This window comes from Adiantum capillus-veneris, chromosome 2, assembly GCF_014529385.1.
Source record: "Adiantum capillus-veneris isolate H3 chromosome 2, ASM1452938v2, whole genome shotgun sequence".
Lineage (NCBI taxonomy): Eukaryota > Viridiplantae > Streptophyta > Polypodiopsida > Polypodiales > Pteridaceae > Adiantum > Adiantum capillus-veneris.
This window is the reverse complement of record NC_140932.1, coordinates 86,998,612-87,070,700: the sequence shown is the minus strand read 5'-3', so window position 1 is coordinate 87,070,700 and position 72,089 is coordinate 86,998,612. Positions and strand designations below refer to the sequence as shown.

Genomic DNA, 72,089 nt, shown 5'->3' with positions numbered 1-72,089 from the left:
TTTACCGCTGTTATTATCGCGGGTTTCTTTTAATACAAGGCATGGCAATGCCAGTCTACTCCATCCACTCCCTCATCTTCCCATCATGCCCCATTCCTCACAAGGCACCTCCTACTCTATAGTTGGCGAGCTTGCCTCCCTCTCACCATCGATGCAACCTTGCCAGTATCGTTGCTTCTCTTAGCGTACCTTGAGAATGCCGAGAATGGGTATAAGCCCTCCTTTTCCTTTTCTAATGTCATGAGAGTTGTCCTCTCTAGCTCTCCACCCATGAGCCCTCTTGATGAGCACAATCCACTCCTCCCATCTAAGTGCTTCCTACCTCAAATTAGAGTGTTGCTCATGAAATCTTTCTCCAATGTTTGGCTCAGAGGAAGAGAGAGAGAGAGAGAGAGATGGTCAGGTGGATGGTGGTGGGCAGCTACAGCAGGACGAATAGTCTTGGGGGGTAGTTCGGATTTGAGTTTATGACGGGGAAAGCACCGTTTAATTTGGGGAAAAACTTCGGTGCATGGATGCAAGGCATGTATGTGGCCATTGCGCCAAGCCAGTACACGCTCCATGCTGCTGTTGTGATTGATTGATTGATTGAATGCCAGTGAACGATGACGGCTTCCACTGCTGTCCTGTTGATCTCCCCCTCCATGTGTCATCCTCGTATATCGGTGGCCCACCAAATTCTGATTATGGTTGGGCTCGTTAAGGGCGCAGATGGTGGTTCAGATTACCTTGATTTTTAAAAAAATTTGTTCCAACCAAATTCTAATAGAAAGGTTTCTCACAACGACGAAGTCCTTCAATTCTAGATCAAAGAACGGTTGGGATTATTCTTAAAACATAAGAATTCTTCTTGTTACTTCGTTAGCGTAGAAGGCAAAATCACAATGCTGCCCTCTCGTTAACCCACTTGTCGGGCATTTTCTAACGGCTCCCTCGTTATTTTTAACGAGCCTCGCTTTTTCAATCTCAAGCACGCTCGCTGTAGCAGCTTGTCGGCTCGTCTCCACAGGTTGTCTCTTGTACGCAATCTTTTTAGCATCTCCCATAGGCTCCAGGCAGCCCGAAGTGAGCCTTAATATTACTGATCAAAACTACAAAACTATGCATGGCAGGAGCATTGCCAAGTTCAGCTGCTTGAGCGGGCACTTTGAAGTTTTTGAATGCTACCTCTGAGATCAGCCATGTTCTCCTCTCCAACATGGCCCTCGTTCTCATGTGTGCTGCTTGGTAGACTTTGAATCTCCTCTTTCTTGGTCGCCTCAAGGAAGCTAAAGTTGAGCGACTTAATGAACAATTTTCGCGCGAGCTTATGGAGATCCTCTTTGCCATGATCATCTTCAGAGACAAAGTCAATGTGCCCTTTGTGGCTATGGTGACTGTTTAACTCTTCATCAAGGCATTTTATTGGCTTACTCAGAAGTGGGTGGAGTTTATTGAGGCAACTCCAGCGAACTCACGCCTTTTCCACATTCGGATGGTGACCTCCTTTCTTATGATGCTCCTCTTCTTGGATTGCACCGTCCTATACACACATGTTGCCTCTCTTTCGTATACAATAGCACAAAAGTGCTTGAGGACTTCTTGTGCGCGGAATGCCGCCACTTGGAATGCATTAATTGCGGGATATGCGTGGCAAGAAAGCTCTAGGCTATTTTCAACGAATACAAAGCAAGTGCATCGCTCCCAATTCAATCACCTATACTTTCGTGCAGAAGGCTATGCTTAGACCTTGAAGGCATGTGGCTCTACGCAAGTGCTCGAGGAGCATCCTATCCGGGGTGTGGACTCTTGGAATGCACTCATCGCGGGATATGCACAACAGGAGCATGGCCAAAAAGCTCTAGGTTGTGTTCAACTGCCTATCCAGACTATGGACTCTTGGAATGCACTGATTGCATGATTAGCCACAAGAGAAAGCTCTAATCTATTTCCAACAAATGCAACCACCTATGTATGCATCTTGAAGGCACGTGGCTCTACGCAAGATACTGATATAGACAAAAAAAGTTCACAATTATATTGTTGGTTAGAGGCTATTGAAAAAAGATGTTGTGCTTGGCACTGTCTTGATTGATATGTATGCCAAATGTGGTGCGCTTGAAGAAGAACAAAAATTGATTGAGGAGCTTCATGTTGCTTCTTGGAATGCATTGATTGAAGATGTGCGCAACAAGAGCAGGTCCAAAAATCTCTTCCATATCAAAGCGTTGCTGGTGCAACTTCAGCCTTCGCCAGAAAGCTCTACAGTATTTCCAATGGATGCAAAGTAGGTGTATCCCCAAATTCAGTCACATGTATTTTTGTCTTGAATGCTATGCTTACATCTTGAAGGCATTTGCAACTCATTGATTGTTTTCTCCTTCAGGCAACACATCTCCTTCAGGAAGCATACGATGTCAATATAGACACATAATTTCACAGTTATACAGTTAGTAAAAAAAACATACCATGCTTGGCACTACCTTGGTCAATATGTATGCCAAATGTGGAGCACTTGAGAAAGCACAAAAAGTGATTTGTCTAGAATGTTGCCTCTTGGAATGCACTGATTGCGGGATATGTGTAACAAGAGCAGTACCAGAAAGCTTTACAATGTTTCTAGCGGATGTAAAGCACGTGTATCTCTTTAAATTTAGCCATATATACTTTTGTCTTCTAGGCTATGCTTACATCTCGAAGGCATGTGGCTCTATGCAGTTTCTCGAGGAGCTTCGTGTCCGGAGTGTGGACTCTTGGAATGCAATAATTGCAAGATTTTCCCCTATGGCAGGGCCAAAAAGCTCTAGTCTGTTTTCAACAGATGCGAAGCGAGGGCCTCTCTCCAAATGCAATCACAAAAGCGTGCATGTTAAAGGCATGTGGATGTATGCAAGATGCTGATATGTCGTGCTTGGCACTACCTTAGTCGATATGTATGCCAAACGTAGAGCGCTTGAGCAAGCACAAAAAGTGCTTTGTCCGGAATGTCGCCTCTTGAATGCATTGATTGCGGGATATGTGCAACAAGAGGAGTGCCACAAAGCTTTACAATGTTTCTAGCGGATGCAAAGCACGTGTATCCCTCCAAATGCCATATATAATTCTGTCTTGTAGGCTATGCTTACATCTTGAAGGCACATGGCTCTACACAATTGCTCAAGGAGCTTCCTATACGGAGTGTGGACTATTGGAATGCACTGATTGAAAGATTTCCCCCTATAGCAGGGCCAGAAAGCTCTAGTCTATTTTTAGCAAATGCGAAGCGAGGGCCTCTCTCTAGAGGCAATCACATAAGCGTGCATCTTGAAGACATGCGACTATAAGCAAGATGCAGATATGTCATGCTTGGCACTACTTGGTCAATATGTATGCCAAATGTCGAGTGCTTGAGAAAGCATAAAAAGTGCTTTGTGCGGAATGTCGCCTCTTAGAATGCACTAATTGCGGGATGCAAAGCACGTGTATCTCTCCAAATTCAGCCATATATAAATTTTTCTTGCAGGCTATGCTTACATCTTGAAGGCATGTGGCTCTACGCAATTGCACGAGGAGCTTCTTGTCCGGAGTGTGAACTCTTGGAATGCACTGATTGCAAGATTTGCTCCTATGGCACAACTAAAAAGCTTTAGTCTGTTTTCAGCAAATGCAAAGGGACGGCCTCTTCCCAGATACAATCACATAAGCATGCATCTTGAAGGCATGTGGCTGTACACAAGATGCCAATATGTCGTGATTGGAACTACCTTGCTCGATATGTATGCCAAATGTCGAGAGCTTGAGAAAGCACAAAAAGTGCTCTGTCTGGAACGTCACCTCTTGGAATGCATTGATTGCGGGATGCAAAGCACATGTACTCTCCAAATTCAGCCATACATACTTTTGTCTTGCAGGCTATGCGTACATCTTGAAGGCATGTGGCTCTACGCAATATTTTCTTGAGGAGCTTCTTGTCCGGAGTGTGGACTCTTGGAATGCACTGATTGCAAGGTTTCCCCCTATGGCAAGGCGAGAAAGCTCTAGTCTATTTTCAGCAAATGCAAAGCGAGGGCCTCTCTCCATATGCAATCACATAAGCATGCATCTTGAAGGCATGTGGCTGTACGCAAGATGCTAATATGTTGTGCTTGGCACTACTTTGGTCGATATTTATGCCAAATGTGGAGCGCTTGAGAAAGCACAAAAAGTGCTATGTTCGAAATGTCCCCTCTTGGAATGCATTGATTGCGGGATATGTGCAACAAGAGCAGTGCCAGAAAGCTTTACAATGTTTCTAGCGGATGCAAAGCACGTGTATCTCTCCAAATTCAGCCATATATACTTTTGTCTTGCAGGCTGTGTTTACATCTTGAAGGCGTGTGGCTCTACGCAATTGCTCAAGGAGCTTCTTGTCCACAGTGTGGACTCTTGGAATGCATTGATTGCAAGATTTGCCCCTATGGCAAGGCCATAAATCTCTAGTATGTTTTCAGCAAATGCGAAGCGAGTGCCTCTCTCCAGATGCAATCACATAAGCGTGCATCTTGAAGGCATGTGATGTATGCAAGATGCCAATATGTCGTGCTTGGCACTACCTTGATCGATATATATGACAAATGTGGAGCGCTTGAGAAAGCACAAAAAGTGCTATGTCCGGGATGTCACCTCTTGGAATTGACTAATTTGCGTGATATGTGCAATAAGAGAAATGCCATAAAGATTACAAAGTTTCCAGCAAATGCAAAGCATGTGTATCTCTCCAAATTCATCCATATATACTTATGTCCAATGCAAAGCCAGGTCCTCTCTCCAGATGCAATCACATAAGCGTGCATCTTGAAGGCATGCGGCTATCAAGATGTCGACATGGGCTTAAAAATTCACTCTGATCTTGTTGGTCAAGGGTTGTTGCAAAATATTGCCGTGCTTGGCAATGCCTTGGTCGATATGTATGCCAAATGTGGTGCACGATGTCGTCTTTTGGAACGCATTTATTGCAAGATATGCCCGAAAAGTGCCGGGGTAGGAAGATATGGGATGTTCTCAATAGGTGCTTGAGGAGCTTACTATTCGGAACGACGTTAACTGATTGCGATATATGCACAACAGGAGCAGGGACAGAAAGCTCTAGGCTGTTTTCAACGGATGCAAAGTGAGGGCCTCTGTCTGGATGCAATCACCTACGTGTGCATCTTGAAGGCATGTGGTTCTAGGCAAGATGTTGATATGGGCTTAAAAATTCACTCTGATATTGTTAGCCAAGGGTTGTTGCAAAAAATTGTTGTGCTTGGCAATGCCTTGTTCAATATGTATGCTAAATGTAGTGCACTTCAAAAAGCACAAAATGTGCTTAAGGAGCTTCTTGTCCTGAATGTCTTCTCTTTGAGTGCATTGATTTTGGGATACTCCCATTAAAAGCATGCCAGAAAGCTCTTGGCTATTTTCAGCGGATGCAAAGCAAGGACCTCTCTCTAGATGCAATCCCATAAGTGTGCATCTTGAAGGCATGTGGCTGTACGCAAGATGCCGATACGGGCTTGAAAAAATTCATTTTATTATTGTTAGTCAGGTACTATTGCAAAAAATTGTCGTTCTTGGCAATGCCTTGATTGATATGTATGCCAAATGTGGTGCGAGATGTCGTATTTTGGAACGCTGTGATTGCAGGATATGCCCGACAAGGGCCAATGGCCATGAGCTCTGGGTATGTTTTTTGAGGAGCTTACTATTTGGAATGATGTTAACTGATTGCGAGATACGCACAATAGGAGTAGGGACAGAAAGCTCTAAGCTATTTTTAGCCGATACAAAGCGATGGCCTTTGTCCAGATGCGATCACCTCCGCGTGCATCTTGAAGGCATGTGGCTCTACACAAGATGTTAATATGGGCTTAAAAATTCAATATGGTATTGTTAGTTAAGGACTGCTGCAAAAAATTTCGTGCTTGGAAATGCCTTGGTCGATACGTATGCTAAATGTGGTGCACTTTAGAAAGCACAAAACGTGCCCGAGGAGCTTCCGCTCTTGAATGCCGCCTCTTGGAGTGCATTGATAGTGGGATACATGCAGCAAGAGTAGGGTCAGAAAGCTCTTGGTTGTTTGCAGTGAATGCAAAGCGAGGGACTCTCTCCAGATACAATTAGATAAGTGTGCATGTCATAAAATATCTAATATCTAACCAACCCAAATGATTTTCTCATTTTAAATTGATCATTTAATATGGGATAATAAACGGGAACAAGGGTTAGAATATAGACATGTGCTTCTGGATCTATCTCAACACGGGGCCAATGGTAAAGGGGCCCAAATGAGAGATGGTCTGTCAAAGAGCAAGGTTAACTAATGGAGCTTAAAAGACCTTAGGGTTAGATTCATTAAAGACCTCCAATAGTTAGTGTTAAAATTCCTTTGACCTTAAGCAAGCTAGGGCTGAGCTTGAGGTGGGAACCCGACCTAAACTTAAGCAAGCTAGGGATGTGCTTGAGGTTGGAACCCGACCTAAACTTAAGCAAGCTAGGGCTGTGCTTGAGGTGGGAACTCCACCTAAGGTTCTTGTCATGCTTGATGACTAAGGTACTTGAGGTACTTGTCACATTTAATGAGGAAGTTGCTTGAGAAGCTTCCTATGCATGGGGGGTAAGGTGATTGAGTAAAAAAGAGAACTACACACTTAATGAGGAAGATGCTTGAGAAACTTTCTATGCATAAAAATCTCAAAGTTAGGGGAATTCTAAAAGAGCACACGGGACACATGTCAGACTCTCACTAAGCTTAACCACATGGTGTGCTTGAATGCTATTGGTTGGGCTGAAGAGGGGTCCAATGAACTTCTACTTCCATCCAACAAATATCTATATATTTTCAAGCTCTCTCTCTCTAAGGGGTAAGGAGGACACTTGTCAAAAGACTACCCATGTGCTTGACTGTAGGCTGCATGTGATTGGCTAAGGGGAGAGGGGTCCAATAAGCTTGCAGCATGTAGAAATTTTGCCCAAAGCAAGGAAGGGGGGTAGTAGGGGGGATATAATCCACACACACACTCATTTTCAAAGCCATTCTCACTTGGTGAAAGTTGAGGAACACCACCTCCTTCTCCAAGCTTGTGAGAGTGAAAGCCTACACCAATACTCTTGGCTATGGGATGCAAATCCAACCAAGAGTCATGCTTCCATGCTTAAGCTTGCCATCTTCTCCATCTTCATCACTAAGCTTTTATGTATGCTAGAAAGAAGAGTAATGATAAGTGAGGAACTATTTCTTTCTCCTATGAAATGTTTCTTCTTCCTCTTCCCTATCCTCATTCCCCGCTAGCTCTCTCCACCTTCGAAGGTGTTTGAGCCCTTGGGACTGAGGCTTGGGATAGTTAATGCTTTTTGCAAAGTTTATGGTATGCTTGTGATGCATGAAGCTTCCTATCTTCATTGCATCACCTAGGTTACAAGGAACACAAAGATTGTATTGTACCAAGTCTGTCTTGATGGGAGAAACTATAATACAAATGCCTATTGGAGGGGGGACCGGCTCCATATGAATCCGGTCCTCAACTATTGTCATGTTCTCTAAACTCTCTCTCTTGCAAAAGTATTGTTCATGCCAAGTTAACTAACAACCATGTTTATGTTGCTACCAAAATTAAGTTCAACCGCTATGCTCACAAAGAATCTCTCAAAAGTGCTTCACCTAATTTCCTAATTCCGCTAATCTCAAAGTTCATAGCCAATTTCCATTACATTGGTATCAGAGCATTTGGTTTCTCTTTTCTTGATTAAGAAGAGAGGTCCTTAAGTAGCCTATTAATGGTTGTTTTTGTTAATTATATTAGGGTAAGTGGGTCTCGGATCTATTATCGGTTTTGTTGAGCCCACTATGTGTGAGAAATGGTGCACACCTCGGGAGCTTTGGTCCTAATAATGGACTCTTTTTAGACTTGCCTACGGCTTTACCATTATTGAGCCATAAGAAGTCCGAAAGGAGCTATCCCTCGACAGCTTCGCTATGTTAGACTCACTCCACTACTCTCTATAATTAACCAATTCGAGCCGTGGGTGTAGATACTTAAGTGCCTAATTTCAAAGGCTAAGAGGAGTAGCAACTAAGGTTTTGAATTTCCAAAGCATACACTAAGTAAACACATAAGTTTAATTAGCATGGCTGACAATAACCAAGAGAGGAGAATGAACATTGATAACTTTGATTTTGCACATGAAGGTGCCAATGATGATGCCCCCATGTTTGTTAATTATCTTGTCACTAGGTTGCAACAAGCTATGGTCAACCCCACTTTGCAAGCCGAAGTTACTCAACAACTTTGTGCTTATGGGATTTCCTTTCCTCTCAAGGAGGAGAGAGAGCTTACGAGGCCTCTTGAAGAGACCCCCAAAAGAAGACTCTCTCCCATACGAGAGGAGGGATCCAAAGATCAAGAAAGCAATGAATCCCTAAATTCCTCCAAAGATGCGGCTCCACAAAGAAGGCGGACTAAAAAAATCGCCAACTCCTCCCAAGAGGAAATGGTTAACCCATAGTCCTTCTACTCATCTCTCCAAAAGTGAAGAGAGGAAACCAAGGAAGAAAAGGGCAAGAAAGAGGTCACCCTCTTCTCCTTCTTCTTCATCTTCCCCCTCTACCGGTGAAAGCTATGGCTATTCTCCTAGAGAATATAAGAGGGGAGGACATCACAAATCTTACCCTGCATGGCGAAGGTCACAAAAGCTCAAGAAGTTCAAAGAGGGAGGAAAGAGTATCTCGTTTCTCACCTATGATGGCACCTTTGGTGCTACCGACAAAGTATTGGCCTTCATCCAACAATTTGATGCGGCCTTTGGAGACAAGGGCTTCACGGAGTCCTCCAAGCTACACCATGTAGCTATGCACTTCCAAAAAAACAAAATTGACTTGTCAATGGTTGGCTAGCCTTCGTGGCAACGGCAAAGCCCCAAAGACATGGAAAACTTTACGAGTTTCCATCGTGAAGCAATTCCTTGCAAGTGATGCAAATGAAAAAGTGGTTCCTACATGGTGAAGTTTAAAGGTTCTCTCTCACGAGTCTATCCACAAATATGTGGACAAGTTTTGGGGTTTACATCTTAAGGTTGCTATCTTTCAAAAGATAGACTTTTCCGAGCAAAAGCAACAATTTTGTGCGGGATTACCTAAAGAGATGGCCGAGTATGTCAACTCTCAATGGCCTGGTTCTATCACTAAAGTAATCCATCACACCATGGTTGCTTTGCACATCAATTTCCAACAAGAGGGTAGACGGAATGTCAAGCCCATGGAAAATAAAGACAAAAGTGATGCCAAGAGGAAAACCAATGACCAAAATTCTTACCAAGGCTATTCCAACAACAACAACAATCGATCCAAGGAGAAGGGAGTTTACAAAGGTAAATATAAACTCTCTCCTAAAGAGCTAGAAGATTTTAGTAAGGACCACAAATGTTTTAAGTGTGGGGAGGAAGGCCATGGTTATCGTCCTTATCCCAAGAGAATTGCCCGTAATGAGACTCCTAGAGTCTCTATGTTTGAAGCTCCAAAAGAGGATGCTCATTGCCAAGGATTTCTCCTTTCTTATGCTTGGGGGAAGATGCAAGAGCATGATGAATTTATTTTGTTTGACCCTAGTTCAACTCACAACTTCATTTCCATGGAGTTGACCACCAAGCTAGGCATACAAGTCCACAAGATAGGAGATGCATTGAAAGCCAATGGAGCTAGATCAAGGGACAAGACGTCTCAGTTACTTCCTTAATTGGAAAATTAAGGCATCATGTACAAAGCTATGTGGACAAAAAGGATTTCTTCATCTTCCCCTCTCAAACATGAGAATGTTATCGTTGGGGCACCATGGTTTAACCGCATGGCTTCTAACATGAAGTTCCTTGAAAGGAGAATCTACTTCACCTACAGGGAAAAGAGTATGTACATAGATGCTAATGAGTTGGGGAACACCATATCCCTGCAATAAAGGGAATCAAGAGGAATTAGAGTTGTCTAATTTTCTAAATGGATTCCAAGATGTTTTTAATTGATGACATCCCTAGTGAGCTATCTCTAAAATGAGGGACGATGACCATGCAATTGAGCTCCTATCAAGAAGCTCACCGCCGAACAAACCTCCTTATCGAGTTTCACAAGCTCAACAAGAGGAGATCATGAGGCAAGTGCATGAAATCGTAAAAGAAAAAAGGGATGGTGAGGTTTAGCTCCTCTCCATTTTGTTCACCATTGCTTTTAGTGCAAAAGAAAGGCGACAATATCACATGTGTGTCGACTATAAGAGCACTAAATAAAATCACTATCAAAAATAGATTTCCCGTGCCGCGGGTAGAAGATCTATTTGATAATCTATAAGTTTTGGCCTAACAAATGCTCCAAACGCATTCAAACTCATGATGGACAAAATCTTCAGGCCATCCAAATTCTCTTGAAGAGTACAAGGACACCTCCAGGTAACCTTTCAAGTTGTGAGAGAGAATAAGATTTTCATTAATCAAAAGAAAAGTGGATTTTTTTCTACAAGAGATTCAATATTTAGGTCACATTATCTCTAATGATGGCACCCCTATGGATCCAACAAAGTTAGAGATAATAAAAAGATGGCCTAATCCAAGGAATCTACAGGAGGTATGAAGCTTTATAGGTATGTCTGCATACTATGGATGCTTTATTAAAAAAAAAATTCTCGCTAATAGCAAGCCCATTACATGAATTAACAAAAAAAAAGAACGTTAAGTATTCATGGACTGCAAAAGTGCAAGAAGCTTAAGGAGAATCTTAGCTCTCAATGTGTGCTCACACTACTAGATCTCTCAAAGCCATTTGAGGACCAATGTGATGCTTGTGATAATTGCCTTGGAGCTATTTTGCTTCAAGAAGGGCATGCCATAGCATATGAGAGTCAAAGACTCAACTTCGATAAGTGAGTATTGGGAAAATACAAAAAAGAGCTACTAGCTATTCTATATGCCCTAAACACATAGAAACACTATCTCTTGGGGACGCCATTCATCCTACGAATGGATCACAAAGCCTCAAGAACTTCATGACGCAAACCAAGCTCTCCTACAAACAAACGAGGTGGAAAATTTTTCTTTTCCAATTTAAATTACATATTGCTCACATTGTTAACAAGCACAATCAAGTGGGCGATGCACTTTCACAACGACCAAGGGTAAATGTGGTGTCTATAGCAACTCACAATGATCTATTTTTTATGATAGATGAGTATGCTACTGATCGAGACTTTTAAGTATGTAATTACACCCTTTGCATTAGGGAAGAAAAAAGAACCATTCACCTTGAAGGATAATTATCTTCCAAACGGCAATAGGCTATGTGGATGCAAAGCGAGGGACTCGCTCTAGATACAATCAGATAAGTGTGCATCTTGAAGGCATGTGGCTACACGCAAGATGCCGATAAGGGATTTAAAATTCACTCTGATATTGTTAGTCCGGAGTTGTTGCAAAAAGTTGTCGTGCTTGGCAATGCCTTCGTTGATAGGTCTGTCAAATGTGGTGCGGGATGTCATCTTTTGGGATGCATTGATTGCAGGATATGCCCAACAACGGCCGAGCCATGAAGCTCTGGGTTGTTTTTAGCAGGTGCTTGAGGAGCTTACTATTTGAAACGGTGTTAACTGATTGCGGAATATGCACAACAGGAGCAGGGATAGAAGCTCTAGGCTGTTTTTAGCGGATGCAAAGTGAGGGCCTTTGTCCAGTGAAAATCACCTACACATAGCCTCTTGAAGGCATGTGGCTCTACGCTAGATGTTCACTCTGATATTGTTATTCAAGGGCTGTTGCGAAAAATTGTCGTGCTTGGCCATGCCTTGGTCCATATGTATGCTAAATGTGGTGCACTTTAGAAATCACAAAACATGTCTGAGGAGCTTACTATCATCCCGAATGCCATCTTTTGGAGTGCATTAATTGCGGGATATGCCCAACAGGAGTAGGGCCAAAAATCTCTCAGTTGTTTTCAGCGGATGCAAAGCGAGGGCCTCTCTCCAGATGCAATCACATACATGTGCATCTTGAAGGTATGTAGCTATACGCAAGATGCCAATATGAGCTTAAACATTCACTCTGATATATGCAAGATGCCAATATGAGCTTAAACATTCACTCTGATATTGTTAGTCAGGGGTTGTTGCAAAAAACTACCGTGCTTGGCAATACTTTGGTCAATATTTATGCCAAATGTGGTGCTCTTGTGCGAGCTGTCGTCTTTTGGAACACACTGATTGCATCTACCATTGTAAAAGAGGCCTCTCGGCTCTTCCATGCCAAATCTTGATAACACAGCTTCAAGCTTTGCAATGTCCAGTTCGCCTCCACTATCATGTTTGTTTAGAGTAGTGCGGTCATACGAGAGCTTAAATGCAACTTGCGTGCATCGACGATAGTCATTCGATCGCACGATGAGTAAGCATTACCATTTTTTTACTTTGACACTAAGAACGCAGTTAATGAATGCATTGAAAATTGCACGTTGTTGTGGGAATGGCGTGTTCTCTTGTATTATAAAAATTGGGGAGGCCTGTGCAAACTCTCAACTCAAGGAGACTTGCATGTTTTTTTTTGAAACATAAAATGGAACAACAAACAATTCATAACATCGACGTTTTGTATGATTATGAACATTGAGTTTGATAGAACTCTAATCCTTCTTGTGGTTTTTTGCGAGATATACCTCTGAAACACTACGATCGATACTCTCTCTCTCTCTCTCTCTCTCTCTCTCTCTCTCTCTTTGCATTTCATTTTAATGTCTTTCTTTCTCGTTCATAAATATCTTAAACATAATTAATAGCATCAAATAATAGAACTTGTCTATTTGAGAAGTGTTGAAATTACATATATAGGTTTCCAATACTTTGCTTGATCTCAATTTGATTAGAACAGCTGAAGAAGCACTCTAGTTTCTCTTCCTTATTGCTTGGTGAGCCCAGGGTCCCTTTTTCAAATAAGGCCACCATATTGCACCCACTTGGCCTAATCTTGAGCATACATTGCGGATCTTAATCCAGTGGATGTCCAATGTCCAATGTCCAAGGAAGCAGAAGAAAAGCACTCCGACCTCTGTCAAAAAGCAACATGCCTACTTTTCAACTAACACTAACAGGGCAGGGCTCTCCATGGGTTGCCATGGGTGCTGGTGCGCGTGCTTCAGTAGCAGCAAAAGCTGAAGACGCTGCTCTTCCGAGGAAGTATCAAGAAGGAGGGTTATGGCTGGATATGGAACGCGCAGCTTGTGACATAAAGGTGTGTATTTTATCTCCTCTCCATGCAGATGATGAGCAAGGAAAGGCCGGTCCTGCTGATCCAACAACTCCTTTTCTCTGCCCTCTACCTTCCTCTCCTCTATCCCCTACTTCTACGATCTTTTGATCAGCGAGCCATGGTGAAATGAGATCCCACGCTCACTATCACCGCCACCTCGATGTGAGATCTTCTTTCCCTGCTCGGATTCCACTCTTCCCTGCAATTATGTTAAGTGCCTGCTCTTCCTCATTCATCAAAAGCCCCAAGTGAAAAATTCAATGTTATCCTTCGGTTGCTACGAGCCGCTAACCACCTCCTGTTTCACAATTTCACAGATTACTGTATATCTTGTCTTGCATGCGAGTTTTGATAGCAAAGAGGAATCATGGAGGCTGTATTCAGTTTCTCTTCCTTGCTTGTAGAACATAGAGATGTTGAGAAGCTTTTGCAATAATTTGTTGCAGTTAGCAAGGACCTCTTCATTGCCATAACATTAATTCTGAATGGACAAGGTATAAGTGAAACTGGTGATCTTTCAGAGGTTTTGAGTCAGATGTTACTGTGTGCAGTCTACAGAGCACATCCAAGCAACAATCTGGCGCTCTTATCCAATTTCAATTGAGCCAAACTTGTAGCGCATGGCTGCCAATGAATTTCATAAACCCTTAATTGAATCTGCACGCATGCAGCTATTCAAAACCTTATTAGTGCAGGATCCAACTGCTGTGGCCATTGTCAAAGAGGAGGCCGGTGGTGCTGAGTTTGACTCTTGCTACAGGAAGTGGCGCTCAAAGCTCCTCGAACATTTGAAGCACTGTGACCTTGACGTCCATCAGGATACTACTCCAAAGGCTTTAGAATATGACAAGCACCAAGTACAGGGAAGAGAGAGAGAGAGAGAGAGAGAGAGAGAGAGAGAGAGAGAGTGTGAAGGGAGGCTGCGTGGAAGAGTTGCAAGGGAGACACCTCTTCTCAACCACCGCTAGATCGACCCTTCCGTCCCTTGCAAAGATTGTGCACATACGCAGGCACGTACGCAGACACGATATGAGAGGAGAGCAATTAAATGGAGAAGAATGATATTAACACAACAAGTAAAGGTAGTGGTAATATAGATAGCACCTTCCCATATGTTGTTGATGGCCTGCCAAGAAGGACTTAGGACGTGGGAACGGCTCCCGATGGAGGCGCGGAAGGGCCATGATGGATGTCCAAAGGTTGCAGCCAATAGCGGGTCATTTACGAGCTCTGGCACATGAGATGTATAGTGAAAGAGCTGTATGAGCGGTACGTAATACATTGTCTAGCTTGGCAGGAGCCGCGGGACGTCCGCCATTTTGAAATTTGGGGAGTGCTAGCCGCTAGATAGACCGTACATTTTAGAACACTAGTTTACAAATTACAATAGAACTTTGAGAAGCCTCTCCTTATAATATGAAAGAGGAGGGACTCTCGTGAGAGCTTGAAAGTGGTTATTGAAGGCCCAAAAATCATGGATCTTTAGAGATGCTTATTGCTCATAGTACGTGACTTTCGGAAGTTCAAAAACGTAGTTCCATGCAGAAAACAAATCTAATGCTATTGAAAGTGAGATCGTCACAAATGCCTTGAAGGTAAAGGGCATCAATAGATCCTTTACACTTGTTTTGGTGATGAGCTTGAGTATGCCGTCTCTATGGCCACAAACACACACTCATTACATCTTCACCTTCGGGTGGTGCTGAAGAGAATTGCTACTTGATTGAGAGCCTGATTGAAATCTCTTGGAAATAACATACGTTAAACGGATTGATAAATTCGGTGTTGTATTGCCCTGAAACGTAGGTTGATTTGATGAAAATTATAACGTGGGGCATTTACAAGTTCTAGTTTGTGGTAGCTTGCCGCAATGTTTATTAGGCAGCTAAATGCAAGGTAGTATGGGCTTCATAATAACTGTTAAATATGACACCGTCTTGATCAAATTTTGGCGTTTTTTTCGAAGGTGAATGATATCGAGCGAAATGTCATCCTTACTAATCCTCATGAGCGTCACGTAGTAGTAGTTTGTCTGATCCGTGTTTGGGTAATTGATAAGCAGAGTGAGTTTTCTGCTATGGGGATACCAAACTCAAAACAAGAGTTAGTCAGTAAGGAGGCAAGAAAATAATATTGATGACCGAAGCAGCTTACAACACACACACACACACACACACACACACACACACACACACACACACACACACACACAGAGAAGCTAATACTGATCAGAGGATATAGAACATAAAGTTAGACCTGCTTTTCTTAGGCTTAATCAATATCTACATCTTTTGTATTTGTCTTAATGCGTGTTTTTTGTATGGTAGAAGAGGACATATAATCACAACACTGAACATTTTGATTGGACAAGTTCGACTCCAGCTCGACAATATTGCAAGGCCCGTTTTCAACATCCAACTTTCCATGTCTATATGTTTGCTTGGCGCAACACATAAACGCTACGAGGTAGGACACGGCTTCTGTTTCTTATAATTTTTGGAGAGACCACAATGCCAGCTCTCCACCATACTTTTGCATGGCACCTCTGCATGACGTGCACTATATACTCCGCAGTTTTGGTATGTGACGTTTCATTGCAAGATGATATGATTAACTATTCACATTGCATTTTTGTAGCTTGACTCAAACATCGGCTTATAAATTGGACAATCGAAAAGCACCAGTACAACATTGTAGGTCAGTAAAGCACTTCATTTTTTATTCCAGCTCGTTCATCCTTTATCCATTTTCTTGTTTTAGAATTTTAGACATTACTTCCTTTGGTTCGATTTACTTGGATGTTGTTTTCAGAACTATGCACTCAAACACATATTTAGGAAATTAGGGAAAAATGCTCAAATTTGGGACAATTCTTTGTGTCACACGGACTTGAGGTGAGGTTGTGATGTGCTAAGTTGTTACACATTGTGAAATTTGTGGTACAATTTTTAGTGGATGCTAATGAGTATGCAAGGTCTAATATTGTGTGTTGTCAACAACCATATTATACACTACGGTGTGTTTGCACACGATAGTTTACAAATTTATACATACACACACACACACACGCATCAAAAATCAAGGTTTCCACTTACACATGCTTTATTATCAGAATGACTAAAATGTAATTTGTAAGAGAGACAGGTGATTAAATTATGTTCGCTCGCCAGTTTTTGAAATCGGTGTCAAGTATTGTATCTTGACTTGTTGGTGGTTTGTTGACTCATTGTTTTGATCAATATCTGTTGTTGTCACTCCTAGCCAAATCAGATAATTTGCATCACAAGTTTGCACAAGTACAACCTCACCCTTTGCCACATCAAGAGTTGGGTTGAGATCCTCAAAAATTTTGTTGTGCATTGGTCGTGGCCCTCATTTACATCAAGTCCCGCATCTAGACTACCTTCCAATGGAAGGTCAAGAGCATGATCTTGTTCGCATGTATTCCCTGGCCAAAATTCATCAAAGATAGTGTCTTTGCTTGCACCAAGGGCTTGCATAGCTTGCATAAGATTCTCCCAATTATATACAAGGATAGGGTTGACCCACCTAGGATTCTCACTTTTGTCTCCTTTTTCTGGCCATTTCTCTTCCATAACTCTATACCACTTTCCAATCAACATTTTTGGGGTATACTTTGTACTACATCAAAGGTATGCCATCACTCGTATAGAGCCTAAATTGCAATGGCTTTGGTCAAATGAGGCTTTGGTCGAACGATCTACTAAGATATGAAATATTAAGCTATCTAATGCAAAATCTATTTTAGAATATTTGACATGGAGATCAAATTTCTAGGTAGATGTAGGGATGGATCTCAAGCTACTGGGAGGAAAAAGCATGGGGCTTGGGCTTCAAGGTAGATTGAGGCATAGAGCTCGACTGAGGTTCTAGGTAGATATAGACATGGAGCTCAAACCTAAGTTTGAGTTGCTAGGTTGATAAAGGCATGGATCTTGAACGTGAGATACCATTTAGACTGTCTAGAACATCTAGTTGGGTAGGGTCATTTTGTAGATGTGCGAGCATGCTATTTTCCTAAAACAATAAGGACATTGTTTGGATCCACCCTCTCAACAGGCAGCCTGCACCCCTCGAATGACCTCCTCGGTCATGCACGTTGTAGCAAGAAATGCGAAGAAAGCTCTAACTCCTAACCCTAATGGCTTGCAGCCTATACAATAACTAGAAGCTTGCAAGATATTTGTTGCATAGTGCCAAGCAAATTTGAGTACTTAGTGTCACTTCGACAATGTGAACACTCAAGCAATGAAGACACATGGCGAGTCTCACCTTTTTGTGTAGTGCACCTAAGTTTGAGCTCTTAGGTAGATATTAAATGAGCTCAAACTTAAGTTTGAACTACTAGAGATAAGGCATGGAGCTCTGGCTTAATTCCTAGCTACGAGAGAAGGAGAAGAACAAGAAGAAGTATTTAACACCGTAGGAAACTATCCCAAGAATCCTATCCGAGAGAGAGAGAGAGAGAGAGAGAGAGAGAGAGAGAGAGAGAGAGAGAGAGAGAGAGAGAGAGAGAGAGAGAGAGAGAGAGAGAGAGAGAGAGAGAGAGAGAGAGAGAGAGAGAGAAGCATAGAGCCGATGAGAAAGGCCATCAAATAGGATCAATGCGATATCATGACCGTCTTGCTGCTTCGACTCCTGCACGATGCCCACAAGCTCCACAATTAAGTACCAGAGCACACGTGATCACAACGGAACACTCCTCTAGATTCGACTGCCCTCCCTCTGCACGCATAGGCAAAGATGCAATATCAACTCCCCTTCATGCTACGCTAATGATCATGATGTGGGTAGTAGTGGTGGAGCAGCTCCTCCTTGGCACTTCCTGCGTCCATATGAGGCTGGTCCTCTACTTCCACAAGGATCTTGGCCGGTTTTTTCATTGGCGCAATACTCCTGTCATAAACGGGCTTCAAGTGTAAGCGAATATCCTTTGCAACTTCATGCTTCGGATACAGCTTCTCGAGTACAACTTCGACAAGGGCCAACGGCTAAAACTCGTGTTGGGGCGTTGTGCAAGTGAGAGCGAGGCTATGCACGTCAACTATTTTCCTGCATCACTGGTCCAGATGACCTGCCGCAGGCTTTGCCGACTACAGCTAAAAGGGGTGAGTATATCATGATTTTTGCTAAACAAAGCAAACAAACCAAGAACTGATCCTCTAGCTTGAATGTCTGTGAGGGATTCTAAGGCACACACAGAGAAGAATGAGATTCCTGCACGTGGAGAGATACGAGCTTAATCGACAAACAACATGTCCATTTCCCTGGCGTCTTCTTTGACGTAAGACGTTACGTTTGAATTTCAAATTAAAGTGCACTTTTGTCAGTGTGTTCTTTTCACATAATCAATAGCTTTTATTAGTGCACTTTTGGCAGCCTTACAATGTGACTAGTTCTTTTGCATTTAATTTAATGCTAGTGCTAGAAATAAACTTATTTTGAAAGCTTGGGAAACCTACATAAAAGAAATTTAAGAGGGAATTTGACTAAAATAATTTTTTTTCAAAAGCTTGGAAAACCTACATAAGAGAAATTTAAGAGGGAATTTGACTATATTTAAAGGCTTTTAAACTAGATTTCTCTAAAATTTTCAAGTTTTGTAGGCTTCCTTCGACATTAAAATACTCTTCTTCTTCTTGAAATTCTTCCACCTTCAAATTTGAAATTTATTTAATCTGTGTAGGTGGGATTACACTAACCACAAGTTTTTTTCGAGCACTGATTAATTGTTTAGGTCCGTATAGAAGTCTCACGCTTGGCCTAAGCCTTGGAACATGGTAGTTGGACCTTTACCTCAAGTTTGAGGTGAAGTCAAGTTGAACCTGAAAAGCTAAAGCATGCATCTGTTGGGGACTTGGACCACAACCTCAACCTTGAGCTTGAGTTGGAGGATTAAAAATTGGACTTTAAGGCTGTCATGGATAAAGATGTCTACCAAAATATAGCCTACAAGACTACAAGTATAGTTTATAGTCTTGCAAGTCTACTCATTTGCAAGACTAGTCACATGGTGGGAAATAGAACTAAAAACAAGACTAGTCTCATGAAATCCATGAGGATACCAAGGGCATAAAATAACACTTTTAGGCTCAAACTTAAGTTCAAGCCTTTACTCCATATGCTAGTGAGGCACTAGCTCATATAGGGTGCAAAGCTAAACTTATGATGTCTTTGTGGATACTAATGGCAAGAGGCTCGAACTTAAGTTTGAGCCTCACCTACCTATGCTAATGTAGCACTACCATGCATAGCTTGCCTCGTGACATCCTTGAGGTTACTACCAAGTGCTTAGAGCAGCACCTTTAGGCTCAAACTCGTGTTCGAGCCTCACGTGCATATGCTAGCGTAGCACTAACATGCAAGGCTAGCCTCATGATATCCTTGTGGCTAACAATAGAACTAGGCTGGAACTTAAGCTCCAAGCTTTCCTACATATGCTATTGTAGCACCACCATGAAAGGTGAACCTCATACATCCTTGTGGCTACCAAGGGCACTGAATAACACCTTTAGGCTCAAACTTAAGTTTGAGCCTCATCAATATATGGTAATGTAACACTAGGATGCAAGGCTTGCCTTATGACATCCTCATGGCTACCAAGGGCATAGAATAACACCTTTGAGCTCAAAATTAAGTTTGAGACTCAATTGTGTACGCTAGTGTAGCAAAAGGGTGAAAGAATAGCCTCATAATATTATTATGGCTACCAAGTCCAAGAGCCTCGAGCCTCACTTGTGTATGCTAGTATAGAATTATCATGCCAGGCTAGCATTATGACATCCTTCTGGCTACTAAGGGCATGGAACAACACCTTTAGGCTCGAACTTAAGTTCGAGCCTCAAGTGCATATGCTATTGTAGCCTCGCTTGAATATGCTACTGTAGCACTAGGGTGCTAGACTAGTGTCATGCCATCCATGAGGATACCAAGGGCGTAGAATAACACCTTTTTAGGCTTGAACTCTCGGGGGGTTCACTATGTGTAAAACTACCATATCACATGCGTTCAAGACATGTTTGTAAAACCCCTTATCTGTGAATTTTGTTAGGAATATAATGTACCCTTTTCTTTTAAAATCTGTAAGTTTTTTTCAAATTTGAAAAACTAATTCCCTTCTGTATATAGATTTTTGTAAGTTTCAAGAACTTTAAATACCCTTCTGTTGAACTCACGTAATAGGTTATATTTTTATTAGATGACCTCCCCGGGCTTGAACTTAAGTTTGAGACTCAATTGCATATGCTTGTGTAGAACTAGCTCATATAGGGTGCAAATCTAGCCTTATGAAATTCTTGTGGCTACCAATGGCAAGAGGTTGGAACTTAAGTTTGAGCCTCACCTACTTATGCTAATGTAGGACTACCATGCATGGCTAGACTCATGACATCCTTGAGGATATATCAAGGACATAGAGCAACACCTTTACACTCAAACTTAAGTTTGAGCCTTGCCTGCATATGCTAGTGTGGCACTAACTTGCAAGGCTAGCCTCACATGTGACATCCTTGTGGCTAACAATCACAAGAGGCTCAAATTTAATTCTGAGGCTTGCCTACATATGCTATTGTAACACTACCATGAAAAGACAACCTGATAACATCCTTGTGGCTACCAAGGGCAAAGAATAACACCTTTAGCATCAAACTTAAGTTTGAGCCTCATCGGTATATGATAATGTAACACTAGAATGCAACACTAGCCTCATGACATCCTTGTGGCTACCAAGGGCATAGAATAACACCTTTAAGCACGAACGTAAGTTTTAGTCTCAATTGTGTATGCTAGTGTAGCACAAGCATTGCAAGGCTAGCCTCATGATATCCTTATGGCTACCAAGGACAAGAGGCTTGAACCTCACCTGCATATGCTAGTAAAACACTGTCATGCAAGGTTAGATTTATGGAATCCTTTTCAGTCATAAGGGCATAGAAAAACACCTCTAGGTTTGAAATTAAGTTCGATCCTCAAGTGTATATGCTAGTGTAGGGTCACTTGAATATGCTACTGTAGCAATAGGGTGAAAGACTAGTCTCTTGACATCCATGAGGATACCAAGGACATAGAATAACACCTTTAGGCTCGAACCTAAGTTTGAGCCTCAACTGCACATGCTAGTGTAGCAATAGCTCATATAGGGTGCAAAGCTAGCCTTATGAAATCCTTGTGGCTACCATTGGCAAGAGGCTCGAACTTAAGTTTGAGCCTCACCTACCTATGCTAATGTAGCACTACCATGCATGGTTAGACTCATGATGTCTGTGAGGCTATTACCAAGGGTACATAATAATACCTTTAGGATCAAAATTGAGTTTAAGCATTGTCTGCATATGCAATGCAAGGCTCTAATGAGCAAGGCCATCCTCATGACATCCTTGTGGTTAATAATGGCAAGAGGCTCAAACTTAAGTTTGAAGCTTGCCTACATATGCTAGTGTAGCACTACCATGAAAGGCCAACCTTATGAAATCCTTGTGGCTACCAAGGGGAAAAAATAAAACCTTTAGGCTCAAACTTAAGTTTGACCCTCACTAGTATATGGTAATGTAACACTAGGATGCGAGGTTAGCCTCATGACATCCTTGTGGCTACGAAGGGCATATAATAATAGCAACTTAAATTTGAGCCTTAATTGTGTATGCTAGTGTAGGATAATGGTGCAAGGCTAGCCTCATGGTATCCTTATGGCTACCAAGGGCAAGAGGCTCAAACCTTGCCTGTGTATGGTAGTATAGAACTACCGTGGAAGGCTAGCTTTATAACATCCTTGTGGCTACTAAGGGCATAGAAAAACACTTTTAGGCTTGAAGTTAAGTTTTACCCTCAAGTGCATATGATATTGTAGCCTCACTTGAATATGCTACTATAGCACTAGGATGCAAAACTAGTCTTGCGTGATCCATGAGGATGCCAAGGGCATATAATAGCACCTTTAGGCTCAAACTCAAGTTCAAGACTCAACTGTATATGCTAGTGTATCACTAGCTCATATAGGGTGCAAAGCTAGCCTTATGAAATTCTTGTGGCTACCAATGCAAGAGCCTCACCTACCTATGCTAATGTAGGACTACCATGCATGGCAAGCCTCATGAAATCCTTGAGGCTACACCAAGGGCATAGAGAAACACCTTCTCAAAATTAAGTTTGAACCTTGTCTTCATATGCTACTGTAGCATCAAGGTGCAAGTGTAGCCTCACATGTGAGATCCTTGTGGGTCACAATGGCAAGAGGCTCAAACTTAAGTTTGATGCTTATGCTAGTGTAACACTACCATGAAAGGAAAACCTCATGACATCCTTGTAGCTACCAAGGGTAAAGAATTGCACCTTTAGGATTAAACTTAAGTTTGAGTGCCATTAGTATATGGTAACGTAACACTAGTATGCAAAGGATAGACTCTTGAAATCCTTGTGGCTACCAAGTGACGCATAGAACTACAACTTTAACCTTGAACTTATGTTTGAGCTTCAAGTGTGTATGCTAGTGTATCACAAGGGTGCAAGGCTAGACTCATGATATCCGTATGGCTACCAAGGCCAAGAGGCTCGAACCTTGCCTATGTATGCTAGTATAGCACTATCGTGTAAGGCTAGCTTTATGACATCCTTGTGGCTGCTAAGATCATGGAACAACACTTTTAAGCTCGAACTTAAGTTTCAACCTCAAGTGATATTGTAGCCTCGCTTAAATATTCTACTGTAGCACTAGGGTGCAAAACTAGTCTTATGCCATCCTTGAGGGTGCCAAGGGCGTAGAATAACACCTTCAGGATTGAACTCAAGTTCAAATGTCAACTACATATGCTAGTGTAGCACTATCTCATATAGGGTGCAAAGCTAGCCTTATGAAATTCTTGTGGCTACCAATGCAAGAGACTCACCTACCTATGCTAATGTAGGACTACCATGCATGGCTAGCCTCATGACATCCTCGAGGCTACTACCAAGGGCATAGAGAAACACCTTCTCAAACTTAAGTTTGAGCCTCGCCTGCATATGCTAGTGTAGCATTAAGGTACAAGGCTAGACTCACATGTGACACCCTTGTGGCTAACAATGCCAAGAGGCTCAAACTTAAGTTCAAGGCTTGCCTACATATGCTAGTGTCACACTACCATGAAAGGCCAACCTCATGACATTCTTGTGGCTACCAAGGGTAAATAATAACACCTTTAGGCTCAAACTTAATTTTGGCCCTCATCAGTATATGATGGTAATGTAACACTAGTATGCAAGGCTAGCCTCATCAGATCCTTGTGGCTACCAAGGGCGTATAATTACAACTTTATGCTTGAACTTAGGTTTGAGCATCAATTGTGTATGCTAGTGTATCACAAGCATGCAAGGCTAGCCTCATGATATCCTTATGGCTATCAAGGCCAAGAGGCTTGAACCTCGCCTCCATATGCTAGTATAGCACTATCAGGCAAGGCTAGCTTTATGGCATCCTTGTCACTACTAAGGGCATAGAAGAACACCTCTAGGCTTGAACGCAAGTTCAAGCCTCAAGTGCATATGCTAGTGTAGGCTCACTTGAATATGCTACTGTAGCACTAGGGTGAAAGAGTAATCTCTTGAAATCCATGAGGATACCAACGACATCGAATAACACCTTTAGGCTCGAACCTAAGTTCAAGTCTCAACTACATAGGCTACATTAGGAGAAATATGGACCTTGCATGGGCCTTGTAAGGAATCCTAATTTTAAGGGATTAAGGCTAATGTTGTGTAGGGTTAAGGGGACAAGGGCATTCAAGAAGCTAGTTTTGAGTAAGCTTTTCTAGCCTTTTTTTTAAACACATGTAGGATGTGGACCTAAGAGGTCACTTTCTCTCTCTAGCTTTTTGAAAGTGAAGAGAGTAAAGGAGTATGGTCACATCAGCAAAAACGTGGGTCACTAAGAGCCAAAATTTGACTTTTTTCAAAAAAGTTTTTTTTACTTATTTTTACTTAAGACTTCCCCCCAACATATATACGTATGAAAAAATCATTTTTTGACCTTTTTTTTAACCTACAAACACTGAAAGTCCACTTTTTCAAAAAAAAAAACCCAAAAATAAAAACCTTTGTTCTCTCCTCCTCTCTCCTCTCTCCCTCTCCTCTCCCTCTCTCCTCCTCCCTCCTCCCTCCTCCCTCCCTGCTCCCTTCTCTCCTCCTCCTCACCTCTCTCTCCCTCTCCTCCCCTGCCCCCTTCTCTCCTCCCATGTTCCTCCCTCTCCCTCCCCGCTCTCTCTTTTCATCCTTTGCTTCCTCAAGCAACAACTGCCATGGTGCTCACGGACATCACAAAACGTATGTCTGTACCACCATGTACTCCGCACAACAAAAGCATACATATTTGCTTGTCGATGGCGTTTGCACCGAAGTTCACACATGAGGGTGAGCAAAGGTCATCCTAGGAACGTCGTACCATCGGTGAACGAATGTTGATGGTTCTTCAATATCTTGGGAGGGGAGAAGCAGTCTTGTTAAATTATTGCAATTGGTTGTGTATGGGTGTAGGTGCATCTTTGCATTTGTTGGATGCACAAATGTCAAGCTCTTCGGCTCAAAAGAGTGGCATTACAAGACAGTATTGCCTCTTCGAAGAGGGAGGTTGAAACTCTCCAGCAACAATTGCAAGAAAAGGATGTGTGGTTGTGTTCTTCTTATCACAGATTTTGAAGTCTAAGGTGTTTCCTCTATTTTTTTTGTAGTGCTTAGCACAAAGGTTGCTTTTGTACACAAATAGTGAAACGTTGCAGGTTAGAGAGGTCAAGTGTCACCACTTTTTCACTAAGACAGCCTTCTTTCTTACATCTTGCACGTAGGTGCTTCAAGTCCATGCTTATTAGAGGTGGGTAATCTCATCCTAATGTATAATTTAGGATTATTGGATGGAAATACTTGCAAGTACATCATATACTTAACAAGTGTCTTTATTATACAGCTTGCTAATGTTGAATGTTTTTGTTTGAAGAACATGTCTCTAACGCGTCATGATACAAGGTGACCTCTTACTATGCTAGTTGAGTGGCGTTGTTTTCAAGAATGGCTCAAGGAACTGGCATAACACGAAGCTTTTACGATGGCACAAAGCTCTCCTCAAGCAATGTGGCTCCCACTACACCAGAAATCATTATGCTAACATGGAGAGATCCCTAGTAGGACAATACAACAGCTTTTCATCAGTAACACACCTTTTCCTAACATGAGGACACCCCCACCAAAGATATTTTTATTTGATAGGTCACCCATGAGCATACCATGTCATGGAATGGATGTAAGAACTATGACTGCATTACCCATTGGAAGTTGTTCACGAATGTATGTTTATCAAAGTTAATGAGAAGAAATTTGGACTTTTTTGTTTATTGATATATAAGAGCACTCTAGATCTATCATATTTTAGATTGTTTGATAAGTTAAATAAGGTTTTTAGTCATTTAAAGTGTAAATTTGTTTTTGTTTGGTAAGATTGTACATGAGAAGACATGATAAAGTACTAGAGATCTTGACGAAAAAAACCTTGGTGAGATACCTACCATGCACTTGTGACACCATACCTCTCCTTGAACCCTTTGATTTCTATCGTAGTGGGAAGTTCAAGGGAAGCTTATTTTTCCAATTTTTAGTAGTAACTGTTTTTTGAAGAAAATTTTGGTTATTTTAAAGTTTGTACACAGTCTAGGAGTTAATTCTGATTGTTTTCCTTCAGTTTCAAATTTTGACCGAGGGCACTCCTTGGAAGCCACTTTTGAAGGTATTAAGGCGAGATTTTGAGAAAGTTTTGTATGTAGGAAATATAGTCCTTAACACAATAAAAAACATTGGTTCTTTGAGTATTTCTAGATTCCATGGTTTTAATGCTTGTTGGAGCCCGTAGATTAAGAAAAAAGTAAAAAATGTATGTTTTACATCATTCTTTTAGAAATTGCCAACTTGCACGCTGATTTTTAGAGAATCCGAGCAAGATATGACTTTTTTGCATCACACAATGGTCGAAGAGCGCGACGAGATAAACAAATTCATGTGAGAGAAGCCCAGATAGATTCGGAGTTGATTGGAAGCTAGAAGCTGTTGAAAGTAGCCTAAAAGTTCAACACTTTTTTTTATTTTAAAAAAAACATTGTATCATCCTCATACACAATAATTTTGCAATTTTTTTCATTGTAAAGACCCCCAAGGCCCTTAGCAAGACTGGCCACAAGGGCGCACAAAAAGCCCATCCAAAAGTCCCGGATGGGCATTTTGCGCGCCCTTGTGGCCAGTCTTGCTGAGGCCCCTGGGGGCTTTTACAATGAAAAAAAATACAAAATTATTGTGTATGAGGATGATGTAGAGATGTTATGTTGGATGTACAGAGAGCAAGAGCTTCCCCCCCCCCCCCCCACCCCCCCCCCCCCATTTTGCTATGGCCTGGATGGCCATTCTCATGCCCTTATTGCCCCTCTTGTTGAGGATCCCTTGGGCCTTAAGATGGCAAATACAATCTTTTTTTATCCATGGCCATTAGATAGAAGTGTGCAGTTTGATGTATTCATAGTAAACTCCCCCCCCTCCTCCCAATGGCAAATACCTAACCCTTATCATGCTCATCAACCATTTTTTGCTTCCTTGTGTCCACTACCCTTGTTCTTGGTATGTTTTTGTCATTATAAGGCCCCAGGGACCCTAAAAAAGAAGGGCCACAAGGGCGCACAGAATGGCCATCCAGGGTCCCTGGGGCCTTATAATGACAAATAGGGGCTTTTTTTAATGCATGTCCATGAGATAGAGGTCTAGTGTTTGGTGTAATCAGAGCACCCCCCCCCCCCCCCCCCCCCCCCCCCCCTTTTCTCTGTGTTCAAAGGTCCGGAACATTCACTATGTAAACTTTTCCTATATCATGTGCGTTCACCAAAATGGATTAAAAGTACCCCTTATAGGCCTTATCTACACATGTTTCTGTAACTTTACAAGAATATAAAATCCCTTATGTTGAATACATGTGCTATGTTACATATACTTAGTGAACTCCCCAAGTCAAAGGCCCCACAAATCCTGTGCACTAAACATTCAGCACTAGAAATCGACCAAACAAGGAGCCAATATTTACTTCCTTGTGTCCACCTCATGTTCTTGGGAATGTTTTGGATAATCAATTTCTTTGGTATTTGAAACCACATGTGACCCCTATTGTTATATATCTAACCAAAGGTTTCTTGATTAGCGGTCTACATAGGCTCGAGTGGTATATATCTTCTATGTTAACAATGCATGTATCTATAATTTATGTTTACACTTTCTCTATCCAAATGAGCTACATAGTAAACATCAAATCCGCAATTTAACAGTCAAGTTCACAAGGTAGTAGCTATTGGTATCATCTTTAGCAATACCAAAGAGATAACTACCAATAGCTCATGAATAGGGATATTTAAGAACATTTAATACCAAAAACTTGTCAACACTACTCAAAAAGGTGGAAACTCAAAGGCTTTGCAATATATGTATGATGAAACACGGATCAATAATAAGTAACCCCTATAGATCGACACCTCCATCTCAAGTTGTCATTTCTCTAAGTCAAGCTTGGCATAGGCATAGTATGGAAACAATAACATGTTGAAAAGCAATAATTTAGCTTTCTCAACTTGTGAAATGTTGCTAATGATATATATTAAACATCCTTAAATGAGGACATCTTGACAAAGGTTATGATCCACTTTAATAAGAATAACCATTAATGATTAAACTGAAATCAAAATATTGCTTGAATTTCTTCATGGTGGAGTGATCAAGACTTGAGACTTGAAACATCTTATATAAAAATCAAAACATCCATAAAGGTCAACAATATTTCTCAAATCTGTATGAAACTCCAGTAATCTGAATTAAATACTATCACTCAATGCGACACCATTTAACAAAAATACATATTCATATTGTATTTATAGAGGAATCCAGCCTTATGAAAATAATTACAGACGGAGACAATGTTGTTGTTGTTAGGCCTCTCCTACAAGTATTTGTCTTCCTCATCTAGAGATTCATATACACTTGAGTATTTGTGTGTCTATTACACTAGGGAAGATAGTAGTACTATATGGATGGCTTTTCTAAGAGCTCCTAGAGAGTACCTATTGGTTCAAGATTCTACCAAAATTCTACTATTCTTATCAAAATCCTCTAACATGGTAGTGAAAGGTTCCTCACAGAACAAAAATAGAGTGATTTCCATCTCTGCACATGATTGCTTGCTCATGTCCTCTACAAAAAGTTGACTCTGTAAGTAAACAATAGATTATGTGAGCACAAAGCTATAAAGTTCAAACTGATATCATTCTAATAATCTAATGACAACTATACAAAGTATAAATTATAAGAAAAATATTTCATGACTCTCCATAGATAGCACAACTTACTTGCATTGTGAGACTCAATCACATGCTACACAACTATAGATGGCGCACCAAAGCCATCAACAAAATAGCACCATCCAGTGTTAAGAGGTGTGAAGCCTAAACATTGAAAGCCATAAAGAGGTTTGTTCTCTCCAGCATGATAAACTTAAAGTGTTAAGAGGTGTGAAGCCTAAACATTGAAAGCCATAAAGAGGTTTGTTCTCTCCAGCATGATAAACTTAAAGATGGAGATGATGTTAAGCTATGAATGTAAGCTATAAAGGTGGTTTTCTTACCATTCTATCTTTATGTTGGAGATGAACCCTTGCAATGCCCACACACTATTCACACCTCCTGTTGTTGTGGTATGCAAGTCATGCGAACTCATACTTTTTCCACCTTCGGGAGTAGAGATTTCCATGTAGTGTGAGTGAATGAAAGTAGAAGGAGTAGAATCTTGTTTCATGCTGTAATGGAGGTGAGAGTAGGGAGAGGAGCGAGCCTGCTGTGAAACTATGTGGTGGGCAAGGGGAAGAGATGGGGAGGGAGCTTGCTTGGTGCTATAATGGAGGTGGAAAAAAGCTAGCAGAGAGATAATGCTGGACTAGGGGGTGCATGTGGCTGTTGCAGCAATGGAGAGCTTGGAAAAGGGTTTGTAGAGAGAGAAAATCACTTTTTAGCTGTAGGATAGGGTTGGAAAGACTTTGGAAGGTAGAAAATGATGTTTTGAATTTTTTTTGAAAAAATTCAATTTTTTGGATTTTTTAGTGTACGTTTTTTACTTTTGGAGGTCAAAAATACTTTTTTGACCATGAAACAAGTTTGGGGACCTTTTAAGGAGGGAAAACTTGAATTTTGATTTTTTTTTTGAAAATTTGAATTTTTTAGTGTATTTTTAAATCCGGGCCAAAAAGTGGGGGAAAAGTGGTCAAAGTGGTCCCTCCCCCCGCCCCCCTTTCCCCTAGCCACCTCCCTTACCTTCTCACTAGGTAAGAAGCCATTAAGAGGTGCAAGGCTACCTTGTCCCCCTACTTTTTTTAGGATATAGAGTGTGTCCACCACCCTCTTCCTATTGGCTGGCCTTTAATTAACCTTAATCCCAAAGGGCCCCTAGAGGGTTCATATTTTTCCTAATGAGTGTAGCACTAGATCATATAGGGTACAAAGGTAGACTTATGACATCCTTGTGGCTACCAACGGCAAGAGGCTCGAACTTAAGTTTGAGCCCCGCCTACCTATGTCAATGTAGCACTATCATGCATGGCTAGACTCATGATATCCACGAGGCTATTACCAAGGGTACAAATAATACCTTTAGGCTCAAACTCGGGTTCAAGCCTCATCTGTATATGCAATGGGAGGCACTAATGTGCAAGGCTAGCCTCATGACATCCTTGTGGTTAACAATGGCAAGAGGCTCAAATTTAAGTTCAAAACTTGCCTACATATGTTTGTGTAGCACTACCATGAAAGGCCAACCTTATGAAATCCTTGTGGCTACCAAGGGGAAAGAACTAACACCTTTAGGCTCAAAGTTAAGTTTGAACCTCATCAGTGTATGGTAAGGTAACACGAGGATGCAAGGTTAGACTCATGACATCCTAGTGGCTACCAAGGGCACATAATAACAGCTTTCAGCTAGAACCTAGGTTCCAGCCTTAATTGTGTATGCTAGTGTAGGACAATGGTGCAAGGCTAGCCTCATGATATCATTATGGCTACCAAGGCCAATTGGCTTGAACCACATCTATGTATGCTAGAATAGCACTATTGTGTATGCTAGTGTAGGACAATGATGCAAGGCTAGCCTAATGATATCCTTATGGCTACCAAGGCCAAGAGGCTCAAACCTTGCCTACGTATGCTAGTATAGCGCTATCATGTAAAGCTAGCTTTATGACATCCTTGTGGCTACTCAAGGCATAGAGAAACACTTTTAGGCTCGAACTTAAGCTTGACCCTCAAGTGCATATGATATTGTAGACTTGCTTGAATATGCTAAAGTAGCACTAGGGTGCAAAACTAGTCTCAGACATCCATGAGGATGCCAAGGGCATAGAATAACACCTTTAGGCTCAAATTTAAGTTCAAGCCTCAACTGCATATTCTAGTGTAGTAGTAGCTCATACAGGGTGAAAAGCTAGCCTTATGAAACTATTGTGGCTACCAATGGCAAGAGGCTCCAACTTAAGTTTGAGCCTCACCTACCTATGCTAATGTAGGACTACCATGCATGGATAGCCTCATGACATCCTTGAGGCTACTACCAAGGGCATAGAGAAACATCTTCTCAAACTTAAGTTCGAGCCTTGCTTCATATGCTAGTGTAGCAATAATGTGCAAGGCTAGCCTCACATGTGACATCCTTGTGGCTAACAATGGCAAGAGGTTCGAACTTAAGTTCGAGGCTTGCCTACATATGCTAGTGTAACACTATCATGGAAGGAAAAACTCATGACATCCTTATGGCTAATAAGGGCAAATAATAACACCTTTACACTCAAACTTAAGTTTGAGCCTCATCGGTATATGGTAATGTAACACTACTAGTACAAAAGGCTAGCCTCATGACATCCCTGCGGCTACCAATGGCATAGAAGTACAACTTTAAGCTTGGTTTGAGCCTCAATTGTGTATGCTAGTGTAGCACAAAGTTGCAAGGCTAGCCTTATGATATCCTTATGGCTACTAAGGCCAAGAGGCTCTAACCTTGCATGCATATGATAGTATAGCACTATCATGCAGAGCTAGCTTTACAATATCCTTGTGGCTACTAAAGGCATAGAACAAGGTGTAAGACTAGCTTCATGCCATCCTTGTGAAAAACAATGGAAAGAGGCTCAAACTTAAGTTTGAGGCTTGCCTACATATGCTAGTGTAGTAGTACCATGGAAGGCCAACCTCATGACATTCTTGTGGCTACAAAGGAAAAATAATAAATCCTTTAGCCTCAAACTTAAGTTTGAGCGTCATCAACATATAGTAGTGTAACACTAGGATGCAAGGCTAGCCTCATGACATCCTTGTGGCTACCAAGGGCATAGAATACCATAAAACTAAAATTTGAGCCTCAACTGTGTATGCTAGTATAGTAGAAGGGTGGAAGACTAGCCTCATGGTATCCTTATGGCTACCAAGGGCAAGAGGCTCAAGCCTCACCTGCATATGCTAGTATAGCCATATCATGTACTTCTCTTAGGCTAGATTCCTTGTGGCTACTAAGGACATAGAACAAGACCTTTAGGTTTGAATTTAAGTTCAAGCCTCAACTGCATATGCTAGTATTATCACTAGTATAAAGTATAAGCCTCATGAAATCATTGTGGCTACCAAGGGCAAGAGTCTCAACTTAATTTGGAACCTCACATTTATATGATAGTGTAGCACTAGCGTGCAAGCCTAACCTTCTGACATCCTCATGGCTACCAAGGGCATAGATTAACACATTTAGGCTTGAACTTGAGTTTGAGCCTTCACTACATATGCTTATGTAGTAGTAGGGTAAAAGGCTAGCCTCACCAAATCCTTAAGGCTACTACTAAGGGAATATAACAACACCTCTAGGCTCAAACTTAAGTTTGAACCTCCTCTACATATAACAGTGTAGCACTAGAGTGCAAGGCTAGACTCATGGCATCCTTGTGACCATCCAGGGCATAGGTTCAAACCTTTAGGCTTGAACTTAATTTTTAGCCTCAACTGCATATCCTAGTGTAGAACTACCATGCAAGACTAGACTCAAACTTAAGTTCAAGCTTGCTTTGCATAGGCCAGTGTAGCACTAGGGTGCAAGGCTAGACTCATGACATCCTTGTAGATATCGAGGTCATAGATTAACACCTTCAAGATTGAAACTAAGTTTGAGCCTCAACTGCATATCCTATTGCTATAGTAGCACTACCGTGAAATACTAGCCTCATGACATCATTGTGGCTACCAATGGCAAGGGGCTTGAACTTAAGTCTGAGCCTTGCCTACATATTCTAGTGTATAACTACCATGCAAGACAAGCCTCATGACATCCTTGTGCCTACCAAGGGCATAGAACAACACCTCTAGGCTTAAACGTACCTTTGAGCCTCCTTGGCATCTCCTAGGCTAGCACTAGGGTGCAAGGCTAGCCTCTTGACATCCTTGTTTCCACCAAGGGCATAGAATAACACTTATAGGCTCCCACTTAAGTTCAAACCTTATATGCATATATTAGTGTAGCACTAGAGTGCAATGCTAGACTCATGATATCCTCATGGCTACCAAGGATAAGTAGCTTGAACTTAACTTTGAACCTTGCATGCATACACTAGTATAACACTATTTGTGCAAGGATAGCCTCATGAAATCCTTGTGCTACCAAGGGCATAGAACATCAATTTTAGATTCAGACTTAAGTTAGAGCCTCAAGTTCACATGCTTATGTATGGCTAGCACCTACGATGAGCCTCATGACATCCATGTGGCTACCAAGGGCAAGCAGCAAAAACTTAAGTTTGAGACTCATCTATGTATGATAGTGTAGCAATAATGGCCAAGGCTAACCTCATGACATCCTTGTGGATACCAAGGGCATATATTAACACAACAAGGTTCAAACTTAAGTTCAAGCCTCAATTGCATATGCTAATGTAGCACTAGGGTGCTAGGGTGCAAGGCTTGCCGCATGAAATCCTTGTGGCTACCAAGGGCAAGTGGGTCATTTGCATATGCTATTGTAGCACTATCATGTAGCAACAACCTTATGAAATCCTTATGGCTATCAAGGGCATAAAACAACATCTTTAGGCTTGAACTTAATTTTAAGCCTTTCCTACATATGCTAGTGTAGGACTAGGATGCAAGCCTAGCCTCATGAAATCCTTGTGGCTAAAGAACTTTAGTTTGAGCCTTAACTACATATGCTAGTGTAGTTGTAGCATCTAAGGCTCTCCATATGACATTCTTGTGGCTACCAAGAGCATCAAACATCAACTTTAGGTCAGAATTTAAGTTCGAGCTTCCTCCCCATATGCTACTCTAACACTACCATGCAAGGATGGCCTCATGACATCCTTCCAAATACCAAGGTCATAGAGATTCAATTTAGGATCAAGCGTAAGTTCAAGCCTAGATTGAATATGGTAGTGTAGCACTAGATTTCAAGGCTACCCTCATGACATCTTTGTGGCAAGCAAGGACATAGAACAACATCTTTTGGCTCAAACTTAAGTTCGAGCCTCGCCTGTCCATGCTAGTGTACTATTTAACTACGTAAAACCAATGTCCCTTGTTTAGGTTCTTAAATTTTATAAATGTATTTTTAAGAGGAATGGAGGCTTTCAATGTACCGACTACATTAGGTATTCACGGCGCACAAGTCTTCACATTTGATGCTCTTGGAATATCCATTCAAGCCAAGACTATTGCTCCAAAAATAAAGGTTGATAAGCCATTTAAATTAGCAAAAGAAGAAGGAGTGACATGTTTTGTGCATACCTACGTTATGGATGCAAACTACAAAGGTGATATCCATCTAAAGTTTCTCAAGGTGAGATGAAATATAGAGGGGGATTGTTGTGGGAGATATTCCATCTAAAGTTTCTCAAGGTGAGACAAAATATAGAGATATGGGGATTTTTGTGGGTGTCAAAGATGATGTGGGTGTAGCAAAAATTCCATCCTTTTCATATAATAAACTATTGGAGAGACCACAAAGGAAAACAAGTTTTCCCTGTCACTGGTGGGTAGTTTTCACGTAGTAACAACCATGAATGGTAGTAAACTAGGAAAAGAAAACTCTATTTTAAAAGTGGGGCTTGAAGATCTTTAGATTTACTAATCAAGAAGACTCATTTGTGGATTGTGTGGATGACTTGGTGAAGGCAATGAAACATGCAATATGTTCTTGCAAGAGTGGTGTGGTGCAAGTCAAGCATCTCTTGCAAGACAATCAATGGAGTTGGATGATGCAAAAATAGAACATTCCAACAATGTTGACATCAATGAGCAACAAAGGGGTAGAGAGTATGGTGATGAAAATGAAGACCATTGTAATTCAGACAACATGGATGATAGTGAAGTTAAAGAAGCTAAGAGAGAGAGAGAGAGAGAGAGAGAGAGAGTGCTACATAAATCAATCCAATTGTGGATGTTAAGTGAGCAATAGACAATACTGGAGCTAATAAGGATTGTGATGCATGTGGTGATAAAGAGTTCACAAGAGGATGATGGAAACCTCAGAACATTGTAGTAGCTGATGCAAAAGGTAGGAATGCTTTTGAGAGTATTTGCGATACCAAGTTTAATGATGCATGGAATTCTCATGTACCAACAAACTCCCAAAATGTGAAAGGTAGAAAAGCATATTGAATTGATCAATTGTGAGACTTAAGGTCCTTGAGAAACTATTTTATTTAGACTACCTTGTGTCTTTATCTAGAATCGTTTCATAATATGGTACAACATTTTGTGAAAGTTGTTATGTGATACTATTCAAATTGTGGTTTTTCAAATATTTTTTCTTTCAATCAATTGTCGATTGAGTGTACTATGCACATCTATGGTTAACACGTTATGGAAAGATCAAAATTGAGATTGAACCTCACTAATTAGAGAAAGTCATCACAAAGAATATGTTTTCTATTTAGAGTTTCATCCACAATTTATAGCAAGATTAAGAAAGTAGCTATTATTTAAGGGCTAGCAATTTTGGTTTTGGTGAGACAAGAATAACATTATCAACCACCACTGAGGCTAAATCTGAAGCTCAAGCCTAACCAGAAGAGCTAGTAAATCACTAGTTTATAAGCCTCAACCAAGAAAGTCCTTGTCATAGACTCCTAGCTGAGTGGTTCACAGTGAGGCTCAAAGTTCCATATCCTAGTGTAGCAGTTACATAGATAATGTGTGACTCATAAAATTTTTGTAGTCAACAAGATATTGACATTTATTTTGTAGGCTCAAAATTAAGTTTAGGCTTTACGTCCATATGGTAGTGTAGCACTACCATGTGAGGCCCTACTCATGAGCATTGTAAAAAAAGAATCTTACAAATAACAAAAATATATATAGATTATAAATAAAAAGGGATCATACCTTGAGAAGTTTATAGATAAAAGGTTTCATAAATAGGCTTCTTGGCATAGTATTTTATTGGAGCAACATAATGTTTGAAAATGTAGCTATAGCCATTGATGGAGTTTTATCTTTCCTAAGGATGAATTCTAAATTACTTGGATATCATGTTACTATGTCAATTGGATTTTATTTTGTATCTTGGTGTTTCTAAACACCACACTCTTTTGAGGTCGACCTTCAATTCTAGATTTCATTTTTGAGTTTTTTTTTTAAATTTGGTATTTTGATATAACCAAAGATTTAACCTTAATGTCAAATTAAGTATTTTTTAGTATTTTGATACAGCCAAAGATTTAACCTTAATGTCACAAAATTGAGCAATTGATTTAAAGCACTTCTTTTACATGAAGAATGTCGTATATTAAGTTTAGTGGCATGCACCCCTCATGCGTCTGATGTCATTGCAATTAATCTATGTACCTATGTCTTTAAATACACATACCCCTATAAATATGTATCAAGGAATATATTTTAATGGGACATAGAGTGTGCTTGAATATAGATGATATCTAAAACTACACAAAAGTACTAGGTTTTTTATTAGAAGTATAAAAATGGGACTTGAATATTTCTCAAAATTCCTAAATATGTCTTCTCATGTCGATTGACATCTACACAATTTTAATACACACACAAACCTTTGTATACGGGTGCAAGCGAATGCATGTGGTGTATTACAATAGTGAATGCCCGAGTAGTGAATTACAATAGTGAATGCAGCTTATGTAGCTTCATTTTATCTCTAACCATTTTCTTGTTTCTTTGGAGCCACGCTCATAGTAAAAATAACGCTTGAGCTAATTTGTCAACAGTGCCAACACAAATAGACGCAAGGATCGACAAGAGCAAGGACTCCAAGGTTCTCTCTCTCTCTCTCTCTCTCTCTCTCTCTCTCTCTCTCAGGTAGTGCCGTCGTTGGCAAATTAGTGACGGTCTTCTTTACTTTACTGCTTAATTTTTGTATGTCCTGCTATGTTCTATAGATGTTCTGTAGCTATACCCACCAAGCAAGACTAGTTTACTTTATTAAGCTTTCTTCTAATCCTCCTCCTTTTCCTCACTACCTATAATCTTCTCTACCTTCTTCTTCTAGTATTTCTACTCCCTTTTTTCAAAGATCACCAAGTGTGCTAAATTGGACATCTTGTTTCCCTCTTGATTATGTCAAATTTCTATAAATTTATTATTACTTTCTTTATATGCTTTCTCAAGGGGCTACTTTCTATGACAAGAGGGAGCCATGAAATTTTAAGTATACCGCTTTTACTATGGTTGTTTGAGAGCACTACCACTCTTAAGGACCTATTTCTCCTTATGTACATAACTTAAAATATAGTTAAAACAATTAATATTAGTTAACATAAGTAACATAAGCAATTATGAGAACAAAAGGATCTAAGCAATCAAACCATGCTCATGCATCTCATATACAAGAAAGAAGTTCGACAAGAAAAAAAAGGGCTTAGCTTTGATGGTTGTGATGATTTCTATAGACATTCGATCGTAGCCTAAGCTCCAATACCACTGCAACACTCGGGACCACAGAGGGCCTACAAAATACACAAATGGCACGCAACCAATGATAAAATCAACAAATCCGCATGCTTGAACAACCAAGTATACAAAAATCAAAATCCACGTACGTTAAGGCTGATACGAGAGGGGTAGAAAATGAGAGGGAGAGAATGTGCAAGTGCACCTCTAGAGGGGAGTGCTACACAATCATGACAAGAGAGAAGAGAGGAGAGGAGAGAAGATGAACACAGGCAAAAAGTGCAATCTCCCCCCATGCAAGAGTGAGCATTTTTCTCTTGCACGTATTTATTTATAGATTTTTTGAATGCTCAAAATAATTACAGATTGTCCACCCAATTATTGATGGAACTTGGGAAACCAACACCCAAACCCAACCACTAAACCTCTATACAGCTCAAAGGTATCCACGACAACCCTTGTCCCTTGGTAATCACACATATACGCACAGAATCCAAAAATCCCTATTGCATAGGCTCACATTCAAACATATCCATCGACTACACACCACCACTCTACACTCCCATGCACAATGATGCACACACTTCCAGCTTTATCATATCACACTCTCTCGGCTCACACAATATCTCCCTCTCTCTCTCTCTCTCTCTCTCTCTCTCTCTCTCTCTTTTTGCACACACACACACACAATGAGTGTGGAGCCACCCCTACCTGCATGGACTATAAGAATGAGACGAGACAAAAAGCCCATTGAACTCAAACCATTGAAAGCGGATATAAATAAAACTATGCATCGAAAAAACATCCAGATACAATGGAGGCGGCGGTCATTTATGTGCTTCGGAGCACTCTCTCCTCCTCTTCAATCCCCTTATCCTCTTCTCTTCTCCAAAGCTTGGTCTCTCCTCTGGCTTTCGACTTTGCCTTCTATCCCTTAAGCGGTGTTTTCAGCTCAGTCCGCCCCCTCGGGGTCTCTCAGACAGACCTTCTCTCATGCAACTCACTTCTTCTCTCGCTTAAGGACAAACGTCCCTTTTCATGTACAAGCCTCTAAGCCAATGCCTCAAGAAATTTGACAATTTCTTCTGCAATTTTGCGGCCTTAAGCCTTCTACCAATGCTCTGGTAGGATCAGCCGCTTAGACCGGCCTACTTGATTATTAGCCTGCATGTTGATTGCAATGCCTCTTTTGAAATAACTCCCTCCTTCAGCTAGCACTACCTTTCAACTGCTAATGGCTTGCCCAGCCTATCGCCCGCCCTCAGAAAATGCTCACAACAAGCGCACCCTCTCTCTTTGCTTATGATCCTAGCCTCTCTGAATTGCATCCTCAAGCCTCTCTCCTCATAAGCTGTCGAGGCACCCCCGCCTTCTTATCCTAATAACGAGCCCCTCTGCTAGCTCATGTGATGGTCCCCCCAGCTCTGCCGCTCGTCACCCCTTCTTGCTCTCTGGTTTTTCCAGACTCAGCTTCTGCAGCGCGCGCTCCCCCCACTGAGCTCCTCTCCACTGGTGCTCCCATCTCCTTTTTTTACATGCCCCTTCTCTGCATGGTAGCCCATTCTCGGCTGCACACTCCCCTTTCCACTCTAGGTGACCCTCTCTCTATGGCGGCACCATGTGCAGCCCATGCTTGGCTCGTTGGCTCTCAGCAAATCACCGTAGGTGGTCTTTTTTAAAGCAAGGATAGGCTCCCACCAGAAATGCCAAATTCCCTTGAGCTAAACCCCAGCTCAATTTACTTACTCCACCCGAGGAGTGCCAATGCCCATAAGCAAACCAATATAGATCCAGCTTCACATAACCTAAATGATCCCCCACTCTTAGTCAACTCTACAAGATGATCGACGGGCGGACACCGACAATGGATTGTGATGCCAAGGTAGACTCTCTCCATTGAGGCCTTATGCAAAGATTGCTCATACTGTTGAATCGTACATTCTCCCGAGCTTTGCCGACATAGACAATGACACCACCTAGTGCATCAATTGAGAGGCCTTTTGCCAAGATCAGTTGAAGATTGTACTTCGGTCCATGATGGTCAACTTCAAGCTTCAAAATGTACTGCTGACTGGTCCAATGGACCCAACTTTTGAATCTTCCACTTAGATATGCCTCGAACCCGCTTTAACACTTACACAATGATACAAAAGCGGCCAACCATGGGATTTTCTTGCTCTTGGATGCACTAGCCAAAGAAAATCTGGAATCCATCATCTTTGCCCAACCCTCAAGTTGAGCATTCATGGTCAACAAAACATCAGATTGGTTGGTTTGTGTAATGCCAAGGGAAAACTTAGGGGGCTCATGGACCCAAGCCAAGGGCCGACTCCTAGGTGTGGATAGGGGATTCTAAATCTGGAGGGCCAAAGGCTTATATAAGGGTGGTAGGACAGAGAATCCTCAAGGCAGTTCCCCCGGGGGATTCACTCTATATACAAAACAGGACGCCACCTGCGAGCGGACAACTTTAATAAAACCCCTATATATGACTCATATTAGGGACTATGACCGCACTTTATACGCTTATACGACAATCAATGAAGAGAACTATCATACCCCTATCTTACATATAAAATTTAGGTCTCACATGATCTAACTGAGTAAAACTAGTCAAAGAGTGTCTAGCATAGTGAGAGGCAATGTACTAAAGAACCACTTCTGTTGATAACTAGATGTACCCTCAATGTGTCTTAGTTTGACTTCAAACTATGTGACGGATCAACCTGCACTATGGCTACTTGTCCAATTCTGACCCATCCAAAGATGGTGTAGATAAACCCTTGACTTACTCCAAATCAGCCCTTATCTACGACCGGCTTGATGAAAAATTTGATGTGTGACCTCATAAAAAACTTCCCCAAAATTCATCCGAGTTCTAGTGCACACGAGTGACCAATCGTTACAAGTAATCAACCCGAGTCAATTTCCCCCTCTCTCTTCCCCCCCCACCCCGCAATAAATATGATACCCCCCTCCCTTATTTTTAAGCTTGGGAGATAAATTATTGGGGGCCGGCCCCTAATTTATACGCTTATGTAACTTGTAAAAAGAACCCCCTCCCCTGCACTTACGTGGTGCGGTAAGTTTTCCATGTCGAATCCCCCGGGGCAGTTCCTTGGATTCTCACACTAGTATCAAAGTCTTTTTGGGAAAGCTAGAGGTATGGTCTCTCTCTCTCTAGACTTGCATGATCTTGCATGCATACAAATCCGTGGAAGTGAGGAGGCCGTGTGCAAGACCGCAAAGGGTGAGGGGGATCCAAAGCTCGACCATGTCAAAACAGCATGAGGGTGGGCTCATCAGTTTGCGCTGGGGGGTTTGGGCCCTTTTTTGTTTTTGTGGCGGCACCCGAATTGACCTACCTTGTGCGTTCTCTCTCTTTCTCTCTCTCTCTCTCTCTCTCTCTCTTCATTGCATGCGTCGTCTGCATGCTACCATAGCCCTTGGGGACCTCCTTTTCAAACCAAGGCACCCAATTTAGGGTACCTTGGCCACTCTAAAATAAATTAAGGGTGCATGCCCACCCGCCCCACACGCAACCTTGGCAAGTACATAGCCTTGTTCACGATGAAGCCCGGCACGATCGAGGCCGCACAAACTCTTGTGCTGTCAAAGCCCAACGCTCGATGGATTTCTATAAAAAATTCAGCAAGGAGCTCGAAGGACCTTGAGACTACAAATTCCTCGTCGACTAAAACAAAAGTTGACGAAAGGGATCCTTTCATTCGATCAAAGATTCAAAGCATGGCTTTGTCTTTGATTTTGGCCACTTATTGAGTTCTTCACGAGATTTTGACAAGATTTCATTACAATTCGGTAAAGTAACAAAGTGATCTTTTGAAGGTTACGGCTTTGTTTTCAACATTGACAACAAGTTTTGGCAGTTTCTACTTGGCATGGCCAAGCACGATAGCTTCAAATTGCTCTTTTTTTTTCCCAAGAAAAAGATCCTTCCATTAGTTAATAAAACTTTCCATAGGGCTACAACCACCTCTACTAGAGAGGGCTACATCAACCATAAAATGAAAAATAGCATATGTACAATGAGGGCTAGATCAAGAGATGGGAGGAGGGAAAAGCCACACAGGTGGCCGGCAGTGCCATTTGGGCTCACCCTAGAGCATGGTGAAAAACGGCCCAAGGTGCCAGAGTCGCAAGAACGCCTCTTTATGCTCTTGCCCGATCGCTTCAAATTGCTCTTATCATACCACTTTGGAGATAAGGATTATGTTTGAATGCATGCAAAGCATGAGCAAAAAATATGTAGCGACTCCGGTAAGAGAATCCAAATTATGGTGATATGCAAGGCACTTTACTCAGTACTTCAATGACAACAAGGTATTCAGGTATGCCGTTTTAACTATGTGGGTTTCTTAATCCATACATAAAGATATATTACAAGATTCTATGGAGGCATCCTTGAAAATTAAATTTTGATGCAATGACTAGGTTGCCTATCAATAGCGGCATGCATGTATAGGCAAGGGTTGTGGCATATATGGCAAACATGCTTGGCATGGCCGACTAGTTGTTTCTATTTACAAAGCCAACAAAATAATTTCTCTCTAGTTCAAAGTTTTGGATTTGCTAGAGTACGGCTCCTAGGCAAGTTTTCCAAACTTGATGCAGTCATGTTCAACCCATTATTGGCAAGCCAGATTCGACGGGTTTTTAAGGGTAGTAGGCAATGGCTACATGCAAGCAGTATTGGCCAAATTAGGTATGCTTTGTCTCTAAAAGTATTGTAGATATTGTATGCTTCGAGTACGGTATCCAACTCGACAAGCTAGGCCAGTAAAACAACGAGATACATCAATCATGCTTTAACTACGGACATGGCTTCATGCAAGGTGCTCACATACCCAGCTTCTGTATTAAGTTGGTCATTCTCTCTTTGATATGTCCTCTTTTCGCTCTCATATTGTCGTGCTGTGGCACGTGTACAATGTGAAATAAAAAAGTTCACCTTACTTTTGACACCTTTTGATGCATGTAAATAAAAGCAATCATGTACATATTGTGATATATGCTAAAGCGGCTATTGTGGTCGCTATCATGTACATACCTATCCAAAGAGTCGTGGCCCTGGATGTGCATCTCTGCGTGCTTTTCCACTCGATAAGATGCCTAGTTTGGTTTTATGATGTACATATTCCAAGTGCTTCACGGTGGCACACTCATCTCACCTACAAAGATCAATGAGGGCAAAAAACTGCCAAAAATAGTAGTTGACGGACGACGTCGTACACTATGAAAATCTCCAAGTGTTTATTACGCTGTTTTATCGCGTTTTGTAGAGAGAAGGTGTAAATTCAAGTAGAGAAAGAAGAGAGAGGAGGGCGGGGAGTTTTTTTCTGTTTTTAAAATATTACCGGAATAGTTTTGCTATTATTACCGCTTTTATTTCCAAAAACCAAATTTAGCGCCTAAACTTTCAAATTTTGGCTTAAAATAAACATCCCCCCTCCCCTTTCAAATTTTGGTGTTTCCCTCCTCTCAGTAAAAATTAAAGAATATTGTATAAAATTTTAAATTTAAAAAAGAAGAGAAAGAAAGAGAAAGAGAGAGAGAGAGAGAGAGAGGGGGGGGGGGGGGGGGGGGGGGGGGGAGGAGGAGGGGGGGGATAATAAGATTACACTTGGTTACAACTAAAATAATCACTGTCAATTGATTAACACAATTGAGCATATTTCCAAATTTAGAGAGAGGAAGAGGGGGGAGAGAGAGGTGAATGGATTACACGACCAAAAAACTTCATAATTGCAAAATGTTTATGAATCATCTTTCAAAAGATCTCTACATGAGGCATCATCCAATTCTAAGCCCGTGGCTCTTAGATCAATAAAGAGAGAAACAGAATTGTCGTTTGTGGATGCATTGCCTTCATCATCTTCGAGTTCGTCATCCTCCATCTCATCATCTTATCATCATGACAATCATCCTCGCTAAGACTTGCTGCCGCCGGACTTGATTCATCGACCTCCCTCTCCTCTATTTCCACCTCATCCAAAGTCGGAGGTGGAAGAGGGTCGAAGATAGTTTCCACTTCATTAGTGGAAAAGATGGTTCTTCCCCGAGGTGTTACGGGAATTACAAACCAAAGTTTTGGTTGGTGGATTGTTGGGATATAGATGACCTATAAAATAGAAGCCCAAAGTGAGTAACATTGGTATAACTAATGCTACAAGAAAATAAGAATAAAAAAGGTACACGTCACTCACCTACGCACAAATGCGCGGTAAAACTAAATTGTCATACCTCCCTGTGTGAAGCACACTAGAGTCCACCATGTAGAGGACATTCTCATGTCATCTAGACACATTTGCAAACCACTTGCACTCGAAGTTGAAGATATGAAAGGTTCTAAAATTAACCTTTCGTATCCTTTCAATAGTTCCACAGTACCTGGCTTCATCACTGTTTGTGTCAAACTTGCCCATATGATGGCACAATCCATGGTGGTTCTACGCTCGTCAATGTGGCGCGTACAAAAGTGACGACCCTTTGACCACATAGAGTTAAAGGAAAGGCACTACAAAATAGAAAAATATCTTAATTTATCAATCTATTAAAGATAATTTCAAGAAAAAATTTACAATATGGTTTAGGTATATGAGTACTCTACCTTTGATACGTAGCCTCGTGCATACTCCCATTCTTTGCTGGTGATGTCTTCTCCACGCGCTTTTGCCTCGGTCATTCTCTCATGAATCCACTCTGCACTAATCAGACCTGGGAAACATGCAAGGTGTCTAGGCACTGGGGGTGCCCTCCTTCCTTCATGTGCTTGTTTCCATGATTCCGTCTCCTGCGAACGCCTTGCCTTTGCCACTGTCCACAAGTCCACCCATTTGGTCATAATCTTTGCATTGAGAATACAAAAGTTATTGACCACTTGGGATAGATTCATATCCATGCTAAGTAGTTTTCCCTTTCCACTTGGCAAGTGTGAAGTCATCCTTGCATCGGCCTCGTCTGACCACATGCGAGGCATTGAAGGATCAACTTGTGCCAAATAGTCTGATATGTAAACAAATGCCTCTTGAATGACCCACTCTTCGGCCATACATGCCTCTGGTTGAGACCGTAGCCGCACAAAATATTAGAGAGTCTTTAAAAACCTCTCTAAGAAGAAAATCCATCATGCGTACACTACTCCACATACAACGATCTCCTTCACCACGTGAACCAAGAGGTAAATTTGACTAAGAAGGACCGATCGAGGAAATGCATCTTCAATGGCACACACAGTTTCTATTGCAAGTGTTTGAGCAGCAGGGATAGCATCTATTTCAATTTCCTTGGAGCTCACAAATTTGCAAGAAAACACACAAGGATACATTAAGTACTAGTTGAAATTATTGTGTACATTAAAAAGGTGTAGTTGAGTGGAGTCTTGTGGTGTACCTTACTAGCTCTCCTAGTTTGAAAATAGCGTCCCTGACTTTCTGTCCCGACATATACACATACTCACCGACAAAATGAACTACAATATAAATCAAGGGAAGGGAAAGTGAGTGATAGTCATACACACAAACTATAGATAGATAGGGACTATGAAGATTACATGAAGCATCTTATGCCAATCATGGGACTTCAACCTATACAATTGAACGCTTCCACCGTTCTTCGCTTTTGTGAAAGCTCCCTTTAGTGACCTCATGTATCCTGTTGGTGTGCAAATAGAGACAATGGTACCCTTCACCTTGTCTAATTCTTCTTTGGCTAGCATCCATGGTGCTTTAGGAAGCACAATCTTTCCATTTGGGGCACGGCATGGAGTAGCAGAGGCAGGGAGATGTTTTAAAAGCCTCAAATCCTCCCTCGCACCCAAAGAGTCCTTCTTGCCAATAATGTGGTCCCATAGTTTTTGGGCTACATTCTTGAATATGTGCATAGGATCCAAGAGGTGTTGTATTTTTAAGTCCTTCCAATTTGACACTTTGTACTTCCCTGGCACAAGCAAGGAAAGAAGTATATTGCCCTTCCCGGTTGTCTCTCACGGTGGAATATTGTATTTGACGATCACCACAGGCCAAGTGCTCCATGAAGTAGACTTAGTGCCGAAGGGGTTGACATCGCAGGGTCCTACTCCCCTTGCATTGCAGGGTCCCACTCCCATGGCATCACAGGGTCAAGCTTGGGCCGGGTTCCCACCCGAAGCTCATCCCTAGCTTACCTAAGGTCAAAGGACTTTTTGACACTAACCTTTGGAGGTCTTTAATCAAGCTAACCCTAAGGTCTTTAAGCTCCATCAGCTAGTCTTGCTCTTTGACAGACCATCTCTCTCATTTGGACCCCTTTACCATTGGCCCCATGTTGAGATAGATCTGCAAGCACATGTCTATATTCTAACCCTTGTTCCCATTTAAGCTCCCACATTAAATAATTAGTTTAATATGAGAAAAGCATTTGGTTTGGTTAGATATTAGATTTTATGACATTACCTCTCTCTTGAAATCATAGTCGTCCTTGACTATAAGGTAGAAAAGATAAATCCTTAGTCATTTGTCAATCTTTCTTAGCGGGTAGAGGATCCCTTTTTACCCTACGGCATCTTTCCAAGATGGATGACTAATCCATTTGGTGCTTGGGAGACATAGTTGCCGCAAGCATGTCTGCTCTTTAGTCCATTTCATTCTCCCAAAGTAGAGTGGCAAATTCTACTTGGTGTTTGAGAGACGTTGTCATCACAAACATGATTCTAAGCATGCATACTATTTAAATTTGTGCACAATAAAAAAAGAGAACTAGTCGACAAAAACATTGGTCATTTAAAAGAAATTTGTACATTTGCTTACTCTAATGTAGCATTGTAAGCATTGACAAGGTTCATACTATCCTCTAGCTTATTCTTTGCATCCATCTAGCATCTTCAAAAGGATAATTTTTGTACTTAATAAGATACTGTCGGATAACCTTACCATGTCGTAGTACCTTGTCTTCATGCTGAAGGATAGCTTCGGGTTGTAGTACCTCTTCTTGGTCTGCAAATTTGGGAGGGTCTTCAATAATTGGTTCACTTGGTGGCTCTCCTTTGTAGGACTTAAGTAGGCTCACATGAAAAGCATTGTGTATGAGCCAATGGTTGGGCAACTTGAGTTGATAAGCTATTTCATTGATGGGCTTCAAGATTTGGAAAGGACCATAGTATCTTTTTTCTAGCGTAGCTAATACTTTTGATGGCCCGTAGGATTTTTTCCCGTCGTTTGCCTCAATCGAGCCTTAGGAAACTTAAGTAAGACCCAATTATTTTCTTTGAATGTTAAGGACCTTCTGTGCTTGTCAGCAGTAGCTTTTTGCCTTTGTTGAGAGATGGATATAGCCTCCTTAATCTTTTGAAAAGATTCTTGTAGGTCATGGCTATACTCAATGGCAACGAAGATCTTTTCATGTACTTTTAAGTAGCAAGGTACTTTTAGGTCTTCCCTCAATGATTTCAAAAGGTGCTTTTCCCATAGAAATATATACAGTATTATTGTAGGCGTTCTCTGCAAGAGGTAAGTACTTTTTCCATAAAAATATATATAGTATTATTGTAGGCATACTCTACAAGAGGTAAGTACTTTTTCCATTGTGAGCATTGATCTACTTCAATAACATTAGTCTTTAGTAGATCGAGTGTCGTAAGATTGTCTATCTCACTTTGGCCATCCGTTTGTGGATGATAGGCCGAAGAGAAATTTAATCTTGTTCCTAGGTTTTCAAAGAGACCTTCCCAAAAATTACTGGTCATTCTAGGATCTCTAAACTGACACGATGGATATTGGCAATCCATGGTGCTTGAAAATCTGTGATATGAAGAGAGTTGCCATTTGGTGTGCCTTAATAGTCTTTTTGACAGGAATAAAGTGTGCTTGCTTGCTAAACCTGTCGAGCGACTATTGTCCATATTCCAGTATTCCCATGGATAGATTTGGGTAATCCAAAGATAAAATCCATGGATATACTCTCCCATGGTGAATTTGGGATAGGCAATGGTTGGGGTAATCCAAGTTGCTTCCCTCTATCATACTTGGTCTTTTGGCATACTACACATTTTGAAACATACTCTTGTATGTCCAATTTCATCGTAGGCCAATAAAGGTACGTTTCTACTCCTTGTAGAGTAGGTTGAATGCCTCTATGCCCCACATAGGGAGGAGCATGGGATCATACATGAAATTCTCAGAAAGGGAGTGGGTAACACATAGCCTATTGCCATGGAGAAGATAACCATCCTGCAAGGTGAACGGTCTCTTCTTCCCCAAAGCAAGGACTGACGTTATGTCTCTATAGTCAGGGTCAGTAGCATATTCATCTCCCGGGGGATTCACTGTGTTTTTCCGTACTGTACCACGTGAGTGTACAAGAGGGGGGGTTTTGGATTTTGTACATAAGCGTATACAATAGGGGTAGCCCCTCATTATTTCATACTCATATCGTATACATTAGGGAGGGGGCAGGGGGGGGGGGGGGGGGGTATCACATACTATGTGTGTGTGTGTGTAATATATATACACATACATACAATGTACATATACACACCATGTGTGTGTGTGTCTGTGTGTGTATGTGTGTGTGTGTGTGTAACACATATGTATGTCTTTCACACATACATACACATCGTAAAAATAAAGTATTACACACGAACACACACATATGTACATACATACATATACATATACATTCACATTCACATTCACCATGGCTAAGTTGCATCACTTATCTATACTAGTATAAAAGGGGGAGGGATTCCGGTCCCCGCCCTTGACACGCGTCAACAGGAGCTTGCTCCAGCAGTGCACTCTGTAGTCATCGGTCGCATAGGCACGCACACAGCTAGAGAGAGAGAGAGAGGCGGCCTTTGCTTTGATTATTTGACTGCATTGGTTTCCTCGGTGGCTCAGTCCAGGGTGGTATCTGCAGCGCTGACAGCACAGGGGTCGTCCGCCGTCCAGAGACTCGAGACGGGTAACAAGGTTGCTCTCTCTCTCTCTCTCTCTCTCTCTCTCTCTTTTTGAGTCGATGGCCTCGAATCTTGGTGGGCTGCACGCACAACTGTCTGCACACGCATGGCCCCAAAGCACCTCATTTCAAAAATTCCCAAAACATCCCAAATATTTTGTCACAAATTCCCAAAATGCCCTTCGATTTTTCCAAAATTCCCAAAATACCCATGGTCGTGCGATTAAATCTCTTGACAGACAAAAAAGTTTGTAGCTTTTCATAAGAAGACTTGATTGTCTATTAATACTAGAATTTGAATGTTAAGTAGGCTCTCGAGATGAATTGCTTTATTATTTTTAGACATAATATTTGCCCTTTTCTGCATACTAAGCACTCAAAACCGGATCTTAATTGTCAATCAAAAAGGGAGAGAGAGAGAGAGAGAGAGAGAGAGAGAGAGTTGCCGCCTATTGGCCATGTGGCCTTTGCAGGTTCATTCGGCCAATGTGGCCTGAGCGAAACTATATAATCATAGTGCCCACATGTTGCAGAACCACCTGAGAGAGAGAGAGAGAGAGAGAGAGAGAGAGAGAGAGAGAGAGGCAGAGAGATACTTGGACTCCAGTATCAAGCCCTACCTACGGGCTCGGGAAAAACCATTTTTCCAAACATACAAAATTTCTTTCCTTGAATTTGGCAAGGGGAAATTTTTAAAAATTAGATTTATTTTTTGGGGTTTCACACTATTTTTCTCTTTTTCGGGGTGGGGTTTCTCCTTTTTCCCTCGCAATTAAATTTTGTACCAGTGAAGTGGGAAGGAAATACTTTTTCCCTGTTTCGCGCCCCAGATGAGCCCTTTCTGCCTGTTGCTGCTTCTGCTACTCTCTCTCTCTCTCTCTCTCTCTCTCTCTCTCGGGTTGCTGTCGTCTTCTCGTCTCTTCTTCTCTGCGTATGGTGGGTGTCCTCAATTTTCTGTCGTGGGGGTGGGCACGTCTGGTTGGGCTAACTCTTTTTTCCCTTACTTGGGAACATCGACGGAGGTGTGATGATGGACCTGCCATCCTCTTCAAGCGGCCGATCGCAACATCAACCAGCAAGACAGAGTTCGCATAGACCCCCAAGGGCTTGCACAGCCCGTACACCCTCTCGCTTGGCTCCTGCTGCCCCTTCTGTGGAGCGCACCCCCCTTCCTGTGCAACATGTGGGGGCTCGCATCCATCATCGAATTCTTCAACGTAAGCACTAGTCAAAGAGAGAGAGAGAGAGAGAGAGAGAGAGAGAGAGAGCATGAACGGGAGTCGCATTGAGGATGACGTACTCAATCCTAAAGAACGAGCAGTTTGCATAAATCTCTCTCTCTCTCTCTCTCTCGTGATCACTTCAGGCACACACACACACACACACTTACTTTTTGTGCTCTCTTGCCCTGTGTTTGCAAGGGAGGCTTGAAGCTAAGTCCGAGAGATTGGAACACTGTTACATGGTAAAATGCAAACATACTTTGAATTTAATACCGATACTGCAGGTCTTTCGATCAGTGCTGAACATTAAGGTTGAATCTTCCCTTGAGGAATTGGAGAGCGCTCTTCTGACACCTAACACATTGCTTGATACCATCCACATCGCTTTTGGACTTTGCCACATTTGCACAGAAGGTAACAAGCATACCTCCTTTCTAACAGAACTTTCTACTAGAAACTTGTATGAGCATTGTGTGTGTTTTGAAGGTTGGACGAGTTAACCAGGCTTTGGCTGCTATCCATGAGCTCAAGCAACATTTTAAACAGAGCATACATTCAGAAACTGATCAGGAGCATGTTGGCATGGCAGTAGCAAGAAAGGTAATGGCTGGCTGACGGAGCTTTTAGACTACAGCTAAGTCTTTTCACCATGTTTGTCTTGATTCTATTTACATAATGATTGTTCTAGTTGTTGTCTTGTCAGAGTATAGAAGCAGAAGTTCTGGCTCGGAGAGTTAAGGTATGCTTACTAGAAGCCAGAATTCATGATGTGCAAGAAGTAGTAATGCACATCTCATCTGCATAAGATACGAGTTTGTATTATTACGAGTTTGTATTATGTCAGTCAATGTGAACTGGTAAAGAATTATAAATATGTTGATGATTCCTTGCACTTTTGAAGATGATTTTGGGGGTGTGGGAGTGTGTGAAAGAGGGGGTGCTGGTCGGCAGAGCAGCAGTAGCAGCCAATGCTCAGCTCCAATAATCACTAGAGTTAGTCCAGAAATGGAGGTTTCTCACTTGCATTATTGCCCTTGCTATCCTCTACTACATAGTTGCATCAGCTAACACGAAATGCTATGTCAAGACAAAGTTTTTCAGGTGTGGGTATCATGAAGTCCTCTGAATATCAACTTTCCCAAGGCAGTTTTGTAAAGCTTACATAGGTCTAAGTCCCATGTATGCATTCTTAACACTCTGCATTCTAAGTCCCATGTTTGCATTCTTAACTCAGCAGGTCACTTGAGTGGGTCTCGAGCCCACGTTTTGTATGCCAGTTGAAGGGTGAGCCACAGTGCTCCGAACCCCCATCATTTGTATTGTAAAGCCATGTTGGCTTATCGAGTCGAGGAGAGTCAGTCCCTCACTCGCTACCTGATTATTGTTTTTGGATCCACGAGTGTTGCCAGCCACTATAGACCTGACCCTAGTTTGCTCTTGGGCTCTTAGCTTATCGAGTCGAGGAGACTCAGTCCCTCACTCACTACGTGATTATTGTTTTTGGATCCACGGGTGTTGCCGGCCACTATAGAACTGGCCCTAGTTTGCTCTTGGGCTCTTGTTGAGCCCGTGTTCAGTGTATTGCACCCTCTTATGCTATGTATGCACTTGCGTCCTAACATTTGGTATCAGAGCTTGTGGAGATGGCCTCATTAAAGGCTTGGTTCAATGTGGAAGTTGCATCCGTATGCTTTGAAAGGGCGATGCACCGTTTAGTTGAATGCTATGATGGATGGAGCAGAGAAGAACCGGAATATGACTGGGATGCGGTGCAAGATTCTATGCATGCTTTGACTCAAACTTGCTCGAGGACTATGGAGATTTACCACAGGGATGTAGATTCGATGCGGTTGGAAAATAAGAGAACAAGGAAGGAACTTGAAGGAAAGAAAGCAATGTTGGAGGACGAGCTCTGTCGGCAAGAGCAAGGGATAACCTGGCTTTTTGAGGAGGTGGCTATGATGCAGGATAAGTGGGCCACTGAGGTAGCAATTGCAAAGGAAGAGATGGATCAGCAGGGGTTGGTTCGAATGTAGGCCTCAGATGGCCGTTGGATTCCCCCTTGACGAGGCAGATTACAAGAGGATGCGAGGCGGGTAAAGTGTACTCGATACCATACCAAGCAGCTAGGAACACGATCAAATGGTCGGGGATGTACAACAATCATGATATATCAGGCTGAGCCGGGAGGCCAGTGAACAACTAAGACGTGTGGTGAGATATGTCGGCATGAGTGGAACAACATGTTGGGGCAGGCTATGGATGGCCGATGGGTTCCCCCTCGACAAAGCGAGCTGTCCACCCGAGTGGGAGCGCAACATGAGTGCACATGAGAATAGCCAGGGTAGTAGAGACCAGATCACTACAACAGGGCGATGCAAACCAGGTGCTGTGGCACTCAAGAAGGCATGGAAGGAAGAGATGGCGAATGTGATATACGCAGCACATTGCGAGAGGGCGGGCTCCGGTGAGCACTAGCCCGCGTTTCATTTGAGTTGCTTTGATTGGCGAGTGATTATGCACATGTTCCTAATCATTAGCCGGTGCTGGCTAAGATGGAATTACTGGACACCGGGCAACAGATGAACAATATTCGTATAGCGACCAACAAGGCAGTGGGGCGAAGAGTCGCTCTACAATGTGGGGATTGCAACCAAGCGACTTCAATTGGCTGATTGCTTGGACTGAGTATGAGGTGGATACCTCCTCATCATAGAAGTTGTGAATGCACAAACATGTGCAAAAGGCAGCCAAATCGATGCCAAGTTTTGGGAGCTGGTATGCACAGAGCACGACATTGATCCCATGGGGTCATACAGCGGCGACGCTAACGTGCAGTTGGAGAGAGTGAATGATGATGCATAAAGTGGTACAATGATGATGCATGGAAACTGATGCAACTTGGAACTGTGTCGGTGACGATGACGGGGACGGCGACGACGACGACGACCTAAGGCTAAAATCTGCAACCTTCTAACTGCGATCCACAAACGCTATCTGCTGAAAATTTGGGGCTGATTCAGGCTGCTAAAAAACGTTGATTTGGTCTGCTGTTTTCAGGCTGAAAAACGTTGAGTATCTGCAAGGATGTTAGGGCTTGAAAAACGTTGTTTTACCTGCTGCAAAAACACTGTGTTGACTGCTGCAAAAACGTTGTTTTGACTGCTGTCGCTAGGGATGAAAACGCTAAGGGAACTGCTACTGATTTGGTGGTTCTGCTGGCGACAGGAAATGCTAGATGCAAAGGCTACCGCGGTCAAGCAATGGCTGAAAACGCCAAGCCAGATGGGGGGATTGGCGATGATAAAAAACGCTAGGGTTGATGGGGTGCTTGAGGAGTTCTTGTTGAGAGAGAGGGAGTACCTGCTGCCAAAGGCCTGTTGTGCTCCTTGCTCATCTGCCCAAGACTGCTAGCTTTGGTTTGCTTATATATTTTCTTATCCAAATTGCCCTACCTACTTTTGTTGGGAAGTCACTTAAATTAATAAGTGAAAAATGTCAAAAATAGGGAAAATAGGCTAAAATCACTGGAAAATTTCCTTAACTGATTCTAATGGATTCTGATGGGAATTCTTATGATCATGCTGTGTGCAACCAGAGGATATGCATCTACACTAAGTGACTGGGCATGCACGGTCTACGAATAGACTCACAAAAAGTGTCAGATCACTTCTAAATCTAGATTGACCGGATTGACTGAACCCTTGTCATGCTGTAGCTTGTCCACGGACACATAGGGTTGGATGTGCCACGTGACATTCCCGCAGTAAGTTTGCGTTCTCAACGGCTTCCTTGAGCCTCATCTTATTAAGCTTGCTCTTTTCATACTTCTTCGGCAAGGATGATGACGATGCGAGGAGGAGTTTGTGCTGATGCTCACGATGGGAGGCCAGCACCTTGCAAGCGAAGCTATTGCCAAACACAGGGTGAGTTCTCAGTTCTCTTTAGTCGTGACTCATTTTCACCTGCTCAATGCCCTTAGGCTTTAGCTATGGCGTTCGAATCCTGACTTGTTGATCAATGACACCTAGTCTTGACGTCCCGACTTGCTAGAGCTGGCATCCGAGTCTCGACTTCTTCCACTGCAACCGCCAATGCTGTTGACTCCTTGAGCCTCTCATTGCCTGTCTGATGTACTAAATCAGCTTTTAGATCATAGTTTGAAGCATCTATCAGTACACAAATCTTGTCACATTTTGTCAAATTTTTTGAAGGCAAGCTCGAAATCTAGCCTAGATTTCGCAAGTTAGTGATAGTCACAATTTTGGGTGGTAATGTTGTATTAACTCAATAAAGAATGTACTTAATCTCAAATTGGATGTGTGACATCATAGCGTTAGAGATTTTAAGATTGTTAGTTTCTTTTACATGTAGTTACAAATTCTATAGTCTCAATTTTCCACATGGTCATATGGCTTGATCGGGTGTGTTATCTGGAGCTATAGTTTCTTGCCAAGACAAGTCTAACATACCTTGGGTCTATGTGTCACACATACACAATGTTTTTATTTTGTATATAATTACGAATATAGACACGTCTAGCATATCTTGGGTCTATGTGTCACACATACACAATGTCTTTATTACAAATATAGTTTCAATTTGTCACATGGTCATATGGCTTGATCGGGTGTGCCATCTTGAGCTATCGATTTTTACCTTCAGCTCTTCTAGCTATCCATATGGCTTGATCGGGTCTCTTGAGTTATCCATACTTACCAAATGTGTAGTTGTGCCTCTTTTTACGATAAAAAACGTTAAAGATTTTAAGATCGTTAGTTTCTTTTATATGTAGTTACAACTTCTATAGTCTCAATTTCCCACATGGTCATATTGCTTGACCGAGTGTGTTATCTTGAGCTATAGTTTCTTGCCAAGACACGTCGAGCATACCTTGGGTCTATGTGTCATACCACCACTTTGAAATTAGATTACTTTGACTCTATTGAAAATGTGTTTGATTTTAATGTGTAAGATAATCCTTAAATCCCAAGTGGGAGCCCAAGATGAGGTGGGCAGTTTGTTTGGAAAAAGAAATTATGTGATGAAAATCCCATGTGGGAGCCCAAGAAAAGGATATATTGATTTTTTTTTAAAAAGAGGTCTCCGTACAAAGGTACTCTGGCAAACTTTTTAAGATTTATATTTTATGTACAAACTCAAAATTAAATACAGATGGTGCTTTTTTAAAAGTTACATTTTGCTTAAGCATAGACGTGCATTCATATCATATATAATTGTTTTTGTTCAAAAAGATTAATCTTTTAATGGGTTGTTTTGTAATGTGTTTTGATTTGATGAGTGAAGTTTTTCATGGTTGTTTAAGAGTATGCATTATTTGTTATTTAGAGAACAATCCATTTCATATGTGTGCCTTAAATCCCATGTGGGAAGCTTACTAAGTGGGTGGCTAGTATCATATGTTTTGAGATTGAGATTTGTATCAGTTTACAAGGCAAATGCTATTTGTTTTTTGACAAATTACATTGAAACAATTGGTTTATTGTAATTTAGTATTCATTATATTTGTTGCTTTTCATGGTTTGTTCTCTTAACATCTATTGCAAATGAAAACACACTACAATGTATACTTCTGTCCATTTGCACTTCAACATGTATTTTTGCAAAACCATGTCTTCTAAAATTGTTATGTTACTGGTATACATAAAATAATGGGTCATTACATTCCGTATAAAATCCGTATGAGTGGGGATGGCTCATTGCGAGAACGTCCGTATCTTGTCCGTATGTAGGGGGGTAGGTTAGCAAGTAAGATACCGTACATAGGGGGGTTTCTCTAATTTTGATGCACGCAAGTGACATCTCCCCATTACTAATAGTGAATCCCTCGGGATTCATCTATCACAGAAGATAGATCATTGTGAGTAGTTATAAACACCACATTAACTTTTGATCACCATGAAAGTATATCAACCACTTGATTGTGCTTACCAGCAATATGAGCAATATGGAAATTAAATTGCAAAAGAAACTTTGTCCACCTCATTTGTTTATCGAAAAGCTTGGTTTATGTCATGAAGTACTTGAAATGGAGTCTCCAATAAATAATGCTTCCATGTGTCTAGGACATGTAGAACAATTAAAAGCTCTTTCTCATAAATGCTTAGGACACGTTCATTTGTATTGAGCTTTCGGCTCTTATATGCTATGGCATGTCCTTCTTGAAGCAAAACTGGTCCAAGGCAATCACCACAAGCATCACATTGGACCTCAAATAGCTTTGAGAGATGCGAAAGCATGAGGATTTGTTGGGAGGTAAGCTTCTCTTTGAGCTTGTCAAAAGCATTTTGCTCCTTAGCACTCCATAAATACTTAAGGTTCTTAGTTAAGTCATGTAATGGTCTTGCTATTTGAGAAAGTTTTGCTATGAAGCGTCTATAGTATGCACACATACCAATAAAGCTTCTTAGCTCATGTAGATTCCTTGGATTAGGCCATGATTTCATTACCTGTAACTTCGATGGATCCATATGAATACCATCTTGAGAGATAATATGACATAGGTATTGAATCTCTTCAAGGAAAAATTCACTTTTCTTTTGGTTGAGAAAAAGCTTGTTCTCCCTCAATGCTTGAAAAATCACTTGGAGATGTTGCTTATGTTCCTCCAAAGACTTGGAGTAGATGATGATATCATCAAAGAACACTCCAGTGAATTTGCGGTAGGGTCTAAAGATTTTTTCCATTGGACAATTGAATGTGGCCGGTGCATTAATCAAGCCAAAGGGCATGACTAGATATTCATAAAGACCAAACATTGTGCAAAACGCGGTCTTTATGATATCTTCATCCACTATCCTCTTGTGGACTCTTTATTTGTGCATTCTATTTACAAAACGTCATAACAATGAAGCAATTGTGGAAGAGAAGTGTAAACGTGAGAATGGAGATATAGGTTTTTCTACTTCAAAGAGGGTTAGAAGAGTTGTAGGAAGAAAGGATCTAGGACCTTCTTATGAGCCTCCACCATAGGTGCCTCCTCCTAGTGAGATTCTTATGGAGGAAGCATCTACAGGGAAGAAGAAAGAGCAAGGAAAAACGAAAACAAAAGGCCCTGCGTACAAACTACAAATGAAATTGTACCTGTCCACAAACTTAAAGCAGGTATTGGAGGAAAGGAGTTTGGATAACAAAGTTGAGTTTACCTTGGGTGAAGTTCTTGGCATAGCTAAATGCGAGTTTCGTGAACAAATTATAGATATCAAAAAAAGAAAGAGGTAAACTCTTACTGAGTATACTCCTCCACATTCCTAGGGTGAAGGAGAATCACGGAAGGCACAAGAGATACATGTGTACAAGAGAGTGAATGTGATGATAGTGTGGTAGGATGCTACCAGTCTTTTGTAAGAAATATGCATGCTAGATTTGTGGATGATGATGATGAAGATGAAGCCTCCCATGAAAGCCACTACTCTAAAAGTCATTGGGTAAGATCTACAACAAAAAAATTAGTCAAGGTGGGTGATCTTGAGGAGGCATATGTTGCCTTGATAGATCCTGGCTCCAAAATCAATCTTATGGGAGTCTTTACATGAAGGGCAAGTGTCCAATAGACACAAACCATGGGTGGATGCTTGGAGCTGCAAATAACTCATCTGGAGATCTGTATGGGCTTGTCCAAATGTGAAAGTGACGATTGGTAATGTCAAAGATGAGCAAAACTTCTTTGTGCAGGAGATGTCTGCCTATCCTCTTATCCTTGGGCAGCCATACATCACAACCGTTTGCATGAAAACAAAGGTCTTGGATGATGGGTCTACTTATGCCAGGGTAAAGAGCAGAGATGGAAAGCAAGCTAGGCAATTCTTGATTGTGTGTGTGAATCACAAGAAAAATCACAATAGTCTTTGTGAGTATCCTCTACCAAAAGCGAACAAAGAGTTCAAAGAGTACAGAGAGACAAGGGGTTTTGGACATGTACCATTGTAAAGCGGGATTGCAATGGTACAAGAAGAAAAAGATTCTTGCTTGACCCAAAGCGAGAAGAAACTTTTTCTATAGGTTTACAGGGATTGACACATCATGGGTCAGTATGTTTTATGAAGCTTGAGGATATGAAAAGAAGTGCACAAAAATATGTATATAATGTATAAAAAGACATAAACAAAAATGGTTTCATAGAGGATAGTGAATGCATTTCAGGTTTCTTTGAACAAGTTTCTAATGAGTTTTTATTCTAGTGTTTTTTTACAAAGGATAATCTAGGATAATTGATTCTCGAGTGAAAAGGGTTAGGTATATCAATGATGGACAACATTCAAGCCAAAAATATCATAAGTAAAGATAGAGTCCTCATCTGCATCCATGTAAACCAAACAACACATTTGTTAGCCTTGAATACTTATTATAGGTGTCGATGAACTCTATCAATTGTTATCCATGTCCTACTTAAAACCTTTTTAACGCAAACCTATTATCCAAGTAGTAAAAAAATATAACCACGAGTAGCCATTCTCAAAACCATTGCTATGAAATTGTCTCTTGAAGCCATCGGTTAAGTGTAAAGTGTGTTTCCTTTTGATTCTTTTTAAATTTATTTGGCTTTTGATCCGAAGGTCATCACTCCTTCAGACCCAAGAGAGATTATAGGTTATAAAATAAGGTTAATAGTTTTTCCTAGATTATTAAGGATCCTATATTTATTTAAATATATCAAGTTTTGATCAAAAGGTCATTACCCCTTCTGATCCAAATGTCTCACCAAAACTTTTGTCCCACGGAGTTTATCTAAATGATGCTTTTAAGCCACTTTTATCTTTCAAAGGTGTATGTTTTCACGATCTATGGCAGTCATGATCTCTCAAGCCAACTAGTGCTAGTCACATGATTGGTGTATATGAGTGCTCAAAGTCTACCAAAGTAGCTAATTTTTTGCAAAACGTCATTTATGTAGGACACTTAAACATTCCTATGCAAATCGACTGTCACATATTTGTTTATTCAAGATGGTGCAACAAAACAAGATCAGTTGGTGGTAGTTGTTTTATGAGGGTTTGCATAATCATAATGAGAATAACTAAAATTGGCTAGGTTGAGATAGTAAAATCATAAATTATAGTGGTATGCAGAATCAGAAAGCCATAAGAGTAGTAGGTTTCAAAGAATTTATTTCCTATAGCATGTAGTAGCTCTATTTTAAACTTTAAGGATTCAATAATTAATATCAAAGGTAATCAATTCATAGGTCTAGGTTAATTACGTTTGCCACCTAACCCTAGATAAGTTTCATGCCATAAAAAATTAGCACAAGAAGTTTACTCGGTTAGGAAAATGATGCCTAAAAATATCATTGTATGATTTTACACCACAGAGTGTGTAGGCAACAAACTAGCCCGAGCTTGAAAATGATCAACAATTTCCATCAAAGACCATACTATTGAGAAGGAGTTTTATATTTGCTCAATCAATCTTGTTTAAAATCTAAAAAGTGTTTTTAAAAAAACCCAATAAAGCCCATGTTTTATTACCAAATAGTGACAGATCAGAGCAGAAAAATTATCCTTATTTTAAAGAACCTTTACAACCCTTTTTTAAAGAAATCAGTATGGGGACAATATACAACTGAAGTAATCAAGGGATTTATGGTGCTTACAAAACCTTATTATCAACCAGACTATGGAGTAAACCTCAAATGTTCAGCATAAGATAAAAAACAAGCAGTTGAGCCTCGGCCAGTAGGGAGACAACATAACGACATAAGTTTAAGCCAAGGGATTCAAAGTAAGCATCAAAAGAATGTTATGTAGTACTATTAATAATCCATTCATTGTTTACCACCAACTTGAGAGGCATCATCGTGTTCGATCAATTCCATACCGCACAGAGTTGAGCAATCCACACCCACAATAATCTTGATAGAAAAAAGCCCTCACACTATCTTTTGCGAACACACACACACACACACACACACACAATCAAGGCTAAGTGAGGGGAAATGAGAAACCCTCACCTTTAACTAGAGGCCGCTCCTCCGACACTGAACAAAGACCCCCGTAGGTTGAGCTGCTAGAATCCGCATAGTATCCTAGTGCAGGCAGTCCTACAGAATGTGGAAGCCCACAGTATCGACCCGGGGGATTAGAGGGAAAGAGTGGGAAAATGAGCAAATGGAGAGCAAAAATCGCCTCACAGAGTTGTAGGCAGGGACAAATGAGTCAAGGAGCTTCAAGACTCGGCTTTGAGAGGAGTAACGCATTCAGGAACGTGTACCATGTATTACCTGGGTTATAAACCCATCAAGGTTGGTGCTAGAGGATTGTTCCCATTAAAGCTCCAGAGGGTGGTCAAGTCTACTAAAAAAATTTAAGGGTTTGTTCCTACCCACATGTCCGGATGTTATAAGGTGGATTCCACCAAAAGAAGTGCCAAAAAGATTGTACTAGAATAAGGCTTTATGGTTCCAATAGGCAGCCATGACAGTCTAATAAGCTAGAGTGTAGAGGATCTTTTGTATACAAAGTCATGCTTTGCCGGTTTAACGCTAAAAAATGAAAATTTATGGCATTTTAAACATTTTTAAATAAAAGTTATAGGGTGTAGGTTAAGCCTATAACCAATCCATCAATCTATAGTAGGTATTCCGTTAGTAGTCCCCAAGATTAGGCCTTAAAAAGGTTTATAGTTTTAAAGCACAAATGGAATGTTTTTATTTATTTGAATAGAGTCGGGTCTTGGAAAAAGGTAAACCATGGCAAAAAGTGATGTGTATGTGTGTGTGTGTGTGTGTGTGTGTGAGAGAGAGAGAGAGAGAGAGAGAGAGAGAGAGAGAGAGAATTGATTTATTACCTCCAAGGAGCTTGAACCCTACGAGTTGTGTTCTCTATTTTGCAAGCAAGGAATCGGGATCTGGCAAGCAAGGAGCACTCTTATGACTGCGTGTGGAAGGCATGAAAGGGCATGTTGCAAGAAAGACGAGCACAACAAGGGTGTGTGTGTGTGTGTGTGTGTGAGAGAGAGAGAGAGAGAGAGAGAGAGAGAGGGAGAGAGCCAAAGAGGTCACGCAAGAGAGCGAGGGATAGAATCTAAAGAGCCTCATATGTTGCATTCTCAAACAAGCAAATCTTTATTAGTTAGGTCACCATGTGGTGAAACTTAAAGGCTATCCATAAATAGTATGTAAAAGTCAAGTATTTTTATTAGAAAACTAATGCTCAACACATGCATGTCCATGCACTACCAGCTAGAACCGATAGTTAACATTCTGTGTCTCTGTATGTGTGTTTGGGGGGGGATTGGGGGGATTTGGGGGGGGGGGGGGGGGGGGGAGGGGCAAGTGTAGATTGCGGGATAGGAGGTGTACAAAAAATTAGATTAGAAAGATGCATGCCCATGGAAGCATGTAGAGAAGATGTGCTGCATTTTTTCCTTACTAGTGGAACCCATCGCCACAATTGATGATAATCAAGTTCCGCTCTCGGTGAATGTGTGTGTGTGTGTGTGTGTGTGTGTGTGTGTGTGAGTGAGAGAGAGAGAGAGAGAGAGAGAGAGAGAGAGAGAGAGAGAGAGAGAGAGAGATAAGTTGCCAGTATGGAGAAAGCTTGAAACTAAGTTTCTCTTTATCATTTTACACCTTGTTGAGGCTTGTTCTCTAGCTCTCGCCCCCTTTCTCTATTGCATTAGTTCTCCTAAGCAATGCAAACTAGATGTCCAAGGCTAGAAAATTGAGAATGATTCTAAAAAACAATAACTATATAAAACTTGGTTAGTGTTCTACCATAGATATAATAGTGAAGCGGACGAACACACTTAGGACCGTCGACGTACTTTTTTCCTTACTAAGAGGTTCTCCCCCCCGCCCCCCACCCCATATGCATTGTATATACGCCCATCACTCTAGAGCCAACTTATATTTTTATTTGTGCACTAAGCAATATACTCTCTATTATGTGCCTTGAGCTTCTTCATCTTCTCTAAGTTGTGTTTGATGGGACCTAAATCCACCAATTGCTAGCAAAGTAGGTTTCATCCTCCCGGGTATAGTTGCCAGCACCCCCTTGCTCACTTTCTCCCAGTTGGGTGATCTTTGGAGAGTGTTAGCAGGTTGAGTAATACTTTGGCTAAGCTCATAGAGCTTGGCATTATCAGAATTTGATTCGGGCTCATGTCAGCCTCCATTTCTAGTACTGTGCACACAATTTTGTCCTTTTGTGATGAAGAATATTTGTTAGTGCAATTATGACTTGTTTGCCTCTCTCAAGACTATTCCTCATGGAAATATGGTCACTTGTGCCAACAATGCCTTGTATCCAGTCAAGGGGGTTGGAAAGATTATGCTACTACAAATGGTAGTTCTTTCAGACTTGTTGATGCCTTTTATGTATCAGAGATTTAAAAAAAAAACTTTTGTCTGTATCTGCACTCGCAAGACTTGGTTTTGTTGTCATATTTGTGGATGACAAATGTATAGTTCATTATCTCAATTTTGGTAGTGAAATTATTGCATGTTGCATTTTTTGTTGTGGGTTATATAAACTCACTTTATATGACAAGTGTAGCCAAATTTTTGCAAATGCAGTTGTGCATTCAAAGACTGTTTCAGATACCAAACTTTGGCATGCACGTTTTCGGCATCTGAATTTTTTTAATTTGCTGCATTTGCTAAAATTTGATAAGGTTGCTTATTTGCCACCTCTTGAAGCACCTTCGTAAATATGTTTGTGAAAGCTATTTGAAAATGTAGCATTCAAAGTTTTCAAAGCCTTGCAGTTTTGTTAAGAAAGGACAAGGAACAAAAGTGTGCAAGTACAAGAAAGCTTTGCATGGATTGAAGTAGTCTCCTCGTGATTAATATGAGAAAGATGACACTCATTTGGTTAAACATGGCTTTTGTAATACTCCAACTGAAAGCACTTCGTATGTCAAACGTGAGGGTGTTGTATATCTCATTGTCATTTTGTAAGTAGACGATTTGCTGATTACTAGTCCAAAAGAGACGCACATTGTTGAACTCAAGGCTAAATTGAATGCTATTTTCAAGATAAAAGACTTGAGGTTTTTCCATCATAACTTGGCCATACAGATTCGACAATGTGATGGAGGTATTGGTGTGTCAAGCAAGATACATAGAGACAATAGTGTGTCAAGCAAGGTACACAGAGACAATACTATCTTAGTTTGGACTTTGGGAATTGCAAACCTATTGCTACTTCAGTGAAAATAGGTTGATATTGGAGATCTTGCTGATTTCACTCTTTATCAATAGATATCTTATTTATGTATGCAATAAAGGCTGGATATTTAGTTTGCAATCTCAGAAGCAGATTCATGCATAGCCTAGTGTCTAAGCATTGGCAGGCTATTAAAAGGATCTTTCGCTACTAAGTGGCACTTTACATCTTGGTTTTTTTTATCCCAAGGGTAGATAATGACCCCTCCAAATTTTTATGCCTTTTTGCATTCATATTGGGCTGGTTGTAATGAGACATGAGTATCCACAAGTGGTTTTTGTTTCATGCTCGAGAGTTCATGCGTATCATGGTTGAGCAAGAAGCAACCTATTGTGGCCACTACATTTGCGAAGTTGCAGTCTTCACAAGTACGGTTGAGTGTGTATGGCTCAAACACCTTATGGCCAATTTGGGTGTTGGATAAGACATTGTCAACATCGTCTACACTCATGGGCAGTTGTGAGGGACCCAATTTTTCATGCTCACACAAGCACATTGAGGTGCATTATCGCTATCTCAAGGAGAGACTCTCAAGCAGGAAAAATCAGTTTGGCTTACGTGCCAACACAAACAACCTTGTAGACCTATTCACAAAGACATTGCCTCATGAGAAGTGAGAAGCTTTCCACAAAGTAAATAATGTCTCTCAAAAGGGGTATGAGTTATTGTAATGCTCTTATTCTAGAACATATAACTGACAAAAATCAATAATGTTATTTAGTTTGAGTTTGGGAGATGTCATTGGATGGATCTCTCCGTCACAATTAAGGATCAAGGGGCAGAAAATCATGAAAGTCCATTAAGGTGACATTTTGAGTTGGAATGCCTACATGCAATTGTTGGATTTTAGACGGCTGACATCGACAATTTGAGACCAACCCTCCAATGACGGCATCTCAAATCAGTGCTGGTAATAAATTTTGAGGTGCCTTGTAGACACATAACTTTTCCACATCAACATGTAAAATTTCGCTGCACTTGAATGAATCACATCTAGCCAAATCAATTGTTATAATCATGCCAGGGTCCATTTCTTGGCCCCCTTTTCCCCAACTGTGGCAGTCGAGAATGGTATGTTAGTGACCATTCCCTAGGAATAAGGCTCCCACATGGCGATCTCTCCAATCAGCACTCATAATAAATTTTGAGACGCCTTGTAGCCACATAAATTTCTCACATCAACATGCAAGATTTCACTTCAATTGAACAAATCACATCAGGCCAAATCAACTGCCATAATCATAACAAGGTCCATTTTTTGGCCCCCTTTCTCCTGAGTGTGGCGGTCGGGAATGGACTATCAGTGACCATTCCACGGGAATAGTTTGACTACAGATTGGACAAATGTTTATTTCAATGGAAGAATTGTACATACTAGGTGTAGTTATTTATGTATATGTACGAGAGAGAGAGAGAGAGAGAGAGAGAGAGAGAGAGAGAGAGAGAGAGAGAGAGAGAGAGAGAGAGAGAGAGAGAGAGAGAGAGAGAGAGAGAGATTTTATTGATGTCTTATAGAGACAAAAGAGGAGGAAGTGTTGGTGTCATATTCTACATTAGAGATTATGGATGGATGTGCATGTGGTATTAAAGGCACGAAAGTGGTGCAAGGTACATGAGGGCTAGATAGAGCTACATTGCAATGAAAATACAAGCCTACTCAGCTCCATCCTTTGATAATGGGAGGATGCAGTATGGTGTACATAAAGGATATTAAGAGTTCCCTTCCAAATGTTTTTACTCCTCTTTACAAGATTCTCGTCATTCGTGTGTTAGCCCTTCGTTGTGGGTTGGTCACCCATACACATGTTGGACAAGGATCTCAGGTGTATGGGTTAGCCACCCATACACCCGTTGAACAAGGATCTCAGGCACACACAAAATTTGTAAGATCACTTGCCCCTCATTCCTTTTTTAGCCATTTTATTATTTCTAGGATGAGGGTTTTTTTGTCGTGGTATTTGACAAAGATACAAAGCTGTCATGTGTCAAAATGAGAGACTACTCTTTGTAATAAGCCATCTTAGTGGGAAATGGTTGTGCCAATACCACCCAAGTTCTCTATGTGTGTCTTTTTCAAAGCTCCTTTCTCACTACCATGTTCCTCTTGCTAAGAGAGGGAGATTTTGGTGCATTCACATCATACTAGCTAAGCAACACTATGTCAATAGTGTATAGATATTCTTATACCCATCTTATCTACGACAGACCTGGTCATCACCAGACTCTGTCATCTATCAAGAGGCCTCATAAGCAAGCCTCACAATGTGCCAACTCCTTAGATGCCTCATAAGCAAGCCTCCCAAGTCTGTCTCGTCCTCTCTCTCTTTGACCCAATGAAGAAAGGATATTGTTTGGAAGAGAGCCTCTACTACCATGACGGTACACCAAACACTGCTCTTAATACATCAAGTGGCATGGATAGTTTGTTATAAATCATATGTGATAGTAGCATAATAAGGGGCTCTATAACCTTCTTCATGATAGTGTAGGTAGGTTGTGTCCAAATTGGGGGTTGCATACATCACTTCTAAACTCACCAAGGTGTCGCATGATGACACTGCCTCTCAAGCATGGCCAATGAAACATATGTACATGTTAGACTGTCAAAGAATTGGGATTAAAGTACAACGGAAGTTACAGATTAGCTAGACCAGTCAATCAATTGTGTAACATTGAGCATATTTGAGCATGACAATTGCAAAGCAAGCATTAATTTAGATTCAACCACACATCGCATACATGTACAGAAATTGCACGAGAGAGAGAGAGAGAGAGAGAGAGAGAGAGAATTCAACGCCAGTTGAAGACCGGACTTTTTGGAGCCGACACCCCCTTCGAAAGGACTTTGTATTGATTAAATCGTCTTTAGAAGAATAATTTCTTATCGATACAATTGGCTAATCGCACTTTTAAACACACAAATTAAAGAGATGAAAGCTCTAAAATTCGACAGAGATTGTGATTAAACTTTTTACTGGAAACACCTTGTTGAACTCAATCCCAAGGCCCTAAAACCTCGTGGGTGATAGGATCTACGAGGATTAAGCAACAATCATGTTGGAAAGAAGATATATAAGCATTAAGAAGAAGTAGTAACCTGCATACTTAATCATGTATAAGCTTGAGCAGCCATAGCTATAGAGACTTGTGTGGGAGAGAGCGAGAAGATGATGAGCCTCAAGAAGAGCATGGAGAACTTCCTTTTGGATGAGGATTGCCTGGAGCTTCCAGAGCTAGGAAGACCAAAGTTTTCCTGCTCTCTCCAACGCAGCCTTGCACAAAACTGAAGAAAACTCCCTCCTGGGATCCTCAAATGAAAAAACTCCAAACCTCAAAGTTGTTCATCTCGTCGTTTTTTATGAGCCGCCTAAACCCTTTTTAGAGAAATGCTTTCTCTTTTGAGTTGTTCCAAAAATATTCACCGTAGGCCCTATAAAAGCAGTTTTCTATTTTTAGAGCTACTCCTCTCACCTTTTCTTTTGCTTGTGGACCACATCCCTTATACACACATATCACTTTTTCCCATACATAACATAAGGGACTTCCAGGTAGAAGAACATCTTCTTCTTGAACAGATACCATTCCATTTCTAGGGGGTTCCTTCTTTGCATGCTTTTGAGGGCATGTGGGCTAAGAATGACCTTGTTCACCGCATTCAAAACATCTATTATCCTTACAATAACTCTCTATATCTTCAGGAGAAAATCAATTCTCACCGGGTTCTCACCTTGTAGCCAAATTTGTCTTTAGACTAACCAATTTCGGTAGAAAAATTTTGATATGAATTGTCCTTTCTTCTGTGGCTTGTCTCTCCTATTTTTTGCCTTTGAACCCTTGTCCGAATCTTGAAATTTGATGTTGGAGGCTACAAAATTTTATGTTGGAGGCTACCATTGCATGGTGGATAACCTTCGAAATGGTCCAAGGTCTTTGTGTATTTTTATAGTTTCTCCAATGTTCAGGGAGCTCAGCATAGAATTGTTGCTTTTGCTTCAAGATGTTGGGGCGCTTGTATATCGTAGCTTTGAGATGTAGCTCCAAAAACTTCCCCACATATTTTTGCATATTCTCTCCATCATCAAGCTTTAAGCTTGGCCATGCTTCAGTAGCCCACTAGATGAGAATTTCTTCATGATAGCAACTCCGTATGTTTTCCAAGTCTTCAGAGCTTCTCCCTCGGAGTGTAGGCTTGCCCAACATTGACGGGACGATTTTGGGAGATTCATAGCAACATGTCGCAATTTAGATTACTCCGAAAAAATTTCATCCCCAAAGGCAGCATCAAATTGTTGAATAAAGCGTAAAATTTTGTCCACATTAATAAAATTTTCATCGAAGGATAGTAAGGTTATGCTTTTACCTCCTTCCTTGAACTTTCTTAGATGAGATGCTCTATTCCATGCAGCATGAGAGAGTTGATGGCCTCTCCTCTTGTGTGCTTTGGGAGAATTGTTATATGACTAGGAGAAACTCCCAGATTCAGATGAGCTTGACGATGACGGAGAGCTGGATGGTTTCTCTTCTTTTCATTTCTTTTCAGGCTTCTGCTTACTCTCCACAGAATGATGAGAGGAATGAGAGCTTGAAGATTTTCTCCTCCCGGGAGACGATGGTGAGGGAATTCTTTGACATCTTCTAGGATATACATCTCCATCAAATGACGTCGACGTCTACAGATGTATATCCTAGAAGACATAGAAGAATTCCATCACCATCATGCTCGAATTGTCATGCTCGACTATGCTCAATGTTACAGACTTGATGCAGATGTGATATGCTCGACGTTTTCACATGAGATTTCTCTCTTGTGTCTTTGCACTTCTTCTTTCCCTTTGTCTGACATTGAAGGCAAACAAAATAGTTATGTCTCACAAGGAATCTTATTGTCCCTCTTCTTGATCGTGTTCACACATAATGATGATGCTTTGTGAATCAAAAGTTCCTTGTGAGATATAACTTTTTCGTATGAATAATCTTAGCTATTCCCTTTTGTGAATCAAGAGAAAGTTCTTCGGATCTTACACACCCTTGGTTTTAAATATTTTAATAAATCAAGGTAGAGATCAGGGTCATAACATTGTCCGTCTTGAAGCTAACGAAATCCTTCTCAGCTTTCTATACACTCAATAGTGGTAAAACCAAAGGTAACCCCCATAAGGGTCCATTATTACTACGACAACTCCTAGGGTGTTTAAGTTGCAAAATACAGGGGTTAATAGATTCCAATACTCACTTACAATGGTTAATTAAAAAGTTCAACCCTTCATGCTCAATTCTAAAACAGCTCTTTCTTCAAAAAGAAAGAGATAACTTAGATATGCTTCATAACATTTCTCATCTTGAAGGTAACGAAATCCTTATGAGCTTTATGTACGCTCAATAGAGGTAAAACCAAAGGTAACCCCCATAAGTGTCCACTATTAATACGACAACTCCTAGGGTGTTTAAGTTGCAAAATACACGGGTTAATAGATTCCAATACTCACTTACAATGGTTAATTAAAAGGTTCAACCCTTCATGCACAATCCTAGAGCCGCCCTTTCTTAAAAAAGAAAGAGATAACCTAAATATGCTTTGATACCAAGAGAATTGGGATTAACCTAAAGCAAAAGTTACAGATTAACTAGAGTAATCAATCAATTTTGTAACATTGAGCATATTCGAGCATGACAGTTCCAAACAAGCATCAACTTAGATTCAATCACACATCACATATATGGACCGAAATTGTGTGTGTGTGTGTGTGTGTGTGTGTGTGTGTGTGTGAGAGAGAGAGAGAGAGAGAGAGAGAGAGAGAGAGAGAGAGAGAGAGAGAGAGAGAATTCCATACCAATTGAGAGCCAGACTTTTTGGAGCCGACTCCCCCTCCGAAAGGACTTTTGCTATTCGAACTTTTAACCACACAAATTATAGAGATGGAATCTCTAAAATTCGATAAAGATTGCTATTAGACTTTTCACTTTGAAACATCTCATTGAACACAATCCCAAGGCCTTAAACACCTCGCGGGTGATAGGATCTACGAGGACTAAGTAAGAATTAGGTTGGAAAGAAGATATATAAGCATTAAGAAGTAGTAACCTACATAGTTAATTATGTATAAGCTTGAGCAGCCATAGCTATAGAAACTTGTGTGTGTGTGTGTGTATGTGTGTGTGTGTGTGTGTGTGTGTGAGAGAGAGAGAGAGAGAGAGAGAGAGAGAGAGGGAGAGAGAGAGAGAGAAGATGATGAACCTTGAGAACATCATAGGGAGCTTCTTTTTGGCTGAAGATTGCCTGGAGCTTCAAAAGACAAGAAGACAGAAGTTTTCTTGCTCTCTCGAGCACAAGCCTGTATAAAAACGAAGAAAACTCGGTCTTGCGGTCCTCAAATGAAAAAACTCTGAACCACAAATTTGTTCATCTCATGGTTCTTATAAGCTTCTCGAGCCCTTTTAACAGAAATGCCTTATTTTTGTAGATAATCGCAAAAATCCTCACCCTAAGTCTAATAAACATAGTTTTCTATTTTTAGAGTTACTCCTTTCAACCTTTTCTTTTGCAAGGAAGGCTTGTGGACCACATCCCTTATCTCCACGTAGCTTTAGGTTGGCATGTGTGGATAACAAGGTGAAGAGGCATGAAGACCTACTAAGTCAAGGGGGAACAAAGGAGAGTAAGTTCGAATAAGTGCCTACAATCATAAGGAATTTTTATTGTGTTTTAATATATAATTATATTATATATTTTTAAAAAGTGTTTTTATTGGTTCATGTAAAATAAAATACATTAATTCAAAGATGCCTTCAAGATTCCTTCTACCCTCATCGCCTAGCCGTCACTTCCTACTCCTATCGCAAAAACCTTCTTTCGTTTGTGTGGTCCTTCCCTACCTCTAGACGCGTCTCTACGAGCCTGCAAATTTTCCTTTCTTGTGAGCTTGCACCTAAGCTTCTCCCGCCATTCATGGACTTGCACCTACAGAGCCGTCCCCCTACGTCATCTCCACTATGCCTATGTCAAGGAAGGACGCAAGAGCTGGAGAGAGAGAGAGAGAGAGAGAGAGAGAGAGAGAGAGAGAGAGAAGAAGAACAAGAAGAATAGATTTTATTTGCCTATGCCTTATAAAGCATCCATCCTTTGCTCTGCGATGAGAGAGAGAGAGAGAGAGAGAGAGAGAGAGAGAGAGAGAGGTCCCTTATTGGGAGACATGGTCTCTACGTGTCCTACCTCCCCCTTCTCAATTCTCTACTCTAAATCTCCTCATGCATCTTCTCATAACTTCCACTAATGGGCCTTTTTTTTTATTTTCTTCTAGTTGATGTAACCCTCTACTCGCAAATAGCTTATATATTACAAAGGGCCCCACTTAAATAATAAGATAAATGGTGCACATTGCACCTTATCATTTTGGAACAAAATAAAATAAAAAGGAAGTAAAATAAAAAGATACCTTAAAACTTAAAACAAAAGAATATTTTAATGCTTTTGTATTATAATAAAAGATACATTTACTAAGCATAGAAAATAATAAAACAATTTAGTGAGTGATTTTTTAAAAAAATCCTTAAATGAGAGGACCGTTTATCAATACCTCGATTTTAACTAAAAGCTCACACTTGAAAAAAAAATTGGTATTTATAATTTGAAGAGGTTGAAAACGTTGACGAATAAAGTATTGTAAATGGTATTAGAGTTTGAGTTTAGATGTGTATTTAGTAATTAGTTTGTTTGAGTTTGCAGATCTTAAGAAGATGGTGAAAGGATACAAGTGGAACTACATAGATGAATTGGTCAACGAAAAGACTACATCAAAGTTTATGTATAAGACCTGCGGCCATAAGTTTAGCGGAAATGCTCACAAGATAAAAGAACATGTGTTCAAGATTCTTGGTTTTAGCTTGCGAATACCCCCACCATAAGTTGGTACAAATTATTATGTCATTGCGACGGTCCATACAGTTTGCCACATCATGGGTTTACACAAAGTGGGTCCCTACCTTTATTAATAAGGATTTAAGCCCCTCGGTCGAGGTACCATAAGTTGGTACAAATTATTATGTTGAATTCCCTTTGTTTAGGCCACTTGGATAACTTCCATAAGTTGGTAAACTTTCTCAGTTTCTTTTCAAGAATCTCTAGGCCCTTCTATCCAAGCTGTGTCTTTTAGGTCATGCCACATCATCACTTTGTGACATACCCCCTCTTGAAAGAATTGTAATCACCTTAGATTACGCATGCAAAACAGACATAGGACAAAAACCAGTTCAACAAACAGACTCAAGTACCGACGCACTAGACCACATATATGCAGCACTTGCACGAAGGCCACAGTCAATAAAACTTCACATCACTATTCCGGTCGAGATCTTAGATGAGAATCATGATCATTGTAAAATATTTATCAATCACACCGAGACCGCGTTGATCTCTGACGGATGTCTTGATTGACTAAATCTCATTACTATCATATACACCTCGCCTCTCATTACTAAAATTCATTACCATCATATCCGCCTCATCCCTCGTGAACAAGTCAAAAATGTTGCAATCATTTCGTCTTTCAAACATGCACTCAGACAATACACACATGAGAGAGCACATGTAACAAATTCAGTTTAGAAATTCCCATTTCAAAGTGCTTCTTTACATTAAGTATTTCGGCAAAATAATGTCAACCCTTCAGTATCTATCACGAGATTGTGACAACCAATATATATATTTGTTGGTTTCCTTCTTTTGATTTTTATTTAATTTTCGAGACGCTCTTGTTAAAATCACAAATGCTCAGACATTGTGTGGCCAGTGTGAAACGATCGTTAGCCGAGAGTTTCACCCGCAGACTCAAGGCCAGGCAACCACGAGATGGTTGGGCCGATCGGCACTCGAATCCGACTAGTAAAGAAGTGGTTAGGCACATTTAAAGTCATTTAGGCCCCGTGGTAGGACTTTATAAGTTGGTGGGTACTAGAATTAAACCAAAATGAGCAAATTGGACACATGGTAGTAGGAGAGCAACCTGCAGGTCAACACATCGTCCAAAGTATCTCATCCCCTAGAGGGGGCACCCAAAATGGAGGTTGGGGCTGAATTTTTATCATAAGTGAACACAGCGTGTGTGAGTAGTGCGTGCATGTGATCACATCTTTAATGGAAACCTTGTCTTCTCCCTTATCTCATGCAGTGCGATGATTTTCTCTCACGCATCTCTCTCTCCCCTTTGCACGTATGGTAATGCCCCTCTAGTTGGGCTTCTCAAATGACCATGTACAGATCTGGGGGTTTTATGCGCGTTTGCCAAGGCAAGAGCCTTTTGTACAGCAACCGGATTAGCTAATTGTTACTACCCTTCAAATTAGCTAATCCCCTTCAAGTACGCACAGTTCCACCCTGAAGAAATGTGAAAACGCAGAGTTTTCTTGCTTGAAAACTCGTCTGATTTACAAGGGAACTATCTCATTGCGTGCGGGAGCTTCTGAGACACGTATAGACGTGTTTGCTCTGCTCAAAATGA

General features: G+C 41.0%; 2 protein-coding genes across 3 annotated transcripts; both read left to right on the top strand.

Moving 5' to 3' along the window:
- The first annotated feature begins 12,896 nt into the window (after positions 1-12,896).
- LOC147463127 (uncharacterized) lies at positions 12,897-25,581 on the top strand. Its single transcript, XM_086528079.1, has 4 exons — positions 12,897-13,227; positions 15,573-15,711; positions 15,883-15,942; positions 25,226-25,581. Exons 1-2 carry the CDS (start codon positions 13,003-13,005, stop codon positions 15,699-15,701), a joined length of 354 nt encoding a protein of 117 aa, XP_086384205.1. The 5' UTR covers positions 12,897-13,002; the 3' UTR covers positions 15,702-15,711; positions 15,883-15,942; positions 25,226-25,581.
- Positions 25,582-48,953: 23,372 nt separating this feature from the next.
- Positions 48,954-53,594, top strand: LOC147463126 (uncharacterized). Of its 2 annotated transcripts, none has more exons than XM_086528076.1 (4): positions 48,954-49,402; positions 49,706-49,822; positions 49,895-50,008; positions 50,112-53,594. In XM_086528076.1, the coding sequence occupies exon 4, from the start codon at positions 51,052-51,054 to the stop codon at positions 51,442-51,444; it is 393 nt and encodes a 130-aa protein (XP_086384202.1). In that variant the 5' UTR covers positions 48,954-49,402; positions 49,706-49,822; positions 49,895-50,008; positions 50,112-51,051; the 3' UTR covers positions 51,445-53,594. The 2 variants fall into 2 exon arrangements, with proteins under 2 accessions (XP_086384202.1, XP_086384198.1); XM_086528072.1 differs by having other exon boundaries at positions 48,957-49,402; positions 49,693-49,822.
- Positions 53,595-72,089: the final 18,495 nt, after the last annotated feature.

Coding starts and splice junctions, on each gene's coding strand:
- LOC147463126 (XM_086528076.1), top strand. CDS start 51,052: ATGGCCTCATTAAAGGCTTGGTTCAATGTGGAAGTTGCATCCGTATGC.
- LOC147463127 (XM_086528079.1), top strand. CDS start 13,003: ATGTCCAATGTCCAAGGAAGCAGAAGAAAAGCACTCCGACCTCTGTCA. Junction 13,228..15,572: donor GCGCAGCTTGTGACATAAAG/GTGTGTATTTTA, acceptor TTTGTATGGTAG/AAGAGGACATATAATCACAA.